General features: G+C 40.5%; 1 protein-coding gene across 1 annotated transcript; it reads left to right on the top strand.

Annotated features, from left to right (window-relative positions):
• Positions 1 to 14,104: 14,104 nt before the first annotated feature.
• Positions 14,105 to 27,461, top strand: TMCO5A (transmembrane and coiled-coil domains 5A; the record flags this gene model as incomplete). Its single annotated transcript, XM_079125969.1, has 12 exons — positions 14,105 to 14,211; positions 14,746 to 14,786; positions 15,777 to 15,926; positions 16,342 to 16,465; positions 16,849 to 16,899; positions 17,601 to 17,672; positions 20,914 to 20,970; positions 21,396 to 21,455; positions 21,901 to 21,965; positions 22,965 to 23,022; positions 24,676 to 24,716; positions 27,263 to 27,461. The coding sequence occupies exons 2-12, from the start codon at positions 14,752 to 14,754 to the stop codon at positions 27,459 to 27,461; spliced, it is 912 nt and encodes a 303-aa protein (XP_078982095.1). The 5' UTR covers positions 14,105 to 14,211; positions 14,746 to 14,751.
• Between the last annotated feature and the right edge of the window lie 44,628 nt (positions 27,462 to 72,089).

Below are 72,089 nucleotides of genomic sequence, written 5' to 3' on the forward strand. Positions count from 1 at the left end.
TAGACATGTACAGTTTCTGTGCAATTAAAGGCAAATTATCATTAGTTTAAATTAGCCTGTTTTTAAAATAAGATATTTTATGAAAACCTGATGGTAATCACAAAGCTAAAGTCTACAATAGTTGTACAAAATATAAAAAAGGATTGAAACTAACCTCAGAAAGTCAGCAATGAAGGAAGACAGTAAGACAAAAAGAAACTAAGGACCTATAAAAAAGTCAAAAATAAATTTTAAAATGTCTATAGGGAGCTCTTAACCATCAATAATTTTCTTGAATGTAAATGGACTGATTTATTCAACTAAAAAAACATTATCTGAATGGATTAAAAAAATCCAACCATATGCTACCTACAAGAGACTCGTTTCACCAATAAGGGCTTGCACAAAATCAAAGAACGGAAAAAGATATTCCACACAAATGCAAGCACAAAGAGCATAGGTAGCTAGAATTATAAAATATGTCTTAAAAACATTTTAAGATGAAAACTATAAAAAGAGACAAAAAACGTATTACATAGTGATAAAGGGGTTATTTCACCAAGAACACATAACAATTATTAAAAATACACACTGTTATGGTTTTGATATGAGGTGTCCCCCAAAAGCTCGTGTGTGAGACAACATGAAAAGGTTAGAGATGAAACGATTGGGTTATGATAGCTTTAACCCAATCAGTGCATTAATCCCCTGATGGGATTAACTGAGTGGTAACTGTAGGCTTGTAGGTGTGGCTGGAAGAGGTGGGTCCGTGAGGGCGTGCCTTTGAGGCATATATTTTGTCCCTGAAGGGAGCACACTCTCTTTCTGCTGGCATATTCCCAGCTGTTTTCCTCCTCCACACTCTTCTGCCATAATGTTCTACCTTACCTCAGGCCCCAAAGAATGGAGCTGGCTGTCTATGGACTGAGACCTCTGAAACTGAGAGCCCCCAAATTAAACTTTTCCTCCTTAAAATTTTCTTATCATGTCTTTGGATCACAATGACAAAAAAACTGACTAAAATACACATGCACATGACCAAAATACATTAAAAAAAATCATTAAATGAAAGATAGACCACAATGCTATAATAGTAGGGGAACTCAATACCCACTTTCAACAATATACAGATCATTTATAAGAAACTTTGGCTTGAATCACATTTGAAACCAAATTGACCTAACAGACACATACAGAATGTTCCATTCAAGCAACAGAATACACATTTTTCTTAGTCCACTGGAACATTCTCTAAGATAGGTTCCAAAACAAATCTTAACAAATTTAAGGGGATTGAATCATATCATGTTATCTCATTTCAAATCATAATGACATGAAACTAGAAATCAATTAATAGGAGAAATCTTGGAAAATAATCAAATATGTGGAAATTATACCTCATGGTCCTAAACAATAAATGAGTTATGAAAGAAATTAAAAGGGAAATTTAAAAAAATTCCTTGAGACAAACAAAAATGGAAATGCAACATACCAATACTTATGGGGTGCAATAAAATCAGGGAAATGTATTGTGGTAAACAACATCAAAACAGGGGAATAATTACAAATAAGTAGTCTAGCATTACACTTCAAGGAACTAGAAAAAGAAGAACAAACTAAGCCATAGTTAGCAAAAGAAGGAAAAATCAAAGTGGATAAAAACTAGAAGCTTAGAAAAACAATAGAAAAAAAATTAAGCAGGGTGTGGTGGCATCCCAGGAGGTTGAGGCAGGAAAATCACAAGTTCAAAGCCAGCCTCAGTAACTTAGCGAGGCACTAAGCAACTTGTGAGACCCTGACTCAAAATTAAAAACTTCAAAAAAAAGGGCTGGGAACATTCACTAGAAAAAAGATAGCCTATTCAACAAATGATGGGTAAATTGGAAATCCACATGTATCAAAATGAAATTAAATCCCTATCTCTCACCCTGCACAAAACTCAACTCAAAGCGGATCAAAGACTTAGGCGCTAGACCAGAGACTCTGTGCCTAATGGGAAAAAAAGTAGACCCAAATCTTCAACAAGTCAGTTTAGGATCTGACTTCTTTAACAAGATTCCTAAAGCACAAGAAGTAAAGTCAAGAATCAATAATTTGGGCAGATTCAAACTAAAAAGTTTCTTCTCAGCAAAGGAAACAACCAATAATGTGAAGAGAGAGCCTATAAATTGGGAGAAAATCTTTACCACATGCACCTCAGACAGAGCACTAATCTCAAGGATATACATAAAGAAGTCAAAAAACTTGACAGCAAAAAAAAAACAAAAAACAAAAAAATAAATAGCCCAATCAATAAATGGACTAAGGAACTGCACAGACACTTCACAGAAGAAGAAATACAGTCAACATATATATGAAAAAATGCTCAACCTCTTTATCGACTAGAGAAATGCAAATCAAAACTACTCTAAAAGATTTCATCTCATCCCAGTCAGAAGGGCAATTATCAAGAATACAAACAACTACAAATGTTGGAGGGAATGTGAGGAAAAAGATACACTCATATATTGCTGGTAGGGCTGAAAATTGGTGCAACCACTGTGAAACGCAGTGTGGAGATTCCTCAGAATACTTGGAATGGAACCACCATTTGACCCAGTTATCCCACTCCTCGGTTTATATCCAAAGGAGTTAAAATCAGCCTATTATAGTGATGCAGCTACATCAATATTTATAGCAGCTCAATTCACAATAGCTAAACTATGGAACCAACCTCAATGCCCTTCAACAGATGAATGGATAAAAAAGATGTGAGATATATATATACACACACATACATACACATATATATGATGAAATATTACTCAGCCGTGAAGAAGAATAAAATGATGGCATTTGCCAATAAATGGATGGAGCTGGAGAATATCATGCTAAGTGAAATAAGCCAATCCCAAAAAATCAAAAGCCAAATGTTTTCTCTGATAGGCAGACACTAATTTGCAATGCAGGGGAGGGGGTCCTAGGGAAGAATACAGTTACTTTAGGTAGAGGTGAGTGAAGGGAGGGGAGGGGTGTGGATATGGGAAGGATAGTAGAATGAATCAGACATTATTACCCTATGTATATATATAACTATATAACTGGTGGAATTCTACATCTTTTATAGCCAGAAAAATGAGAAATTATACTCCATTATATATGATATATCAGAGTGCATTCTACTGTCATGTATAACTAATTAAAACAAATTTTTAAAAATTTTAGAAAATTCTGGAGATGTGACTCAGTGTTTAAGTGCCCCTGAATTCAATCCCTGGTACCCAAAAATAAATATGTATATATCAACAACACTAAAAGTTGGTTTTTTGAAAAGATAGCAAAATTGACAAACCCTTAGCTAGACTAGAAAAAAAAGACAGACTATTCAAATAAATAAGATCAGAAATGCAAAAGGAAACATTACAACTGGTACAACCCAGTAGTAAGAAACTTCCGTGAACGATTATATGCCAATGAATTGGATAACCTAGAAGAAATGGATAAATTTCTATACATGTACAGTCTACTAAAACTAAGTTATGAAGAAATAGAAAATCTGATCATACCAGTAACAAGCAAGGAGACTGAATCAGTATTACAAAATCTCCCATAAACAAAAAGCCCAGGATCACAAGGTTTTGCTACTGAATTTTACCAAATTAAAGAAACAGCCACAGCTAAAAGAAAATAAAGACAATCCATGCATCTGACAAGAAGTTAATATCAAAAATATGTAAGGAACTCAAACAACTCAATTGCAAGAAAAAGATAATGCAATTTAAAATGGATGAAATACCTGAACAGACATTTTTCAAAAGAAGAAATACCAACGGCTGATAGGTACATGAAAAAATACTTGGTGTCATTAATCATCAGGGTAACCAAACTAAATGATATCTACATTAAAATAATGATATCTACATTAAAATGATATATACAATGAGATGTTATCTCAACCTGTTAGAATGACTTTTATCAAAAAAATGAAAGATAACAAGCGTTAGGACAAAGATAAAAGTGAACTCTTACACATTATTGGCAGGGATATAAATTAACACAGGTATTTTGGGAAATGGTAAGAAAGTTCCTCAAAAAAACCCAAAAAACATAAAACTAACATATGATCCAGTAATCCCATGGATGTGTATCCAAAGGAACTTAAATCAACCTATCTAAACAATATCTTCAGGTTCATATGCATTGTTGTATTATTCACAATAGTCAAGATAGAGAAACAACCTAGATGTTTATCAATGGATGAATGAATAAGAAAAATGCATATATACAAAAATAGGATGCTATTCAGACTTAAAAGGGGGGGAATCCTGTCATTCATGACAACATGGGTGAACTTGGAAGACATTATGCTAAGTTAAACAAGCCAGATAGAGAAAGATAGATACTGCATGATTTCCTGAGGAATATAATGAAGTTAAGCCAATGGAAGTAGAAAGCTGAACAATACTGAAGTGATAGGGTTGGGAGGGTGGGAAGCTGTGGATCCAAGACAGCAAAGTTTCAGAAAGACAGGGAACTTCAACATCCATTGCACAGCACTGTGACTATAATCAGTAACCATGTATTCTATTTTTCAAAATAAGTAAAAGAGTAAATGTCAAATTTCCCACCATAAAAAAAATGATAGGGGCTGGGGCTGCAGCTCAATGGTACAGCACTTACTTCTCATGTGTGAGACACTGGGTTCAATCCTCAGCACCACATAAAAAATAAAGATACCATGTCCATCTACAACTAAAAACACATTAAAAAAAAAAATAAACAAGGTGTGTGTGTGTGAGTGAGAGAGAGACAGAGAGAGAGAGGGATACAGTGTTTCCCATAAATGTATACAATCATAATTTTTCAATCAAAAAATAATGTTTTAACAATAAAATAAGTAAATAAATTTGAACCAAAATTGGATGGGCAATTTCTTTAGAGGGTTGTGCTTGAGTCTACATTCCCAGAGGGGAAAGGTAAGAGGACTGCCCCACCCAGGTAAGCCCCCCCAAACAGAAGTGCCAAAGGAAAGGCAGAATCCCAGAGAGCTGTGCAGACTCTGTGCTCTTGGCTTTGAAGGTGAAGGAAGGGGCCATGAGCCAGGAACACAGAGGCCTTTAGAAGCTGGAAAAGGCAAGGAAACAGTCTTTACTACAGCCTCCAGAGGACTGCAGCTCTACCAACATCTTGATTTTGCCCCGTTGAGAACCATGTCAGGTTCCTGATTTCCAGAACTGTAATAATAATAAATTTGTGTTGTGTTTCCATGTTGGTGGTAATTTGTCATAGCAGCAAATGGAAAATAAAACACAAGAAAAAGGTTTCAGGGAGCCTAGTATGTGTCCTCAAAAACTTAGAGATGACTGGGGACTGCTGTCTTAACTCTCATCTAGAAAATCTGAGGGCATGACACAGTTAGCTAACTGATCTGACAGCAGAGTAGAAGCATGGGTTGGTCTGCATTCCAAAGCCTGTTCAGACAAAGCATAGGTCAATGTGTGCTGACCACATAGGACTGACTCAGGTGTAAAGCCACCTGCAAGGACAGCTTCATGGACATGGGACTTGTGAAGTCACAGAGAAAAGAGCATTCAGAAGAAATCTGTGTTTGCTTTAATGTTCTGTGTCTCTGGCTTGAATTCCTCTTTTCTTTTGCAGGGCTAGGGAATAAACCTGGGGCTTTGCATAACCCTAACATTCTCCTGCCTAGTAGGCATATGAAATCATAGCCAACTAGGCAAGTGTCCCGCCACTTAGCTACACCCTCAACTCTGAAATTCCTAATTGTTTTTTTAACAAGGTGCTCTGTATTTCCATTTTGCACTGGGTCCTGCTAATTATGTATCCTGTCCCGATTGCCAAGAAAAACAAAAGATGAGCAAAGAGAAGCTACCAGAATGGCAAAGTCTTAGTGGCTGAGGAAGAAGCAAGTGAAGAGCTTAGATTAGACACATAATTGTCCAGGTCAGAGCAAGAGGACCCAGTACATCATGACAGTGGTTGGGAAAACTCTAAAACATTCATAAGAGCATCCACAGACACAGAATCAAGTTCAAGCACTAAGCAGGCTCTGAGGAACAGGGTGGCAGTACTCAATATTAGATAGGCAAGAGTTTAGAGTTCCCCTTTCCTCTCTGTTTTAATCAGCTTTTTCATTGTTGTGACCAAAAGACCTGAGAAGAACAATTTTAGAGGAAAATAAATCTTATTTGGCACTCACAGTTTCAGAGATCTCATTCCACAGACAGTCAACTCCATCCTTCTAGGTGGAAGGCGGAAGGGCGTGACAGAGGTAAGCAGTCAGGACTGGGCAATCAGTAAGCACTTACAGGGACAAAATAAAATATAAACCCTCAAAGGCATGCCTTCAGTGACCCACCCCTTCCAGCCACACCCTACCTGCGTATGGTTACCACCCAGTTAATCCCCCTCAGAGGATTAATTCGCTGATTGGGTTAAAACTCTTGCAACCCAATCATTTCATCTCTAAACCTTCTCACATTATCCCATATAGTTTCTCTTGTGCCGGCTAGCTCATATGTGGGGTAAGAGCACAGTCAAGACCCAGACTCCAGGAGATGGGTGGAAGCAGGCTTGTGGTGAGCAGCCAGCAAACTCGTTTATTGCAGGAACAGCTATACATTTTATAGGTTTCTTGCCCAATCACAATGTGCCACAGGGGATCAGACCACCAGGTTCCTACACGGGTTCCCTTGGTAACATTGAGTCAACTTGGGGCAGTTTACTTTCCTAGGTAGCCGAAGCAGAACGCTCCTCCCTGCAAGTTTTCCTTATACACTTGAGACGTTCACTGCTGCCAGCCAAGAACTAGGATTTCTCCCAACATTCCCACACTTGAGCTTTTTGGGGGCACCTCATCTCTAAATCATAACATTCTCCAACCTGGTAGGCATATGAAATCATAACCAGCTTGCTGGAGAGGAGTCCATGTACTTCACATGGAAAGAGATGTCAATAAAGTCTCCTTCCCCAGTTGCAGCCTTTCCATCTGTAATGGGCTTCAGCAGCCAGAGGACAGAAGCCTCAACCTTAACCCATGTTCAGACTTTTGATTAGTGCATGGTACTGCACTCTCTGATTGCTGAATGGTAACATAATTTTGTAATTGGAAGTATCCAGAGAAAGGTCATGGGATTGCCAATTTCCATTTGGAGAAAGAATCAGCACCAACTAATTCTTAAAGAACAAAAGGAGACCAAACAACCTATGGTTAATATTTGTTCCAGGCAATGATTATATAACCAGGTCAAAGTGGAAAAGCCAAGAATAAAAATTCTCATCTTAAGTGTGAAAGACAGCATGAATATAAAACATTCAGAAGTGTCTTTACAAACCAGACAGAATAAACAAATAAAAAGGAATGGAAAAACACTCCACTATGCAATATTCAGTGGGAAAAATGCATAATAAAAGCTTGAGTTTTTATTCCAAATAAAATCATAAAATAGTATTATCTCCCCTTTGATGTCTGATCTTAATGCACAGTATAGACAAGTGCTGGGGACTTCTTCATTCCATCCACCCTTCACTTCCCCAGAATTATATTTCTTAGATATAGTGCTCCTCGCCAGGCAGAGCTGGCCCCTCTCTATCTTGCCATGCCATATATGCTCTAGGGCACCAATTCCCATACTTCAGTCATTCACAAGTATTTGCTGCATTCATGTTCACCAGGAATAAGTAGCAATTTAAGATTTTTCTACAAAACAAGTATTGTTTTTGCTTAAATGAAAGTTATTCTTGAATCTGACCTAACCTTCCTATGTACATATATGAATATACCACAGTGAATCTCACAATTATATTTATCCATAAGACATTAATTTTAAAAAACATAAATAAACAGTAGAAAGATCTGTAGAGTAGAGGGAATGGAACACAGGGAGGGAGGAGGGGAGGAATAGGGTAAGTACTGGGGACTGAATTATAGCAAATTATATTCCATTCTTTTATAATGACCTCAAAATAAATCTCTGTGATATATATAACTAAAAAGAACCAATAAAAATTAATTAATTAAAAGTTATTCTAAACAATATCTTTAAATTTTAAAGCACTACCTGTAGTTTTACTAAATATATAACTCTTACTATTAAAATTCATTTTAAAATTAAAAGTCTTACATCTGGGTCCCACATAAAACCATCTGTTTTAGTCAGCTTTTTCACTGCTGCAACTAAAGGACCTGACCAGCACAATTGTAGAGGAGGAAAAGTTTATTTGGGGGCTCCCAGTTTTAGACGTCTCAATCCATAGACAGCAGGTTCTATTCCTCAGGGCTCCAGGTGAGGCTAAACATCATGGCGGAAGAGTATAACAGAGGGAAGTGGCTCACATGATGATCAGAAAGCAGAGAAAGAGAGAGACTCCATATGGAGAGTGGTGACAGAGAATTGGGAGAGAAGTGACTGAGATTGGGGGTCTCTGATAACCTGGTGCTACCTGCAAAATTTTCTTTGCAAGGGCACAGGATACCTAACTGCCATGGTAACGCCCTGCCTGAGGAGGCTCTATGCAAGAGTCTTATCAACTTGGACCTGGATCTCAGGCACATAGTTCCCAGGGATAGAGGAATTCTCATGTCAGACAACCACAATGTTTCACCGGCTCTGCTACTCCTGGGCCTGCCCACTTAACAGTAACTTTAAACAATGGACCTCCTTGAGCCCTACACAAAGTTCCTAACATCCATATTGCAACTGTGGAAAAGCTGTATAGCTGTTTCTAGTTCCGTAACTTTCCAGAGTACAAAGAATAATGCTTGCATAGTCTTTAACCTGATAATGAGACATATATTAAGATTGCTGCCATGACCTTTTAGATATGCTTCTCCGTCAGAGAGCAACACTCCACCTCATCCTAGCTTTATCTTCATATCTGTGTGTGAGTTTATTTTCTAATCCCCCATTGTCCCTCACCTGTACGGTGAGTTTGGCTGTGCTGGATGCGGCAACTCCACTCTCTGGATACAAAATATATACCCCATAGCCATGCCCCCAATGAACTACACCCTCCAGCCACACTCCACCTGCCTCTAGTTACCACTCAGTTAATCCCATCAGTGATAAGTTCACTGATTAGGTTAATGTTACAACCCAATCATTTCTCCTCCAAACCTTCTTGCCTTGTCTCACATGTGAGCTTTTGGGGGACACCTCATAACCAAACCATAATACCATCTGTTATTACACCTCAGTTGTCCACGTAACACAGCTGTGGGTGTACTTTTCTACACATTAGTGAATTTTTTACTCTTCACTGAGCACACTGTACTTTGAACCTGCCATTTCCCTGCACTTAGAATGTCTGTCCCATTAGCTGGTAGTTATTTCCTCCCTTCAGAATTCAACTCAACCCAAAGTCACCACCCTCTGAAGTTCCCCAAAGTCACTAAAGCTAGAGACTCCTCTGCATCCTGAGCACTCTCTACCTTCCTCCACCATGACCTTTAACCCTCTGTAGGGTGATGATTTTGGGGTGCTCAAAAAAATGTCAAATGAAGATAATGGAATACATAGCTAAGCTAATGAGTGACCACTTATAAATATCCAAGCTTAATTTTACTTCAGTTAAATAAGACATTTCAAACTCTGAGTATAATTATCTAATGGGATTGTTAAGTAAATCTAAATGACAGTGGTTTCCATATATGATAGAGGGGACAGAGAGAAGACTTAAGAGTATAGTTGTATGAAATATCAGTGTGATTTTTTTTTTCAAGTGCTGGGGTCAAATGCAGGGCCTAGGGCTAAGTACATGCTCTCACACTGAACTATACTCCCAGCCCCCAGTAAGAATATTTTACGAGTTTGCACACAGAGGCTCTAATCATCTTTTTGAGGAACGTTTTGTTTAATGATCTCTTTCTAATTGCAAATGTAAAAAATAAAAGCTAGGCAAGAATTTAAAATAAAGCAAAGATCAATTAAAGTAGCTACCAAGCATTGGTTGCCTCAGAAAAAATGATCCTATTGAAAACAAAAAAAAATAGGTCGCTAATATAAAGGGTACACTGAATAACTGCTCCATGATACAATAATAACAACTCCATGCTACAGTTGAGGAAACACCCTTTTTCTATTTCACTTTTTCAGACTCACAGAAGAACGAACCAGAAAATGCTGAGAAGTGCCATCATATATATAGAAGATTTTTGATCTTTACTTTGAATCCCCACCAAACATTGTCTTCCTCTTGTCCTCATTTTTCTCATCTTTTTTATTTTGATACATATTCAAAGATGGTAAATATCTTTTAACATTTTGCCTATGCTGAAAAATGCAATGACTATGCAAACATCCTTTTTGAGATGAAGGGTAGGGATTGAATCCAGGGCCTCATGTTTGCTAAGCACATGCTCGACCACTGAGCAAAACCCCTAGTTCCCCACGAACATATTCTTTGAAGTACTTTTATCAGAGATGAAGGGAACAAACTGAATGTTCATAAATTCAACCATGGTTAAATATTCATTGAGTATTTAATGTGATCCAAGCGCTGGGGTAAAAAGAAAATTCAGGCACTGGTAAGAAATGAGGTTTATTCCCCCACCAAAAGTCCTAACCCCAGTAATTCAGAATGTGACCATTCCTGGAGGCAAGGCCTTTAAAGAGGCAATTAAGTAAAAATGAGTTCTTCCAGATGGGTTATCCAACATGACTGGTGTTCTTATAAGAGAAGAAAATGAGGATATAGACACATCCCACGATCATGTGAGGAGACAGGAAAAAAGTTGTACAAATAACAGAAAGACCTCAGAAGAAACAACCCTATGGATGCTGAGCTCTTGGACCTACTACTTCCAGAACTGTGAGGAAAGAAATTTCTGTTTAAGCCTATGGTACACAAAGTACTGTGGTACTTTGTCATGGTAGTCCTAGCAAACTCAAGCAGGCAACTCCAGGCCCTCAAAGCTTAAGTCTAATTGAGGAGACACATATGTAACAGATAAGTGCTATAGTTAAAAAAAAAAAAAAGGTTAAGTAAATAACAAATATTAGTAACAACAGAATTTTGTGCAGTCATTGAAATAATTCTAGAGTGTTTTTAGCAACCTGGGAAATGTTTATAAAAATGTTAAATGAAAAGGAAAACCCAGTTATTCTGTGATAACTTTAAGAAATTAGTTAATAGACAAAGAATAAAAGAAAACACAAAAAAATAATTTTTTGCTATGAGTAAGATCCTTGATGAATTTTCATCTTTTAGTTCTTTATTGCTTCAATGAGAGCAATGATTCAACAGATTTTAAAACATCTAATTTTAAAAGAAAACATGTATAATTTTGCCAAACTACCATCATTTATTGGATATCAAATTTTATTAAATCTTAATTTTGACTTGTAATTAAAGAAAAAAAAACCTGGGTCAAGTGAGAATATTAGCTAGTGGGTACATATTCTCTCTGTGTCTCTGTATTTTACTTCCCAGTGTAGTTCAAGTTTCTGTTTTTGAAAATGCTAAGGGAGTTGTATTCTGAAAGGAATTTCAAAGAAATTTTTGGGACCTAAAGTTTGTTCAAAAATAATCACTAAGAATAAGGCAAGAAATAGAGAAAATAGCATATTTGAATGTGGATTTGAGGAACTATAATCTAAAATGAGGTTCTAGAGCCTCACCTGGCAGTGCATCTAAAACCAGGCTCACTTATAAATATATATATATACTTGTTTATAATATTTATATTTATATACACACACACACACATATACATATCCAAATCAAATTTGCATTCAAAATAAGATCAGGCGAAGTAAGCAGAGGAAATAGCTCTTCATTCCCTCACACAGCGGGAGGGACCCAAGCCTGGGCAATTTCTACAAAGGGCTCAGATGGAACTGACCAGCAAAAATGCAAAGGCCCAGCAGAGCTAGAGGGTCCAACCTGGAACAGAGCAGGTGTTTCCCAGAAAGTTCTACACAACTACAGCTTTCCCAGGCAGCAGTGAAACGGACAGTGATTCTCAGCCACACTTCCACACAAGGCAGAGCCTGGCATAGAAAAGTTAACAAGGGAAACAGCTGCTCCAAAGCTGCCCTAGGTGTTAATCAAGCCATCTCCCAAACTGCAGGAAGGCTTATATCAAAGACCTTAATTTGCCCCAAAGGTCCTGTTTTTACCTTGATTTAACAATTCTCACTGGTAGCAATCTGTTGCCCTCAGCCATGCGAGGCCCCAGGCCTCAGGTTCTGCTGCTCCTGCCAGCTTGCCTTTGGTAGCCCCTCAAGGAGAAAAGCTCCCCAGGAAGGAAATGGAGCTTTATTTTTATCCCAGTTAAAGTCCCTATCCAATCCATTAACAGCTAGATAACCTTGGTCCAGGGCATTTCCTGGAGAAGCTATAACCAGCTGGGGTTAATGAACTCTCCCTACCATTAATTCCTAGGAGAGGCCATTGGCCTGAATTGTTACTTAATTACTCTTCTGTGTACAGCTTCATAAAGCAATGAAATGCCTTCTTTCAGGAAGAAGGGAGATGGTAATGGGGGTCATCAGAGGCCATTAATTTTACAAATAGTTTGTTAGAAACTACAGTATGTTAAGAAGTCACTCTGGCTCACAAATCAACTCAATGTGCTCCTCATTAAGTGAAGAACTGAAACTTCACAGTTTTCTGTGACTTGGACTCACAAAAAGTTTCAAATTGTACAGAATCTGGCCAAAAGGTATATCCGTTCAGGTTATAGATATATATTCTTTATATTCTATAACTGATCTCCTAAAGTTGGCAAGAAAAAACCCCATTGAGCGAATCCAAGATAACACAGATGTTTGTAATAAAAATCTCTTTCAGGTAATTTTTCCAAGTTGTAGAACAATTCTCCCTCTGCAGAACTCTCCTCTTTCCAGACTGGTGGCAGGTGCAGGGAAAAGCTCCACACCTGTCAGTCCTTGCAGTGAAAGCTTCCATCCTCACGTCTCCTCCTGGAGCTCCTGCATCTGCTGGACTCTGTCCACGCTGGCATGCCCCAAAGTCTTTTCTTGTCCACCAAGCCTTGTCACACATCTATAGTGCACTTTCAGGTTTGGGAATGTCACAGGAGAAGAGATGTCTCTAGAAAATGGTCCAAGAAGTTCCCAGAAGGGAGGGGGAACTCAACTCAGGAGCAGTGGGTTTCTTGACATACATGATGGAAAAGAATTTTCGCACATGCCAGTCAAAGGCACAGACAGAGGTTTATTTAGGAAAGTAGATACACATTCAAGAGAGAATGGGAGCCATCTGGAGAATGAGAAGCCCCTTCTTGGGCCAAGGGTCCAATATTTAGAGAACGGCTGTAGTTAGGGGCCAGACTGGAGGTGAAGCCAGAATGGAGCCACTCAATTTCATGCATTTTCCCTAGGCTTGCACATTTCCCTCACTTTACAAGGGCGTGGGCCAAGGACAAGTCACTCAAAATTTACAACTGTTTTCTGCATCTCCATGTCTCTTGGACATTTCCTTAAGACTCAGTATATCTCTCTCCTTATCCTGAATCCCTATCTCAGGAATGTTCAGCCACCTTCTCTATATAATCCAATTTAAAATTGCAAAATACACACACACACACACACACACACACACACACACACACCACCTTTCCTTTCACTCTCTTCACTTGTTTCTTCACAGCATTCTCCTTCTAATATGAAATAAAATTAATTCACTTGCTTATTCTGTGAATGTCACCCTTGCATCCCTTCACAACCACTACCATCACTACCACCGCACACACATACGCCTTGGAGTATAAACTCCACAAGGGCAGGTGTTCTGTTCACTCTTTCTCCCTACTGTTTATAATAGTGCCTGGCAGACAGGTGATCTTTCAGTGTTTTGATGTTTGCTGAATGAATGAGTAGTTAGACTCATTCTGCTAGCCACAACACCCAGAATTCTCATTTTAGTCACAGTTGAAAAGAATAAAGCCAGAGAAATAAAAGATGGGCTTCCCCTTTGTATGACCTAGAAGTTAGATCCACTGAACCTACAGCTGCTTAGGGTGAACTTGACCATGAAAGTCAGGCACTCATGGAAGAAGCACTGACTCTGCACAAATGGTGAGAATCTGATGCCACATTCCATTGTGACATGCTGCCCCACCCATCCAATGGCAATGGCAGAATCATGGCATCCTCAGAAGGTTCTGAGATTCTATTGGATGATTCCAGTGGGAAAAGATTAGACTCTTCAGAAGCTAATTGACTAGGGCAGGATCAGGAAGACAATATACACCAGAAGGAAGGTAGAGTTGTAGAAGAAATAGAGAAAAAGAGAAAACCAAGGGACTGAGAGAGACAAATAATTTACTTCAACTTGCTTTTCCAAGCCCTCTTTAATAATCTCTTTAAAAATTTTAATATCTGGAAACTCTTGTGAGGCCAGGTAAGAGAGCAGAGATGACTATTCAGGGCAGTGATGCACATACATCCATGCCCTTGGGGCCTTAAGGAAAGCAACTGCATTTAGAGAAAAAGGGACTTAAGAACAATTGATAACCTCTATTTCTTCCTAGATCTTGTATAAGTTTCAAAATGGATCTGTATGCTAAGCCATCGTGAACGTATCTGCTGGCAGGATGTATGTTGGATTTTCCAGCATTGTCCCCGCATCCACACGGTTTCCTTACTCAGGCAGAAGAAACAGGGCTTTGTTGTGGCCAAATTAGGGGTATTGGAGGGAGAAAACCAGTTAGTTCCTATTTGGGGGAACCCCATCTCACTGTGCTCCATGAATGGATCTGTTTCCAAAATTCATTAGAAATATCTCTACTGGAATTTTAGGTAATCTACAATGGAAGAATGCAAGGAAGATCAGCTAGATTATGAGTAAGTAATTGTGATTATGAAGGCTCCATCCAGGCATCAAGATGTGAAGCAGTTTTGCTAGTGAAACCTTCATTTGTCTTCTACACTCCCTTTCCCTTCTGCTTCCCTCCATCCATTTACACTACACCCTTCCCAAGTACTTCATTCCTTCATTTAGCAGTAACTATTGTAACTTCCCCATCCAAGTCAGTTCTCCCAAGATAGGACTTTATTTTCCAATATCATACTTCATTCCTACTCAAAACAAAAGTCCCGGATGGCCTTCATACCCTATTTCTGGTTAAATACTTCAGAGACAGATGATGAATCAATTTACATAAAAGAAAAGTTTATTGGAAGACTCCCATGGGCCAGGTACCCTTTCTAGACAATTCCAAAGTTACCATCATCTCATTCAAATGTATTTCAAAACAAGATATTTATATTCTGTACCAGGAGCAAATCTGTATGTGGTCAATGGAATGGCTCTCATGGTAGAGTCTCACACATTCTGGTAGGCAAGTGGAAAAGAAGTGGAGGTAGGAGGAAGGGGAAAGACAAGCCCTACCATGCTGTTGGAGATCTCATTTGTCTCTGTGTAAATCCAGTCCAGCCAGATCTGATAAACCAGGTGCCTAGATAAAAATACTTAATAAAAGTGTATTGCATGAGCAGGCTTTGTGAACAATTTAAGAAAAGGTTGCCAAGGGAAACAATTCTCTCCAATATAAGAGCCTATTTAAGGAAGTAAAGCTTCTCATTAAACCAGAGTGGAGGTGCATTATTATCTTGAGCATTTAGGAGTAGAAAGCCTAGGAAAGCTGTCCCTTGAGAATTATTGAAACAAATTGTGAAGCATGATTTGAGAAATATAATTTCTCAAGAATGAAAAATATGCTCCCAGAAAAAGCAAGATTGATGAACTACTTATCTTCTAGATATTCCCTTTGGTTCAATGACTATTGATCTTAAAATAACTGGCCCTTGTTCATTTTGGGGCTGAGTCTATAGGTCAGAGAAAATGGAAATCTTAAGATTGGCCCAGTCAAAGAGGAATATTATCAGTTTGAACATGGACCTTGAAAAGGATATGCAGAGAATAGATGAAGCAAATCAGGAACTTCTTCTCAAAATCCAAGAGAAAGAAACTGAGATTCAGAGGTGAGTATTAGAGTTTCAGGAGGAAAGTCTTCACTCCAAAGAGAGGGGTGGAGAAGAAGAAACAAAACTGAACTTTCCTACTTGCTCTGGGGACATGTAGCTTGTGAAACAAAAAATTTCTTCTCTTTTTGGTATGTCTGAGGCTGGAACACAGAAATGTAGCAAGCTTCAAATAGATTACTTAAGAACTGGATAATATTTACCAAAGTTGGGAGGACATTAGGGTGTTGGGCCTGGGAATCAGTCAGATCTTACTCTTCAGTCTTTGGAATTCAATCTAATTCTATGGATCCAGTAAAGAAGGATTTCCAACTTGTATATCATCACTGAAGTTCCCTTCTAACTGGTGTCTGTGTTTTATCAGTTCTGAAACTGCCAATCATGGGTCCTTACAGAGCGTGCTTGTGTCATCCAGGCTGGAAAATGAGGTCACCCAGACCAGAGATGCTGCAGAAGATGAGGAGTGGGAGAAGGAAAACTGTGCCACCATAGAAAGGGAAAAAGCCTTGCAGGAGGTGGAGGAAGAAACAGCCAGACTTGTAAGTGGGAAACGAGGAAACACCATTCAATAGGTCTCATTCCCAAGCCTATCCTTCATCGACTGTCAGCTGAGCTGGTCTCCCCTTTTCACACATGATGAATTGTTAACTCAAAAATTCACGTCCATGCTTGCAAGGGAACGTGTGGAAGGCAGGGTTTCTCTGATGATGGTGAATATTGGGAAGCCCCACAGGTTGGCATCTATATCCCTGGTGAGCTGGTGTATACTTCACCTTCGTTTGATCTCAAGATCTACTTACGTTATGCAAGTAAGATTGGGTTACTGCAGGAAAACATTACTGGGGCGAAATGAACAGTCAGCTGAATAAGAACAAATGGTGGTGTACACCTACAGACTTACATCTCTGCTTTCTCCCCCTAGGAAAGGAAGAATGAGACTCTGGTCCACAGTATAACAGAACTTCAAAGAAAGGTGGGGTGGGGCTCCATGTTCCCAGTACCCTCAAGCATCCCCTTTCAGCAAGGAGGCAAGGGAGGGAAAATGATCGTGAAGGAACCCATGTGTCAAAGAGGCCTAAGCTTGGAGTAGGTACCACCTCTGACCCACTGTCCAAAGGCCAAGGCTCATGACCTAAATGCCATGGATTTTCTCTGCAAGCATGAGGTGAAAAGAGTGAATGAGGTATTTAGAGATCCCATGAATTCTTCATTCTATCCCAAGAAAATGGATTCCAGCTGACATGTCGTGACTGGGATCTTTATGATGAGAGGTTATTTTTACTTCCAATGGAGAGTTTAAAACACACAACTAACTTAAGCCCCAAAGATGTCCTCTTATTTCTCCAACGATTTCCTCCATCTCAACCCCTCTTCAGATTGCACAGGGCTTTCTAGGATTACCCTGCTCTCTGACTCAGGCCTGCAACCCTGAGTAGCCCAGCAAGTCCTCTTGCCTTGAGTGGACACTAGCTCTGCTGAACAACACAAAGTGGGAAGGAGATAGAGGTAGAGCAGAGGTATGTCCGTGGGACACTAGGTATTTCCCAAGGGACCATCTCCCGGCAGCTTTCATCAAACCAAAGTGACTGATTCACACCCACTAGAGGGTGCCTTTGTTTTCATTAATCAAACGCATGCTTTTATTTGAGATGTATTTCTTATTCAAAACTACAGCTTACCAGGAAATCCCGAAAGAAAAACAGGCAAGAAGAAGGCGACCAGGATGGAACCCCAGAAGAGTCAAAGGTAAATGAAAAAGAAATCCTGAATGGGTTTGGACCACAAAATAAGCTACCAAGTTGGAAACAGTTGTCAAAATCTTGATAAATTATTTGTATTTTTTTGTTCATATACAGCTTAAGCCTGAGCCACTGAGTGCCAATCTTTCCTCCTTTGCCCCTAGTAAAGAATTTTTGATGCCTGAATTTTTTGTTCTCTCTTCTATTAGAAAGAACATGGCAGTCCCCCATTCTCCACACACACACACACACACACACAAAAAAAAAAAAAAAATATATATATATATATATATATATATTGCACTTGAGGCAACCGGAGTCCCTCATTTAAATCCTAGCTCCAGCATTTAATTTGGTGTGTGAATTTGGGCAATTTAATCGCTTCCTCCCAATCTCAATTTGAGAATTAAATGAGACTGTGGTGTATGTAATATACTCTTTCCTTCTTTGGATGACTGAACCCTCATAAGTCACACAATTTTAAAGTAGTTGTTTTAAAAATCTGGCTGAGGTATGTGTATGAATTCATAAAGGAAAAACTAGGATTTGTAAGTCTACTGAGTGTTGTTAGTGTTTCCAATCCAAAAGAGGAGTTATTCAATTAGTCACTCAAATATTTAATGATTCTACTTCCTAATCATACAACATACAATGCTTAGTATTTCTCTAATTGTGTTCCAGAGCTCAGAGCCTGGAGCCAACCACAACCCATCTGATCAAAAGACCAGAATTAGAGACTGTTTTTAATTCAGAAAGCAGATAAAATTAAGCAAGCAGATAAAATTCTTTCTTGACCCTTTCTCCAGAATTACATGTCTGTCCTTATCTAATTTCTCTTTACCTTCTAAAGCCCACAATTCAGAGTGTGTATGAAGCCTCTGAAGAAATGTATACACTGAAAATAGAAGCAGAAAATGCAAGTATATAGTATTATTCCCCTACCTCCTCCTGGCCAATTTAGTATTGGTGATCACAAAAGCAAAAAGTCTGAAGTCACAAAGTAGGTTTGCTGGGCTGTGTTCATCCAGGAAACATATCTGGGAAGAAAGAAATCAGAGTCTGAGGATGCATCAGGAAGAAATTGGTGTTTGGACTAGAAAGGGTTGGGAACACTTTCAGGGCTTAAGGGCTAAGGTTCACTGGGAAGGGGCTAGAAGGCAGGTGGGAAGGACAGCCCCACCAAGAGCACTCCAGCTATCCTGGAATCATCTGGATCTCACAAACAGCCCCTCCACACAAACCCTCAGGCTCCCCAACACCCTCAGGATGGCGCCTCTCTCAGTCCCTTGACCTCTCTCTGACCTCTCTCAATCTCTCTAAGGCTTGGACAGCTCCTCTTTTCAGGACCCAGCTCTTTCCCACCTCAGGACCTTTGCACGAAGCTGTGCCCTCTCCCTGATTACACCCTTGCCACCCGTCTGCAAAGGTGTGTCCTCAGGGAGTTCCTCACCTCCAGGCTTTATTCTTACTATAGCCTCAGAATTATCGAGAATGATGGGATGGATTGTATGTCCCTGGAGGGGACCTCAGATAGGATGGCGGGCTTTCCAGGACCTCCTCCAAAGGCTGGGATTTCTGGTGAAAGGAAATCCAGCCCCTGCCCCTGGCTGTGTTTGCTGTATATCTGCAGCTGTCAGAAGACAAATTTTCTTCCAAGGTCACTGATTTTGCCCAGAACAGGTTTTTCTGAAGGTAATCCCCAGCCGGAACCCAGTGGTATCACATTAGGTCTTAGTGTGCTGGTTATGTCAGCCAAGCTGAGTTGACAGATGATAAAGTCCCAGACGTTGTCACAGCCACCACCACTATTTTTGCTGGCAGCAAGTCAGCCCAGGTCTAAGGAGTTTTAGGATATTATTAACCCTTTGAAACACCTGTTCTGTAAATTCCCAGGTGGTATCTCTAATTACATGAAATGTATAGCATCTCTTTTGCTTCTGTTCCTCTGCTGGCGATCGGTTCGCCAGCCTACTGGGGTCCTAGTTCAACCTCTATGACTCACACCACTGACTTGAAACTATAGCCCCAGAACATCTGGCTGATGGACCCCAGATGTAATTGTTGGGACGGAGGGTGCGGGGGTGGATATCTGTTCAAAGAGTCCAGATGTCAAACAATGGTACCTAGATGAAAGCAGAGCTGAGAAGAGGAAGGATGGTATATCTGCTCTACCTTCAAGACACATAATCACTGCACACACCCTCCCAGTTAATGTTACTACTACCCTTCTGCAAGCCACCATAACCTGGATGACAGAGGTCACCTCATAACTCATCCTCCAGCTTCTACACTTACCCCTACAAAATCCATTTTTCAAGCACAGAAAAAAAAAATTTTTTTAAATCACAAATCAGTTTTTATCTTTACATTGCAAGCCCTCTCCTGGCTTCTCATTGTAATTGGAAGAACCAAACCCTTTCTAGAAATTACATGGTTCTATACAACTTAATGTCCCATCTCTTTGCCTACAAACCAGACCCCTCTGCTTCATACACACCAAATTTATGTTACTTCCTGCTCTTGGCTTTTACAAAAACCTCCCCATGCAACACATTTCTTCCAAATCTCCATTTGGCTGATATTTACTATTTAGATTTCAACTCAAGAGAAGCTTTCTCCAAGACCCTTTCACATCATCCTCTCACCACCATCATTACCTCTTGTCACATTGTTCTGATTTTAACTCCTTCATAGCACATGCCATTATCTTGTTAACTTATCTGTTATGTCTCCCAACAAGAATGTCAGTTGTCAGGGAGGAGGGCCATCTGCCCTGTTCTCCACTAGAGCCTCAGCACTACCGGTCCCCTGCCCACTTCACATTAGCATAGTGGTGGATACAAAATAGTCTTTAACTGAATATGTAAGGAAATAAGAGAGGAAGAAGGAAGATAGAGATGGATAAAGAAGTAAGCAAAAGCCTTGGATTCTGACTAGCTATTAAAGGTGAAAGAAAGAGCAAAATTTTCAAGACTGACATTATTTCCAAGAGAAATAGCTAAGTAAGAGAAAGAAGTTAAGAATATAAGTTCAGGAATGAAGTTTGCACCAGATAAACACTAGGTGTGGAAGGGCATGTTCACCAAGCAGTCACAAAGAGCACTGGATGTTTAACTCCTCCATCAGACAGACATCTGAAATTATGGCCTGATGCTCTTCAGCAGCCTGGGAGTGCAGCTATAAGATAACATGCCATTCCTGAACAGTTTTCTCCTTGCTAAGTTACCCATCTCCTTTCTGTTCTATAGGTTAAGTTACAACAGCTGGAAGCTTCCTGTGCAGACCAAGAAAAGGAGCTGGTCAAGGTAACCACAGGGACTTCAGTGTTCCTTCTCCTCAAGAAAGGAAGTTTGATCCTGTCAGATAATCTAATGTATTCCTCAAGTGATTGACAAATAATCAGGTTCCATACTCAGGACTAGAAGGTAGTAAGAAAAGGAAGCTGACTGCAACCCCCTAGGTTACCTTCACTTAAACACGTTTTGCAAGACACACTCTCATCATCTGCATCTTCTGCATATGTAGCATCCCTCTCCAACTACTCCCAGATAATTCCTATTTGAAGTGTAAGCTATGGTGTGTTTATCCTCAAAAAGGTGAAATGAATGCATGTGTACAGAAAGAAAAAAGATATCTAGAATATTTTGGTCCAGTGACATAGGAAGAAACATGCACAGTCTTGTTCTTATAGAAAAACATTGAAATTTCAGATCCAATTTTGGTTTCCCAGGTAATGGAAGATTATGCATTTGTGGCCCGGCTCTGTGAAGATCAAGCCCTCTGCATAAAGGTACAGCTTCTTGAGAAAGGGAAACAAAAGGGTTTAAGGTACAGAATGAAATGGAACCAGGCTGTTGTAAGAATGCTATCTAGAAGAATTTTAGCTCTTCAAGACAGTACTGAAAGGGCCTTTGAGGTCTTCAACACCCTACTACCAATGTCACACTATTGTCCCCTGACTCCTGGCAATTGCCATCCTGCTTTCCCCGTCTCTGTGTTGTTAGATTAATAAGGAGCACTTCTGCTGTTTCTGATGCCATTCACCACAAGAACCTTCCCAGTGGAGAGACTAGCGAGGGAGCTGGAGGAGAGGTGGGTGGGGCCTATGAAAGCAGAGCAAGTGGCGCAGGAATACCTACCATCCATGTGACCACTGTAAAACTAAGTGCTGTGTGCTTGGAAAAATCATAAAGCATCTAAGTAGTAACTGTGACTTCTTTGATTTCTCTTTGAAGAAGTACCAAGAAACTTTGAGGAAAATAGAAGAAGAACTAGAGACTCGATTCCTTGAGAGAGAAGTGTGAGCGTTGGCAAACAAAGGAACATCCTGGTTTAGTGGTAACTCCATCTCTGCCTGAGTCAGAGCAAACATCCTCAGCCCAGTTCCCATCTGGCATTGAAAGAGCCCAATGCCACATGCTTCCCCTCTGTTAGTGATCGGTCGAGCTCCGCTAGACCACAGCGACTTTAAAATTCCTGTCTTAAAAGACTGCAGAAACACATCTCCCTTCATGCTTTTATCACATTATCACATTATTATTTGGGCTTATATTATGAGCAGAAACGTGTATTTTAAAAGGTGTCAGTGGCCTAGAACCTTGACAAGTAGGATATTCCTTATATTTTTCATAGGAATGCTTGAAAACTAATATCGTCCTCACTTTCCCCAAACATACCAAACCCAACCACATGAGATAGATGTGAAACTCATCTCTGGACAGACTACAGTTACCAAATCATGAAACTCAGAAATGAACACTGTATTGATCATTAGAAGTCAGAAATGACAAGGAAAGTCTCCCAAAAAAAATATTTCCTGAGTTTTTCAAGAGTAATAAATGGTATGAAACCAAAACCAAAAATCTTACCTCTGTTTCTTGAACCTCTTTGGAAGTTAAATCTTAACTCAGTCATAAAGTATTTCTATTTATTAAATATTCTTGGATCGTTGAATCAAGAGCAAGAAACCAAAACTGCATACAGCCTCTAAATAGGCCAAGTAAAAACTGGGGCCTAGAAGTCAGGGTCCTAGGACTTGGAGGTCCTCGCCACTAAAGGACACCAATAGAACTCTCTGTGCTATCCAATAAGTGGCCACTAACATGTGACTGCTGAGCACCTGAGAGATGGCTAGTGTGACTGAGTCTGAATTTTTCTTTAATTAAGTTACATAGCCACAGGTAGCCACAGGCTACAACACTGGGCAGAGCAGCTTTGGAGGCTGTTTTTAAATACCCACTCAATAGTATGAATATTTGAATACTTCCTTCAATCCCTTTCTTGGCTCTTTTCCCTCTAGATCAAAAGTCTTAAGCATGGACTCTGTGAGAAAAGAATATAACAGTAAAAATATTGAGGTAAGCACCCATTTCTTTTTCAGCTCCTCTCAGTGTCATTGCCTTTTAAAGGGGTTTTCAAAAGTTATAAGCCACCAAACACATGCATTTTCCAAGAATTACCAACCATAATTCTAAAGCATCCCACTGCTAAATAAATGAACAAGATGCTAAAAAAACAATATGCTTTCCTCTCTTACAGTCATGCAAACGACACGTTCTCAAAAAAATAGACTAAGACATAAGAGTATTCAGAATGGGAGCAAGAAGGAACATTAATAGAAAGGAGGCCAATAAATGCCACACACAATGATAGAGCTCTTTCCCGCGGACCCTCACATTGTCTGAAGTCTTTTACAGCACAAGCATCCATCATCATCTAACCAGGATCAACCTGTCGGTTAAAACACATAAGACCATTGCTTCTTTATGGTACAACTTCATTGTGCCATGTTTAACATCATGAAGTCACCAGCTCACGAGCAAAGGCCTGAAAGAGGCATTGTTCCCAATGTAGAGCAATAGCCCTTATGGCCTGCTTGATGTCTTATAGCAGCAAGCACACAGGGTTAAATGATAAACTTTCATTGGACTTTTATTTTGTAGTTTATTGACTTCAAAGTCAAAGTTGACTATTACCAAAAACTTTATGCAGTCAAGTTAAATGGTAATTTCAGAAAAAAAAAACTCATCTCTTTCTTAAAAGAAAATATCAACCATTGGCCATTGTTCTGAGATCCTCCAGATGCTCAGAAAATGATAGACCATCTCCATGATGATCATGGTCCCCATTGTTCTCGTCCCCAAGCTTGCACATTCCACTCAGCAAATGAGACTCTTGAAATTAACTGAACCAGCCTTCTAGAACCAAGCTTAGCATGCTGCACCACCTACACTCATGGCTCATCAAAGTATTTCTTCTAACTAGCGATCAGAGAAAAGTAGAGCTATCTTCAGCAAGCTTATCAAAGTCACATGGTGGCTCAGTGACTAAAGACATTAGAGCAATGTGATAGAGGGGCTGGCTGCCTGAGCAACTGCCTGACACACCTCATAGTCTAATAGAGCGAGCTCTAGGACTCAATTTGTAATCCAGAAAGATTATTTCTAATTCTAATTCTGTGAGCTTCATTTCCCCAACCTTAAAATGTTATCATAATTTCACAAGTAAATTAAAAAGACAATGAAATAACTGAGAAAACATCTTGGAAGGCAGATGCCACAGATATCCAGAATATATCCTCATTTTTAGATGTTTATAGTTTTTAAAACTTATATCTTAGTATGTTTGTGTGGTTTTCATGGCCTGTAAGCCTTTCTAAGATCACAGGCTAAGCTGAAGGTAGACTTGTACAGTTTTGAGGACCAAGAATGTGGAGTCAGAGGACCCAGTTTTCAGACCTGGCCCAGTCATTTGATAACTATATGATCTTATACAACATACTTTACCTTTGTGTTCCTCCATTTATTTATAGCAGTATGTAAAATGATAATAAAAATAATAATATATAAGAAATTCATCTTTGAAAATTACATGTGCTTATATATATGACAAAATTTTGTAAAATGTTTTCTAAAATTAATTTTTAACTAATGACTCACTGAATTTTATTTGGCAGTGATAACTTCCAAATTTTGCTTAGTTATCAGTATCCTTTCTTCTTGTTTTCCCAGTATAATTCTATCCAAAAAAGAGCAGCTTTGTTCAGTAAAAGGTAAGCAAAATATCTTCAAGTAAGATATTTTCCTGGAAAACTAGGGGCTCCAGTAACCATCCTGGCAGAGAGCAAAGCCTAGACAAGGAGACATTTGTACACAGAGAGAGTCAAGTTAGCACACCAGAATCATTGACTACATTCCTCAGTTCTAATGTTGAGTTCTTTGTCCCAAAGCAACAAACAAGCTCAACTTCCCAGTATTAGAAACCAACAGCCTAGTAATAATGAGGAACAAGAATCACCTGGAAGAGATATGACAAATCTCAGATTTCCTCTCTCTGACAATTTGAGTTAGCTTGAGGCAAGTGGTTTCCCAGTGGCATCATCCCAGTTTGGAAATGGGGAGAGAAAACCCAGAGAAAATAACTGTGAAAAGAGCACCAAATAGTATCCAGCACATAATCATTGCTCAAAAATGCTTGTTAAACTGAATAAGAATTCAAGATTCAAACACCTGAGTGGATATTGGTCCTGAGGGAATCACTATGCTCGCAAAGTAAAATTGGCATTCAAGAAACCCCTATGTTTTTAAGAAAAGGTTAAATTATGTTCAATATTAGCTGTTAAGAAGACATACAGAAACATATTCAAAGAGGTATGAAATATGATTTAGAGTTCCTTCAAAATGGTTAACATAAAATTACTGGTGCTTAAAGGTCAGCTCCAATTGTCTGGAAGTTTGCTTAAGGCAGATACCCCTTCTTACCAGATAAGTAAAGTACTATATATTCCAATATGCCTACATACGACATCTCTGAAATAGCCAGCAGGATTCCACACATTCCCTCCAGAACTCCTAGGCTCTCCTCATATGCTGTAACACCAGAGCCCAGCATAGAATCTCCTAGGATAAGGCCCGTGTGCCTTAAAGAGAATTCAATTCAATTCCAAACTCCCCAAAGGGTTTTTCATATAATTGAATAAAATGATCCCCAAATGTACTATATTTGGAAGAGTAAAGGATCAAGAATAACCTGGATAATTTTAAGGATCATGGATTGGGGAACATTCATTTCTTCTAGATATCAGGACTTACTGTGAAGCTGTAGTAATGACAAGAGTGTGATGTTGGCACAGGAATTGGAAAATTGACCAGTGGAACAGAGTAAGGGCTCAGAAACAGTGCACACAGAGCACTTTGGCATGTGACCATGATCATGTCAGTAGGAATAGCAGGGAGGAGGAAGAGTTATCCATGTGAAGAAAAATCTAGATGGATCACTATATACAATATATATAAAAAGCAAGTCCAGATGTGTTAAAGACTTAAATGTCAAAACAAACAAAAATCTTTAAAACTCTATTACTTATCTCTTGCTGCACAATGAATTATCCCTAAAACTTAAAATAACGACTTCAAATAACAAACATTTATGATCTCATGGTTTCTGTGGGCTGGAGATCCGTGATCTGCTTGGTTAAGTGGGCCTAGCTCAGGGTCTTCCATGAGGTTAGATTTAAGATGTTGATCAAAGTTGCAGTCATTTGAAGGCTTGGCTGGGGTTGGAGGTTCTAACTCCAAAGTAATTTACTCACACATCTGGTAAGTTTTTCAAGTAGTTGGCAAGAGGCCTCTGTTCCTCCCCATATGGACCTCTCCAGGGGGCTGCTTAAGGGTCCTCACAGCTGGCTTCCTCTGTTAGTAAGGAAGAAGCTGTTGTGTAGGCAAGGAAGCCACACACTCATTTCCTCAGTATTCTATGTTTTAGAAGTCAGTCATTAAATCCCATCCACACTCCAGTGGAGAGGTATCTCTTGAAGGGAAGGGCAATAAAGAATTTGTAGACATATTTTTTAAATTACCAAGACTTTTAATAGAAAATATAAGTATCTTTCCAGCCTTGGGGTACAAAATTATTTTTTAAACAAGACAGAGAAAGCATTGATTCTAGTTAAAGAGAAGGCTGGCAAACTATATTAAATTGAGAACTTTTTTTCCTTTAATACCTTGGAGCAAGTTATAAAGTTGGGGGGACATAAAGCATTACATAAATGAAAATGGATTGATGAAGATCATATAAAGAACTCCTATAAATCAATAAGAAAAGCTCAAACTACCTAGTAGATAAATGGGCAGAGGAAACACATAAGATCTATAAACCTATGAAGAGATGTCCAGCATCATTGCAGATCAGGGAAATGCAAATTAAGACCAAATAAGGTATTACTTTACACCCATTTGTTTGGCAAAATGTTAAAAATCTGATAACAGTAAGTGTTGAAGAGCAGGTGGCTCCCAGAAACGCATACCTTGCTGATGGCATAATTTCGATGCGACTGCTTTGGAAAACAATTTGCCAAAACAAGCAAAATAATAATAATAATAAAATGAGATTATTTTAGATAGTGATAAATGCTACCAAGAAAATAAAACACAGAGATTCACAAGGCTGGTGTGCAGGTAGGGTTGTCAGGAAAGAAGCCGACAATTGATGGGGAGACACTGGGATTTCGAGGAGCCAGACGAGTGCTCCGGTTTGGCTTCTTGTCTGTTCCAAGTCTTCTGGCCGCTGGTTAACAGCTGCTTGGCTTTCTCCTTTCAGGGTCTTTCGCTATCTCCTTTTCACCACGCTGTTTTTCATCAGACTGCTGGGATACATGTTCTTCCACTTGAGTTTCATAAATCCAGATCTCCTTGTCAACCTACTGCCCAAACTCCTGAACAGGGGCATCTTGTGGAAGCTGAGATGCTTCCTCTTTCCATCTCTCACACTGGAGACAGAGGACATGTTACCTCACTGATCCCAAGAGGCATCCTTGGACAACGGAGGGCAAGTGGGACGTGCCCACAGAAGGGAGATGGCGGAACATGTGCAGGGAAGTCTTCCTCAGGTTTTCCCTCGAGGTGTGCCTACATGACTACCTTCTCTCTCCATATCATTTTTCTAAGATTAACCTTGCCCAGTAAAGCGCTCTCTCAACAGGTTTCTGTGGCTATATGGATGAGCTAAATAGTTCCTGATAGTAAACAAACCTGGCCATCTTTTGGAATTCTATAGAAGCTAAGCAAAGTTAGAGTTGGTCGTGAATCTCTAAAATCTGGAGATTGAGTCCCTGAAGCACAGAAGTTTGCTCACTGCTTATACTGGAACGCTCAGGTTATAAGGAACTGCAGCTTAAGCCAGTTTCTTTATATATATGTGTGTGTATGTATGTATATATATATATATATATATATATATATATAACAAAATTTATATATATATAACAAAAAATTATGAATAGAATCCAGCCAGCTTCAGTCAAGGCTAGATAACAGAAGCCTCAAAACAATGTCATCAGGGCTTCTTATTTTTTTCTCTTTGGCTGAGCAGCCTCCTTTTAGTGCCAATAGCCTAGATTGTATCCTACTTGATTAGCAACCTTAGCAGAATAACAGTAGCTCCAGCATGAAGTCCAAAAAGAACACACACTAGCCTATCTGGGGTCAGTTGCCTATCCTTGTTCCACAATAAATGTGGCCAAAAGGATGGGAGTTCTGATTGGTTAAGCAGGAGTTGGTATCCAACTCTTTATTAAGGGACAGGAGAGGAAAAGGGAGAGGAAAGAGATAGGATTTTCCCCACCTGAATTATATGAAATGTGTTTTCCACAGCAAAAGAGGCTCTGTTCCCAGAGAAAAGGAAAGGAATGCTGAAGTCATTAAAGTCTAGTGATTAAATGAACTCTTAAAGCTGTAGCTCACTTTATGTCTTTCTACCAGCAAAAGTTACAATTTCTCAAGGTCATAGATTGAGATACTGAAAAATTACTTCAAAGAGCTCAGTCTAAGGATGATGTAATTAATCAGGTCTCTAGAACTATAGTAAACAAGGATTCTAAATCATGACCACATAAACTGCCTCACAAACTCAGGGTAACATATTTGTCCACACCTTTTATTTTTATAATTAAAATCATTGGAACACCCACATGTCTTATTAAAAGGATGTATTCAAACTCCCTCCAGAAGTTCTCCCTCCCCTGTAAATTGTCAGGAGCCTTGACAGCTCTGAGGTCCATAGGCAGGAAGGGTTCATCCTGGCTTCCACACAGGCCCTGAATGAACTGGAGATGCCTCAGTGCATTGCTATTGCTTGTTGAAGCCACACGGTGTCACTGTTGAAAAGTGATTCTCTACCAGGCGATCAGGTACTTTATCATACAAATTGAGACACACACTTGATAAGAGAAAGACAATATCAATAATTACACCAGGACAAGAGAAATCAGGACTCTTGCATAAAAACTCACACGCATATCAAAATTCTGCTTACCCTGCGTGTCTTGTGGACTTTGGTGGGCAGGTGTGCGGCACCCTGTGGTGATAAGTACAGCCAAAAGTGCACCATGCTCAGGAGCCACTGCCGGCTTCCAGGTGCATCTCCCCTTCCATGCAAACAATCAGCCCTTAGCTCCAGGGACAAGTTTCTGGAATCAAGATTGATTCCAGTTTCTGCTTCCCTCTCCCTAGGAAGCCTTTCAGTGTGGGAGTCAGGCTGCCCTCTGGAGATCACCTGAAGGTCCAGAGTCTTTCCTCCTAAAGCAACCTTCAGAAAACAAAGGGTCAATGAGCCCTCCATGGAAAGCTCCAGGGCGCACAAATGTCCTTCCAGGCGCTTCCCGTGCTCTTCTAAAATTTATTGTAGTAAAAGACAGCTTTAGAGCTGCCATTTATTTCTATGGTCAAACCTAGGTTTCCTCAGCTGTTATCAATTGGCCTACATAGACAACATCTCTACATTTAAATTTCACAATAATTATTACTCAGAATGATGAGTTGATGTTGCTTATGACTGGAGGAGAGAAGGATAAGAGGGAGAAAGAACCCTTGTTAAATCCTTACTTCTCTGTAATGTTGGAGAAATAAGACAGGAAGACCTATTATCTGTCCCTGAGAAGGTAAGAGGGAGACATAGGTGTATCAAATGCATTCATGATGAGTTCCATGACAGGAAAATAGAGAAGGGAGTAATTCCCCGTGATAATGTCCAAACTGAGAGGGGAAATGACAGGTCATGTGCTCAATAAGCTGGCCAAGTGTCAGCAAAGTCATTCTTTACTAAAGGACAAAAACGTCTTCTCTATGTTTACAATGGAAGCAACAAGCTAGAAATTATCAAAAAAATTGAGCAACTTGATCTGTTATATTGAGTGGAACTGTCAAATTCTTTAGAACTCCAGGTTCAGAGAAAACCAAATGCTCTCGTCCTGGAAATAATTACAGTAATACACAAACTCTCCTATGCTGATAATACTAATAACTGAGTTACTTGCTCATCCCCTCAGTGGGAATACCCAACTCCATGTCAAGGCCTCAAGGGTGTCTAAGGTTTGCATTTTTACACCATTTGTCTTTCTGCACTGAGTGGCAGCTAAATTCCAGGACTCCATGGAATCTGGTACCTTCTCCCCACTGAGTGGCCAAAGCTGCATTAATGTGAACTTCACTCTTGGCAGAAGGGAAAGAAAGTCGTGGTAGACTCCCACTTCCCAGCATCCTGCTACGTGATAGAGCCAGAAAACAACACCCTGTAAACTTATAGATTTGAAACTTGGAACCATAAAAGAAAAAGTGCTTTCACACATTGTAGTTTTAGAATCGTTTATTTTAAGAAAACTTCTTAAAAATTTTTTCCTTTCATGAATATTTCATCATCACTATATTTTCTCTGCTGTATCTAAGAAGAATGATGCTGAAAAAACAGTTCAGAAGTTGTAGAGGACTCAATTACCTAACTTGAATCAAAGAATTGTCCCTTTTGTGGGCTGGGGTTATAGCTCTGTGGTACAGCACTTGCTTAACATATGTGAGGCACTGGGTTCAATTCTCAGCACCACATATTTACAAATAAAGTAAAGGTCCATCGACAATTAAAATATATATTTTTAAAAATTGCCCCTTTTTGATTTACAGTAAGGGTAAGTGCTGACTGCATTCTGAGGTCAGATCCAGAATACGGTATCTGAGAGTGAGAATAAGAAGCACAGACTAGAAGAAGCTAGAAGAGAATACACAGAATAAGAAGCCCAGAAGGCAGAAAACCAACAAATCATTTTCACCGTATTGTTTCTGTAGAAATAGATTCTGTGGTGTTTTCGATGGTTTTTAAAAAAGAAAAAGAGAAATAATGGTAGGTTGATTCCTTGCCAGTGTAAACTTTTGACAATGAACTACTAATATTTTGTGTGCCTTTCTTTCATCATAGCTAATAATGGGACTTCCTTAAAGTGGCTTGGAATTTTTAATTAGAAATACTCAGAAACATTTTTTTTTAAAGGCATTGTTTTAAAGGTAAGGTTATGGTTAAAATCACTGTTTCAAAAATTCTTTCTGGCGTTAGTTAAACTAATACCAGCTCTACCTTGTTTTTTTTTTTTTTTTTTTTTTTTTTTTTTTGCAGTGCTGGGGATTGAACCCAGGACCTTGTGCTTGTGAAGCAAGCACTCTACCAACTGAGCTATATCCCCAACCCTAGCCCTACCATTTTTGCAGTGGAAACTGGGAAGGGAAACTCAGAGGTAGCATGGAGTAAGAGTCTGCCTAAAAAACAGCATAGGGGAGTTAAGATGCTGTTGAATGGATGGATGGATAGGTGCTTCTGCAGAATTGCTACAGGTGAGAGTTGCTATGGTGCCCGCAGCTGGTCTTCCAAATAGTGTCTCCAACAATAAAAGGAAACACCTGGCTTTGGCCCCTGGAGTTGTGCACACTGTTGATTTGACCTCAGCTGCATGTTTCCCTGGTGAGCAGTAGAGGGCACTGTTCCATGACGCACGGGGATCTCAGAAGCCTTCACATTCAGGAATTACATCACTGTGAAGACCAGGTGGATCATGGTCCAGGATAACAGCAAACGGGTCCCATTTTTCCAGTTTGTAGGCTACAGTCAGACTTGAAAAGAGTATAAACAATAGAGTGTCCAAGATTTGCCACTACCTACAATTATAATCTGCCTAAAATCATCAGAATGTGTGCTCTGAGTAGGATTTCTTTCTACCGTCTGTGTTCTTCAACTTGTGCCCACCTTGCAGTAGGACTCCACCCTTCAATAAATACCAAAAACAGATCTCACTCCAACAATGCTACATGTATTATGGCAGATAAACGGTAAAATTAATGCAAAGAAAAAGATGCAGATTGCTCATTACATGGCTGCAACTGCTTCAACATTCACCTCAGTCCTGCTTGCTTTCCAAATTCCTTTCTCCTCTTCCATACAACCTAAAAAATTAATAATAAATTTCTGCCAAAACCACTCACCTCTCCCTACCAGATTATATTTCTCAGTAAAACCAGTTTGGGGCTTAATTGTAAGTTCATTCTACCACATACTAAAAGGTGTTTCAATGGACCCAGAATGCATGACATGAGTTTGCCTAGACACCAAAGCCCTTAACAGACATAATGTAAATTGATCGTAACTTCTACTTGTGGAGCACTTAGGTGCCATGCACTTTTTTAAGTGTGTCGTGTGCATTGTTGTATCCAACACGATCTTCTGAGGTAGATGTCATTATACCCAGTTTACAAATAGGAAGCCAGTTTCTGAGAGTCAATAACATAACCAAGGCTCTGAGCTGAAAGAATCAGGGTCCATGCCTGTCTCTGACTGTATGGCTTCTGTTGCTTCTGACTGCAAGTGTTGAGCAGATGACAGGCCACGGAAAAAGTGGGGCATCACCCAGGGGGCATCACCTAGGGTAGGGAAATATCCATCTGCCTGCAAACAGGAGAATCCCAGCCTTGGCTGCATGTACAGACGAATTGAGGACCAGGGATACACTGAGACAAATGGACTTGTAGAATTGGCAGGGAATTTAGATTCCTTGTTCAATCCCAGGGTGGTACTTTCTCAAGAACACAATAAGGAGCTTGTGGCAGAACCAGGGTGAGATCAGGCCTCCTGAGTCCTTGTTCAGTGCCCTGCCTATTAAACCAGAATTTCCCAATGCTATACAGTGGGGCACTGAGATGAGTACATGGAGATTTTGTTGCAATTGTCGTTTAAAACCCAAATCGACTTGCACTCTCCTATGAATACTGAGGTAGAAGGCATAAGCTTTACCTCTGGGGATAGAAACCTCCATATTTCTCTCCTTGCTTCTGGAGGAGTGAGTTGGGACAGGGAAGAAAAGACACTTGGAATACATGAAGCTTTTTCTAGCAGAGCATATTAATAAATCTTGAGTTGTACACAATGTGAATGGGGCTGGTGGCAAGTGCCCGAACTGAAATGGTCTTCATAATAATAAAACAGGAAAAAAAAATGTTGCCACATCTGGGAGACAGAGAAGCAGCGGGAGTGAAGGCTGAGGGGAAGGGCAAAACACTGAAACCCAGGTCAGTGGAAACAAAGGACTGCAGAGGACCAAAAAAGCTAATATTCAATTTTAGAATGTTTTCTAAATGGCACTGCAATGTGCACTCCTATCCAGTTGCTTCAGTAAAATCTATCACACTATTTGCCTCTACAAGTTGCTCTTTTGCTATGGTTTGAATATGTTTCCCTCTAAAACCCATAAGTTGAAGTCTTGCCACTAAGGAGTTAGTGCCCTTCTAAAGAGGCTTCAGAGGGTTCATCCTTTTTAGCACCTCTGCTCTTGTGTGTCCTTCACGTAAGGGCACAGCCAACGCGCCATCTTGAAAACAGGTGCCCTAACCAGACACTGAATCTGCAGGTGGCTTGATAGTGAACTTTCCAATCTCCAGGATTATAATTCTGCTGTTCATGAATTATCCAGTCTAAGGTGTTATAACAGCAGGAACAGACTGAGACACTCTTACAAGTGAATTTTGGGGGGAAGAAAGAGGTTATATTTCAAATTGAAGTCAATGCTGGATCATAGATATAGAGACAGGCACAAGTTATAGAATGAAGTTAACTAGGAAACAAAGTTTGCAGAAACACTCAGGAAAAGAACAAAACAGTATGTGGGATGGGGGAGCGAGACAAGGCAATCTTAGCTAGTGTCAAATAGTGCAGTAGCTCCTGCTAACACCTAAACGATAGAAGAATCTTCTCTATCATTCTCTTTCCTCTTCATTCTCTCAAAACAGAAAAGGCTCCCTCTCAATTTCCAACTACACAGGAGGCAAACCACATGGAAGGTTATGGAGTAATTCCACCAAGTTTGAACTGTCAGGTTGTAGGAGAAGGTAGTATTAATTTTTCTCTTTCTAAAGTCACAATTATTTTTCCTAGGTTATATTATCAGACTCCATGCTCCGTCAAAAAAATATTTTAATGCAAATGAACCAAAATTGTATAATTCGTAGGTGTCTTCTTTCAACCAAATTGATAAGTTTCTATTGGACTTCTATTTGGTTTGATTCAGCCTCTCATTCCAGCTCCTTAAGAATCTCTGGAGTTTTAATCTGCACATACCATATCAACTGGCCTACCCAGCTTCCTGTCACACTGAAGTTCAATAAATAGCCTTCTACAGAGGAGAGTTCCACAAAGTGTCCCTAAAACTCTCTCCAGATTATCATCAGCCCATTCTTAGTCCCCAAAAGAAATTTCAATATGAAACTTTAGATATATTAATGCCTATAGGTAGGCAAGCCAATCTTGGGAAGGAGTAAAGGGGTGGACCATAAGGATCATTTACACATTCTCCTCTCTTCATAGCTATCCCCTTCAAAGAGAGGAAGCATTACCATCTTGTATTGTTTTTGACTCCCCTAGATTTCTTCAGTCAGAATCCCAAGCGCTAGTAAGATATTTTCTCTTTAGGGTTAGGGAACTATGCAAGGGAAACATTAAGACAGGAAGCATAGTATCTTAGATGCTGAATGGCACTAGATTTTCATAAGTCACAGCTTTCTGTACCTCTGCCTATTAGAGCCCACTCCCAATACCCACATACCCATCAATTTACGAATGAACAAGTCCTGCAAGAGGGGAGCAGGAGGCTTAACCCCGCTCCAGGGATTTTGGTGCCAGCTATACGGTGAGGCCTCTACCTTCTTCCCTTTGCTAACCACTCCCCACCAGCTAAGCCACAGCCAATAAAACATCTCTATATTGTTCTCCTCTTTCCGACTTTAAAAGAGGGAAAAAAAAAAACCATTCCTCCTCACTTTCCCACTCCACAGGAGATGAACTATGTGGTTTAGTAAAATTATTTTGCACTCTGCAACCTGATTTTCTCTTCCTTTCCTCTGATTCAGTCCATATCCCTTGGGTGACAAAGGTCAGAAATGTGCTTCAGGAACAGGCCCTGGCATTTCTCACAGTGTCTAAATTGGTTAACCTCCACTTCAGAGCCCAGAGACTAATCCCAAATGATCCCTCTTAATTTACAGCATGTCTGATATAAAGCTGTCCGTTAGCATCTTCCTGCAGTTCAGGCAGTCATTTCGTGGAAGCACAAGATCATTGGGAGCACAGAAGTATAGGACACTGCTAAAAAAAATTATTTTTATCACTAGGCTGTTTTGCAGTGATTCACAAAAGATAGAAGAAATAGATGAGAAGATACCCAAATCAGGTTTGCAGAGGCAGATAACAACAGGCCTGTTATGCAATCTGTAGAAGAGTCATACCCACTTCATCCACACGGTGGTGCTAGCCTCCCATAAATGCCCTTCTCAGACTCCCAAGGAAAAGCAATCCACTTTAATGGCAAAGCTGGGCACTGCGGCCAAGACATCATTCTCTAGAGGGACATTCATGCTGCAAATGAGTACCCAAATAGATGGGTTTGTCCCCATTCTTACCCCACTCCCTGGGGGAAATAAAAAGAACCAAATTACTGTTCTTTTGAATTCACCCAGGGAGGAGGGTGACTCAGGCCTGGTGGTTGGATGTGTGCAGTCCTGGCTACAAACATTATGCCTGAGAGGGAGCTGTGTGGCTGGGAGGCAGGCCATCCAAAGTCATTCTACAACTCTTCATCAAGTTATAATAAGCACTGATGGGCAGCAAAAGATGGGCATGCAGGCATTTCCCTGGCACAACTGAGTGAAGAATCAGATTCAACACAAATACTTTTCAAAGGGCAGAGAAGAAGTCTGTTTAGGGCTTCTAAACCCCCAAAATAGGCTCTCAACTTGTCATGTGACCAAGATTCACCCACTGCCTCTTGTTTTGTGTGAACTCTAAATCTTCCATTTAAGTGTTTTTAAAGCTCAGAGCAACTAAGAATGCTAAGCAGTGCTTAGGCAACAGAGAAGAGGCCAAAGGGAACCAACTACCACATGTATTAAAAATGACATTTTAAAAAACATGGTACCTGTCAACATCAAAAAAAAGCACTCTCAACTTCAGAAAAGGAAAACCAACTAAAGTTCTCCAGTGGTTCTCTGTGGGTTGGCCCTCACCTGATGGTGGTAAGAGCCATAGCCATGACTGAGATTAAAAAAAAAAAAAACCACCAGGCCTGGCAGCTTGGTGATAATTGTGACCCACAGATAGCTCAAGGCAGCTCTCACCACAACACCCCAAAACACCCCTCTGGCCTGCCAGAGAATCTTAACCCTTTTACATGTTTAAAACCCCCAACTTTAGAATATTGCTAATATTCCTAATACTCAACAACCTCAATCTAAAAATACATAACAGAGAAGGTGAGATCCAAGCACAAGTTCCCATTCAGGTGAGTGGGCAAAGGTCCAATAGCTTGACAGTCATAAATTCTAGGACCAAGCAATGACTTGAGGCATAATAAGCAAGAATGAGCCTGGAAGGGTTTTTTCTGTTTGCTGCAGATCAGACAGCAGAGTGATGGCTCACAGGCCCAATGAGACTTGCAGATGCATTGGATTTGGCTCACACAGTGGATTTTTGTTTTGTTTTGTTTTTAATTTTGAATTTGTTACAAATGCTTACAATTCTGGAGATGTCATCTAAAAGTCTAAGTCTGAACCTGCTCTTTAAAGAATGAAAAATTTTGTTACCACTGGACAGAATCCTCATGTGACAATAATTGCCCCAAACAGAGAAATAACAACCTGCAGTAGAGCACAAGGCCATTTGCTCACAATAGTTGCTGTCGCTCCTACTCCATCTTACTGGGTCTACTTTACTCCTGTGTGCCGCCAGCATGCTCCTGTAGGTGCTAACTGACCTTGATTTCTGAGGCCCACCTAGAGAAAGAATCCACAAAAGGAAGACAGCATTGCCACCAGTGTGGGGAGGTACCAGAAAACTGATATCCTCCAGAGAAAAGCAAGGCCACACCTGACAGAACTCAAGGAAATGCCTCGAGAAAAGTTAGCACAGTTCATCTTGTGCTAAGTAGAAAGCACAGGGCCTCCAGGGTGGCTGATCAGTGAGGCAAGGAAAGAAAATTGAAAAACTGTCAGAAGAGAATCTCAGCTTGTGATTCTGAGGAGGTAAAAATCGCAGGATTCACTAGCAAGTCACAGGAGCATCAGAAACAGTCCAGGGCTGCCAAGGCTACAGGACGCAGCCTCTCAGCCTCGGTGCGCTCAGTTCTCACAGAGCCTGCGTGAGGACCAGAGGCACTGAGCTGCAGGAAAGAGGCTCCACTTAGGCTGAGCATAGGAACAAATCGTCTTCTAGAATGATACATGTTCCATCTGGTGGTGATTACACAGAATGATACCTTATTTGCATTTAAGTGATCTGTGGCTGGGTCTTAATTTATAGAGATGAGTGAGTGGTGATGTGAAGGGGTCAATGCCGTGAAAGGACAGTTTGTTGTTACTCACTGTTCCCCTAGAAACGAGAGGCAGGAAGCTACCGAGGGCCACATTGGGACACCATCTATGCTCCTTGCAAGGCAGGGAGGAGGAACAGCTTAAGACTGGTGAGTTTGAATGTCAGCAGACCCGGCTATTGGCTGGTCTCTAGTTGCCTGGTCCTAGTTGCCTAGCTGGTTCAGGGCAAAGGAAATAATGGTTTGGTGAGAAAGAAGGAAATGATTGGGGGTGTAGACTCAGAAACAGTTAAGAGTTTGTAATATGATTTCATTCACCTGCAAAAGTTAAGTCATGGGAGAAATATAAATCACTTTACCTAGTAACTAGTCCCTGTGATTAATGGATACCAAATAGACAAAGAATCTAAGGAAACACAGAACATTAAGGAACTTTAAGAAGGCTTCATGCCAGATATGGTGGCTCATATCTATAAATCCCAGCAACTTGGGAGACTGAGGCAGAAGGATTATAAGCTTAAGGGCAGCCTCAGCAACTTAGCAAGACCCTATCTCAAAATAAAAAATAAAAAGGGTTGGAAATACAGCTCAATGATAGAGCACACCTGGTTCAATCCCCAGTACCATCAAAAAAAAAAAAAAAAAAGAAAGAAAGAAAAGGCTTCTATTGTCCCTCCATTTTATAAATGAGGAAGTTAATATTTAAAGATGTGGTATCTTTGTCCGAATCTAATGCTGCTTGCTGACAGCAGAGCAAGTAGCAGAACTCCGGTGGCCTCCCCCCAGCTCTGTGGTCTCCACCATGCTCCAGTGACTACTATGATGTCGAAACTCCCTTCATCATGTCTTGGGAATCCAAGGCAGGGACTAGCAAATCTTTTTTGTAAATCAGATAGTAAATGGTTTAGGTCTCTGTCACAATTTCTCAACTCAACTGCTGAAGCACTAAACAGCTGTGGACAATACAAAAACAGGGATGGCCACATTCCAATAAAACTTTATTTATGAACACTAAAATTGGTGTTTCAGATTAATTTTCATGTGTCATGAAATAGTCTGTTTTTTAAATGTTTTTTTCAACCATTCGAAAGTGTAATAACTATTCTCAGCTGTGGGCTATACAAACACAGGCAGCAGCTGAGTTTTGCCTGAGCCATAGTTTACTGATCCTTGAACTAAAGAATCTGTCTTCACACTTTCTCTGTGATCGTAGGTGACTGAACCAGATGACAGCTCACCACTCTAAGTCTCCATTTCTTTAGTCATAAAATAAGAAAACTAGACTGTAAGATTCCTTGTAGACCTGCAGCCTTGAGGTTTCTGCCAAGGATACTCAAGCACAAAAACAGGCTGTAAAGGGAAGCTACAGACTCCCTTTCATGGAACACCCTTAAGAAATACCTCTACTTCTCATATCTCCAGGAACCAATGGAATTCAGGAACTACATTGTAAAGAACGTTAGATACACAGAATGTTAAAAAAAAAATCATGGAGTGATAAGTTTAGGAAACAGGATTAGGTAGGCTTCTCTGTTTCTCAAATCTAACGTGAATAAAGATTATACAAAGAGTAGGTCCCTAAAACCAAACTAGTAGACAGATCTGGGTGGAGATAGTAGTTAATGTCAGAGATGAGAAGAGCAAACTCGAATGAGACAAGGAAACTGAGACTGTGAAAAGAGGAAAACCAAAAGCTGTGTTCAGGAATAAGTTCCTGCTGAGAGCAAATAGGTGTGCTGGCACCCCTCCGAGAACCTATGATGTGGCTCCAGAATGGCTGCACAGAGGGGGTCCAGGCTTAAGTATTTATCTAGTCCAGTCTCCCAGTGGTTAAGGGCTGTCCTGAGGGTGTGAACTCTCCAATCTTCCAGTGAGAGCTTTCAGGGAGCCCAGAACTCTCAGAGCATTAAAGAAACCCCCCCACCCCACCCCCACCCCCGGCAAAGAGGAGGGCTGGTTTAAGATGGAAAACTAAACATGCCAGAAACAGTTACTAGAGCTGCATTCAGAGTGGGGCTCAAGAGAAAGTTCTCATGAACCTATTAGCTACAAGGGTGATGGGGCCTAAATCAACACTTTCTAAACTCATTTGGCCACTGAGCACTTTCTTCCATGAAACATCTAGAACTTCCTTATCATGACACATCTGTCCTTGGGGAAGTGCTGCTGTAAGGTAAACATGATCAGGCTGGCAACTGGGTAATTTTGGTAAAATTAGAACTCTTCAGTCCTTATTTCCTAAAATCAATATGACAAAGCATTCACTAGATACCAATATGACTTGGAATCTCTGGGGGCAGAAACTAGGCCAATACCTCTCACACAGTGCCAGGCATGAGGTCAACTCCAACAAGAAAAGTACAGCTAAGAACAATTCACCTCCAAATGAGGTTGCCTTCTGAGGCAATGCGTGTCGGGATAGGCACAGAATGTTCAGATTGTACTTGGATCCAAGACAATGCATCACCATCTGCCATCCAAGTCTCATCTCCTGGGCCCTCTGACCATCTGCACACCTGCTCAGGCATGTCACATTGGGGAAGGGATAGCCATGTCATCATTTACGCTGTGGCAATAAAAACAAAGGCTCAGGAAATAGCTCTTAGCCCTCTGACACCAATCCTTCCTTAAATCTGGAATTTGTCTTCATGAAAAAAACCATATGGAAAAGAGATTCATAAGCTGAAAGCCTAAATCTACACAGGACAAAAGTTTCTGTGTGATCTGAATTTTTAGACTACCAGATCACATATAGAAAATCAGCAAATCATTAAAGGACTGACATAGCAAATGTTAAGCAGAACCTAACCTGGAATTCATTACATATATTCTCATTTTGAACTTTGAGCATCATCTCTTTTCTGTCATTCACATTTCATCTCAGGATCAATATTTCCCAGGGAAGCTAAACTAAATCCATCTAAAACCAATTATAGGAAGTACCTCAAAGTATTGAAAGCAATCACTGTGTCCTAGAGAGCCATGCTCAAAAGAGTACAGCTTGGCTATTCCAGTTCTTCAGACCCTCAAAACCAGAGAAGGGGTTTATGTAACCAGGGCACACTCCGAAAGGAATAGGCCTTGTCCAAGATCCATTTGGTAAGAAAAGTTCTTTTCTTGGTCTGTCCACTTTAGGCAACAGGATTTTTCATCATAAATGTTAGATAGGATCCTCCCAGTTCAAAGTGCCTCTCCTTAAAAATAACCAGAAGCATGCTTTAAACTTGGGAATTATAAAGATGCCAAAAGATACCACCGGTAAGAATTCATTATACACATGGGGTAGATACATAATTTTCTAATTAGTTTAAGCATGTGCTGTGGAGGCAAAAATGAATAGCTGTCTGATGCACGAGTCTGAGGTCAGATTGCCAGGTACACCCTGACTTCATCACTTACTACCTGCATGACTGAGTCAAGTCACTCAAGCTCTCTGAAACTCAGTTTCTTCATATAAATGAGAAATGATAATGTATGTAAATGAAATGCATTTAAAGTATTTACCATCTTTACCATTTAAAGTATCTGGAGCACAAAAAGAAATTTTAAATGGCAGTTATTTGTAGTAAGTCAAAAAGTAGTCCCTCAAAAAGAAATTCTCCTTCTAGCCCCTAGAACCTATAAATGTTACATTATGTGAGATAAGCATTTTTGAGGATGTTATAAAGGTAAGGATCTTGAGATGGGGAGACTATCTGAATTATCAGAGTGGGCCCAAAATGCAATTGCAGGTATCCTTATAAGAAGGAGGCAGAAGAAGAATCAACACACACACACACACACACACACCCCACAGGTCTTAGGAAGACAGAAGTTGGACAGTGCTCTTTGAAGAGAATGGAATGATGTCAGTACAGCCAAGGAGCATCTGCAGCCACCAGAAACTGGGAGAAGCAAGGAAAGGATTCACCTCTAGAACATCTGGAGGGAATGTGTCCTGCCAATGCTATGATTTCAGCCTGATAATACTAAATTTGGTTCATTCCTCCAGAATTGTGAGACAATACATTTCTTTTGTTTTAAGCCACCAACTTTGAGGTACAGCAGCCTCAGGAAACCAATGTGACAATATGATACTCTACTATACTTGCCTGGATTGTCAGTTCTGTGTAACACAACTTCTTATATAACTTAGCTTGGAGTCTGTGCCTCACAGGGTCTTGAGGTGTGGCTGGGGCTGTGGTCTCATCCTATAGCTTGAATGAGAACACATCTAATGGGATTCTATTCTCCACAGGCTACAACACTGAGGTATGACTTTCACTGAATGTTGGCAGAGATTGTCCTCAGCTTCTTGTCACGTGTGCCTCCTCACAGGACAGCTTTCAACAGAGCAGCCGACTTCCTCAGAGCAAGAGCGAAGGCACACACAAATGGCAATTGACTTCTTTTTTAACCTAATCTCAGAAGTGATCTCCCACACCACTTTTGCTGCATTGTCTTTGTCAGAGGTAAGTCACTAGGCCTAAGACCATCTACACTCCACAATAATTATCTGCACAGAATCCTTTTATTTGATAGCTATTTTGAATCTTCATCATCCACTGATTTTTTTTTTTTTTAATACTAATCTACTCTAATCCACATTGGTCTGGTCCATTGCTAGTCAAAGTTGCAATTAGAACCCATTGTCTCTACTCATGATGAGAATGCTTAGGTGCATGTACACACATGTGTGTATCTTTCTTATTATGAAATGATTATAGATTTCCTAGTTAGTTCTCACATACAAAATACGTACTCAGGAAATTCTTATAAGCAATATCATAATTCATGTTAGAACAAAACTAATATGCAAAGGAAACATAAAATTGTGACAAAGATTCTGATGAGAAGTGATATGAATGTGTGAACTTAGCCTCAGTTGGAACTTCCTTTGGTTTCATGTCCTGGTTATCAGTCAAAGACCAATCAGAAGACAGAGATCACACAATAATTTGAGAAGGAAAGGATTAATACGAAGAGTAAATATTTGCAGATTAACTATCAAGAGGGAATAAAAGAGAACTCTAAAGATTTATACTAGGGGAAACTGACAGAACCACATAGAATTCACCAGGAAGCCACCCACAGGGATGCCGCCCTGCTCATTGCCCAGGACACTGCCCACAGCTGGGATCACTGAAACCTGGTAGGGTTCACCTTCACTGAGAGAACCTACCAGGCATCACAGGCAGCAAGGGAACATCTGAGCCAAAAAGAGAAAGAAGTCTGAACCAGGAAGAGAAATCCTTCCCCTCTGCTGTGTTCCTCTATTGCCTTCTATTGACAAAACAACATGGAGCCAAGAGGTAAAGAAGTTTGAATTTAGAAAAAAATGGGCCATTTAATTTCTGAAAAATTGGCATACTCTTTCCACAGGAGTCCCCATCTACTATTGTCTGAAATGACTGGAAAAGCTCTAACATCTTCCAATAGAACACAGAATTGGGAAGGGCAATCTGACAAGACCATCTGGAAGGGCTGTGGTCTGAGGGGAAAGAGCTGTTTCACTGTTTTACATTCCTAGCCCTTTAACATACCTTCCTGTTTTCCATTAGATGTTGTATTGGTTTGATTTTACTTTAAGAATTGTTAACCCATGCAATAGTTCTGTTTGTATATGATATGAGTTTGAGCTCAACACTCTTTCCCTCCATCTCCCAGATGCCCATCCAGCTGTCAGATTGCATTCTCACATGCAGTTAATACAAATTCTTTGCTATTCTTCTCATTGAGAAGTAGGACCTAATTCCTCCCCACCTGAATCTGATTGGATTGAGTGTTCTGCTTGAGTAATGAAAAATGACAGAAGTGACTGAGGCTAGGTCATTAAAAAGTCTTCGACATGGCCTGACCTGGCCAAACTCAGGAAGTCAAGCCTTCTCTTTTTCTCTCACCACTACAAATGAACAGTAGTTAAAAACAAGCAATTAACAAGTTAAGAAATGCTATGATCCAATAAACATACAAAAAACTTCAAAACTCACTAATCAGATTTAACTGTGAGATTGTCGAATTTTAAAATGTCATTAGTGTCAATTGTAAGTCCTATATGACTGAAATCCCCACTGGAGAATTTCAGTTCTCACCTGAGTTCTTGTAAGCAATATCATAATTCATGCTAGAATAAAAATAATATGCAAAGGAAACATAAAATTATGACAGTTTACACATTCCTATCACTCATATCACTTTCAGTCACCCTGAAATAGCAAGCTAAGCTGATCACATTAGCAGAAAGATGAAGCTCCATAGTATATTAGAATAACAGATTTGTAAAATCTATTTAACACCAACGTGGGAAAGAGGATATGTTTTGTAAACCACCCGATGAATATATTTAAATCTCCAACAGACATCATTTATAGTTTCCTCACATACCTTTCTCAACAGCCAACCTCCTCATCTCTCCCATTTTCTTTTCTCTTTCCTTTTCTCCGATGTTTCCAGACTCTTCAAATCCATTCTGTCATCCCCAGAAATTCTGTTCTGATGCTGTTGTTATTCTGCTTTGATTAAACAAATAAACAAACAAAAAAGCATTTTAGTTAGCTAAATAGAGGCAAGCAGATTGCAAATTTGAGGCCAGCCTCAAGAACTTAGAAAGACCCTGTCTCAAAATAAAACAAAATAAATGTCTAGGAATGTAATTCTGTAGTAGAGTGACCTGGATTCAATCCCTAGTATAGGAAGGAAAGAAGAAAGGAAGGTCAATACTGAACTAAATAAACAATGGTAAATTTCATTACCAAAAAAAAAAATGCCAGCATTTAAAATGCGTTGTATAAATGGCCAAAAAGTACATGAAAAAAACTTTCAACATCTTTAGCAATTAGGAAAATGTAAATTAAAGCTACAATGAGATTTTATCTCACTTCAGTCAGAATGGCAGTCATGAAAAAATACAAATAATAATAAATGACTGAGAAGATTCAAGGGGGAAAATGAACACTTTTTCAATGTTTGGTGAGATTGTAAATTAGCACTTCTGCCATGGACATTAGTAAGGAGGTTCCTCAAAAGACTAGGTACGGAACCACCAGATCACTCAGCTACACCACTCCTCAGTCTTTACCCTTAAGAATTAAAGTCAGAATACTATAGTGATACATGCATACCCATGTTTATAGGAGCATAATTCATAATAGCCAAACTACTATGGAACCAGCCGAGGTGTCCATCAATCATGAATAGATGAATAGATGAATGGATAAAGAAAATGTGGTGTATATACACATTGGAGTTTTATTCATCCATAAAGAGAAATGAAATTATGTAATTTGTAGGAAAATGGAGGGAACTCAGGAGGATTATGTTAAGTGAAATGAGCAAAATTCAGAAGGTCAAGGGTTGTACGTTTTCTTTCATATGTGGCAGCTAAAAAGAAAAAAGGAGAAACAAAGGTGTTGGGGGATTTAATAAAATAGAAGGGAGATAATAGAGTAGGAGATAGTGGATTATGTGCATGTATGAAAACGTAACAACAAATATCACTATTATGTATAATTATAATGCACCAATAAAAATAAAATGCATTGTATGTTTATGTGTACCAATTAATAAACATAGCCATTATACACAGTTAGGCAAAAAAAAAGCAGTTACTGAACAGTATATGCCAATGTATGGGAGAACGCACCAGCTATTAACTGTAGAGAGTGTAATGAAAAAAGAAAAAAGTAGTAGAAAGGTGCAGGAATGGCCCTAATTGTGCCACTGTCTTCTACTAGATGCTGAGTTTCACTCAGGCTAAAATAGATTCCAAGAGCATCATTCAGTCTTGACCTGATCCTATTAGAACTCTGGCAAATGGATCCCCACCCCTGGATCCCTAAAGTGCCTTTCATTCAGATGGCCCCGTCCAACTCTTGCTGGGCTGTGCTCCTTCCATGGGACAAGGAATTCATGAGAACAAGCCAATCTGGTGCTCATATCCCCCATCTAGATATCCATCTGGGCATCAGAACCTCAAAATTCTCTGCTCTGTATCCTTGATTTAATTTCTAGGCCCACCTGAACTTTTCTCTAGGAAATTTCTGAGCTAGGCCTGAGCCAAGTGTCTTCTGCCCTAGGCCTGCGTGCAGCCAGGGGCAGCTGTCAGGATTAGTGGACAAAGCTTAGATGTGGGGTTAGGATTCCATGAGATTCCTCATGGTGCTAAGGGAAGCCAAAGCTGGGACGTCAAGGGAAGGGGTGGTCTCCCATTTGTCCATTTGTCCTCTGTTCTAGGTCTCACAAATGTGAGATAGGCCTGCCTGAACCTAACCAGGTCGGCCCAGTGCTGCAGGGCCGGAACTTTTTCCCTGTCAAGCTGGTCCAACTACACTTCCCTTCCTTCTGGACTGGGCTTCACTGAAACAGAAAGCAACTGCTTTGTGAAAGCTACAGACCGCTGATCAGGACACAAACAGCAATGTCATCCTGCTCAGACACCACCAGGGCCAAATGCCTCTGTCAGTCTGAAAATCATGGATGGCAGGATTCCAGGCAGCACCTCGAGGCCAGCTCACTGAACCGTGCCTGACTCTCACTGACTGTCATCCTTCACCACTCTGGGAAGCACAAGCAGGCCCCTCTGGTCATTTACCTTCTCTTCTTTTCTCATTCTAGTTTGGTTCTGTGTCTCTGTCCCTAAAATCCACCCATCATCCTAGTTTTATTGACTGATCCATCAGCTTCCTTGTGTGACCCTCTGAGATCCGCGTTCCTTGTGAACTGGTTCTGGTTTTCCACCCCTCCCCACACATCCTCTCTCTCTGCGTGACTCGTCTCCCAGTTGGAGGTTGCCCACTGTCTCGCAGCCCGTGTAATGTTGCCGCCTTTGGATCGATATCCTTCCATTTTTGAATCAACCCTGCTGCCGAGGGCTGTGCCGTCTGTCTGCAGCTCCCACTCTTTCCCATGCCACGGTACATTGGCTTTGCTGGTTACTCCTGGTACGTCACAGATTTGGGCTTTGGGCTCATGCTGATTATTTTTCTTTCTTCTCTAGCTCTGTCATCATTCTAGGTTCTACGTGATTCTGATGGCCACATGGACATCCTACCTGACATCACAGTTCCTTAGCTCCCTATTTCTGCAATTCTTACTCCAAACCTAGTTCTTGGAAATTTTCTGGAACTACTCTACCACTTAAATCTAAAATTGTAACAGCCATTCCAAATTTGCATCTCCCTACCACTTCTTCCTCTTCCTTCTTTTTCCCTATTCTTATATCTCTTGAATAGCACCAAACTTTTAACTTTTAATCCCACATTTCCTCCTTGTCTTCCCCTGTCTACTGCTTGGATGTCCATTCATCTCCCCCTCTGCACACATACACACACACACACACACACACACACACTTAGCATTGTAAACAAAAACCTGATTGTGTCACTCTCCTACTTAAAATTCTTCAAGGCTCTTAATTTTTAAAAATTTCAAATTCCTGAAGCAATATCTTCTATAATGTGACCTTGGCCGACCACTCATTCCTCAGACCAGCACATAGCCTGCACTAAAGCTTTGCTGACCTAGTTTCAGCTCCATTCGTTCATCCACCAAGAATGCCCTTCTCTCCTTTCTCCTCTGGGCTAACCCAAGGTTGAGAACAATATAATTTTTTAAATTAAACATTTTATTTTGACTGGGCCTGGTGGCACACACCTGTAATCCCAGAGATTCAGGAGATTGAAGCAGAAGGATCTCAAGTTCAAGCCAGCCAGGGCAACTTGGTGAGACCCTGTCTTGAAATAAAAAACAAGAAGTGTTGGGAATGTGACTCAGTTGTTAACCACCCCTGGGTTCAGTCCCCAGTACCAAAACAATAATTGATTAAACTTTTTGTTTTAAGATAATTGTAGATGCACATAAAATTATCAGAAATAATACAGAAATTCCCACATATCCTTTACGCAGTTCTCGCCAGTGGCAACATCTTAAAAACCATTATGCACCATCAGAGCCAAGACGCTTACATTGATGCGGTAGAGACAGGAGTTCCATCCCCACAGGGTCCTTTGTGTCTCCGTGTCAGTCACACTCACCTCCCTCCCACCCCATGAGCTTCTTAGTCCTGGAAAACCAATAAACTGGTCTCCTTCTCCATCAATTTGCCATTTAAAGAATGTCATCTAAATTATAGTGTATACTTTGTAAACTTTTGAGATTTTTTTCCTAGTGTGATCTTTTTTAGAATCACTCAGGTTGTCGTATTGTATCAATACTTCATTCTTTCATTGCTAAGTAGTATTCCATGGAATAAGTGGACCATGGAATAAGAGAACCATTAATGCACTAAAATTATCTAAATTGTTGAAAGCTCTGGGGTTTTTCTATTGTGAAAAAAGTTGCTATAAACATTATGTAAAAATTTTGTGTAGGTATAAACTCACATTTCCTGGGGATTAATGTCCAAGAGCACACTTGTTGAATCATATGACGGTTACATGGTTGGCTTTTTGAGAAACAGCCAAATTGTCTCCCAGTGTGGCTGTGCCATTTCACGTTCCCACCAGCCTTCCAGGTGAGGACGCAGGGAGGAGGTGACACCTGTGAGGAAGCCTTCACCAGATATCCAATCTACGGACACCCTCATCTTAGACTTCCCAGACCATGAGAGGTAGATGCCTATTGTTTATAAGTCAGGTTATAATTATTTTGACATCAGAGCCTCAACAGATCAAAACAGGGTGTTTCCTTACAGCCTGGTTAAGGTGGAGTCTAGGTTTCCCTCTTGACTTTTCCCAGTGGAGGCAAAGGTAGAGTTCAACAGCGTTTTTCCCTCCTTCTGTTTGGCTAAAGTAGAATAACTATTGTCTAAATACTTGTGTCCTTGTTGGACCATCCCTTTCCTGCTCTTGTGGCTAGAGAAAGTAGGTTCTTGTTCAGTTATCATCATCATCATCATTTGGTGCACATTGGAGTCTCCATGTTTTTAATTGTACTTAGTAGGAGAAACAGAGAAAAGTACACCATTCCATTGTCCTAGCAACTGATTAATGCTTAAAATACACAAATATTGTTTTTACAGACATAGAAAATAAAATATTTTTCAAAAGATAAAATTCAGTCATGATTGCTTTAGCTATTCTGGGTCTCTTATTCTTCCAGATTAATTTCATGATTGCTTGCTCTATTTCTATAAGGTACGTCATTAGGATATTAATTGGAATTGCATTGAATCTGTATAGCACTTTTGGTAGTATGGCCATTTTGACAATATTAATTCTGCCTATCCAAAAACATGGGAGATCTTTCCATCTTCTAAGGTCTTCTTCAATTTCTTTCTTCAATGTTTTGTAGTTTTCATTGTAGAGATCTTTTACCTCTTTGGTTAGATTGATTCCCAAGTATTTTTTTTTTTTTTTTTTTGAGGCTATTGCAAATGGAGTTGTTTTCCTCATTTCCCTTTCAACTGTTTCGTCACTTGCATATAAAAATGCTTTAGATTTATGCATGTTGATTTTATAGCCTGCTATTTTGATGAATTCATTGATGAGGTCTAGAAGTTTTCTGGAGGAGGTTTTTGGATCCTCTAAATATAGAATCATGTCATCAGCAAATAGTGACAGCTTAAGTTCCTCTTTTCCTATTCGTATCCCTTTAATTTCTTTGGTTTGCCTAATTGCTCTGGCTAGAGTTTTGAGGACAATGTTGAATAGAAGTGGTGAAAAAGGACATCCCTGTCTTATTCCCATTTTTAAAGGGAATGCTTTCACTTTTTCTCCATTAAGAATGATGTTGGCCATGGGCAACCTTAGCAGGAAGAATGAAACAGAGTATCACAATACCAGAACTTCAACTATACTACAAAGTAATAGTAACAAAAACGGCATGGTATTGGCACCAAAATAGACAGGTAGATCAATGGTACAGAATAGAGGACATGGACACAAACCAAAATAAATACAATTTTCTCATACTAGACAAAGGGGCCAAAAATATGCAATGGAGAAAAGACAGCCTGTTCAACAAATGGTGCTGGGGAAAACTGAAAATCCATATGCAACAGAATGAATCTAAACCCCTATCTCTCACCCTGCACAAAAATCAACTCACAATGGATCAAGGACCTTGAAATCAGACCAGAGACCCTACATCTTATAGAAGAAAAAGTAGGTCCAAATCTTCAACTTGTTGGCTTAGGATCAGACTTCCTTAACAGGACTCCCATAGCACAAGAAATAAAAGCAAGAATCAATAATTGGGATAGATTCAAACTAAATAGCTTTCTCTCAGCAAAGGAAACTATCAGCAATGCGAAGAGAGAGCCTACAGAGTGGGAGAATATCTTTGCCACTCATACTTCTGATAGAGCGCTAATTTCCAGAATATATAAAGAACTCAAAAAACTCTACACCAAGAATACAAATAACCCAATCAACAAATGGGCTAAGGATATGAACAGACGCTTCACAGAAGAAGATCTACAAGCAATCAACAGATATATGAAAAAATGTTCAACATCTCTAGTAATAAGAGAAATGCAAATCAAAATTATACTAAGATTCCATCTCACCCCAATTAGAATGGCGATTATCAAGAATAAAAGCAACAATAGGTGTTGGAGAGGATGTGGGGAAAAAGGTACACTCATACATTGCTGGTGGGGCTGCAGATTAGTGCAGCTACTCTGGAAAGCAGTGTGGAGATTCCTTAGAGAACTTGGAATGGACCCACCATTTGACCCAGCTATCCCACTCCTCGGCCTATACCCAAAGGACTTAAAATCAGCATACTACAGAGATACAGCCACATCAATGTTCATAGCTGCTCAATTCACAATAGCCAGATTGTGGAACCAACCTAGATGTCCTTCAATCGATGAATGGATAAAGAAACTGTAATATATATATATATATATGAATATTACTCAGCTATAAAGAATAATAAAATTATGGCATTTGCAAGCAAATGGATGAAATTGGAGAATATCATGCTAAGTGAGATAAGCCAATCTCAAAAATCCAAAGGGCAAATGATCTCACTGATAAGCGGATGATGACACATAATGGGGGGTGGAAGGGGTGCAAGAATGGAGGAAGGAGGGACTATATAGAGGGAAAAGAGGAGTGGGAGGGGTGGGGGGGAAGGGGAAAAAATTCAGTCATGAGTTTTTCCATGAAACCTTGTTTAATCCCTCGTGGTTAGGGTCCCTTCCTCAGTATGTTCGCAGATCCATCAATATTCATCTCATCTATAGAGTGATTGTACTGTTTTGAAAGTCGGTCTGCACTAGACAGGTTGCCAGGTTGGTGATAGTGTGGACAGTGTCTCATTTGACACTGAATCACCAGAAGCTAGAATAGTGTCCAGCATACCACTGGCATTCAGTAAATATGCATTTGATACTCTTTGGAAAGCTACTGCTTTCCTAATTAACATCTTCAGGAGCAGCCTATTAACTTACACAGCACAGCCCACCCTGGGTTTGTTATTTGGATGTTATTGCAGACTGTGCAGCCATACCTGTTTACCTCTAGAAAGGAAGCCCTCACAACTACCAGACTGGAAGATGATATGAGTAGAAGGATCTTGTCTCATGTTTTTTCTCCAGTTTAGAATCCTTTCTCCAACACCATGAAATATCTTCCATAGTATTTGTGCATTGAAACCACCTTTGATATAGACTGTTCTGTTTTCTTTCTTTCTACACATATTATTAACCACAGGATTTCCACACTCTATGAGTTTAGTGTAAGTAGGATATGTGTCTTTTGTTCTTAACACATGACATAGTGTCTTTCATTTACTAGGCACTCAACAAACGTGTTGAAGAACAAGAAAATTTAAATTTGGAGCATTTTAAGAAGATATAATATTAAACTACAAGTTAAGAAAGCTGTTTTCTCCTTTCAGCTTAGGTCCCTAGTACATAGTACTAACTAGATGAAGTCACTTACTCCCTGGTTCTTCACTTTCTTCATTAATAAGTTGAGAATAAAACCTGAACATAAATTTACAACTGAAAATATATTTGAGATTAATGGTGATTATGAACAAATGGTGTTTAATAGAATTACTTTGTCTATGCATTTGTTAAAGACAGCTCAAATGACCAGTTTCTTAGGTAGCAGACTGAGAAAGTGACTTCAAGAGCTTAGAATTCTCTAGCTCCACACTAATTCAGCCTCTTTCAAGGTTCATTACTTGGTGGCTGCCCCCTGAGATAAGCCTCTGTCTTGGGTAACTGTCTCAGCTGGCATTAATGTTCCATTCAGTAATCTTAGCACATTATTCTACCTGTGCAAACTCACTTTTACTCACAGATTAATTTTTCTATGAAATGCCTTAAATATAAACATTTTGACTAGAATATAACACAGGGTCTGTTTGCAGTGTCATTTTTTGAAGAACAAATAAACATCATCAAGATAATTATAGTTTTATGAAGTTTCCTCCAAAAGAACAGAGAACTGAGCATTAATGATCAAGGGGACAAAGAGCCTACAAGGCAGTTATGCAGGAAGGTGAGGGGCCAGAGGTATAGCAGCAAATGGGCCAAGGAGGTGCTTGTGCTGCCCAGAAAGGATCTCCAGACCACTCAATACAAAATCATGAGTCCTACTGGACTCTAGAACCTTCTTCCATAAGATTATAGAATGGGCCACAAAGGACTTCCTTGCCACAAACAAGAAAGTCAGTCAGTAAAACCATCTAAAATGAAGCTTAAATTTGAGCCTATACTCAATGGAACCAAAAGGTGGAGCTTGAGATTCTAGAGAAATACCGGTAAAACTCACTAGAAAATAATTTTAGCAGTTTCTGTAGGAGGCAAGGAGGAAAGAGAAGCAGATGAGTCAGACTAGTTTGGGTATATAAAAGGACCAGTGGGAGTGGAGATGAGCTGGGCTGAGGCGAGAGGCTGGGGGAGAAGGAGAGAGCTACCTGGCTCCCTGAGTTTGAGGCCACATTAACTCTTGACCTTCAGGGCCAAGTAGGTGCCAGGCAGGCCGCGGTTACCTACACAGTACCTGCACACGCACATACACACATGCACACGCATATGCACACGTGGAGGTTGCCTGCCCGTAGTTCACTGTTTACAGGTGTAATCCAGGAAACCAGCCTTTTAAAGCAGACTCCATTACTAATTAAATTCTCTCAGAACTGAGAAGCTTGAGGAGAAAAGTATAAGACAACTGAAATACATTCGCAAACAGGAGGTCTTTATACAGTAAAGAGGATGTAGGGGGTTTGGGGTTTGTTTGGCTGGGCGAATTTGCTATTGTAGAACGTTTTTGATAAAGTACCTCAAATAATGATTAGCTTTTTTCTTCACCACCATATAAAACCTCACAGGGTTTTCTCGATTGCCTTCTGGGTGTGTAAAATTTCGTTACTGGTTTGCCCCTGGAAGGGAGGAAACGTGGTAACTTCTAGGCAGTTTCAGTGCTTGTGCTTCAACCTGTGGCAAGAGGAGCCGCTTTCCATTTGTAGGCTTCCCTCTTCCCAGGGTCTGTGACATAATTTTCAGAGGACTTAAAGCAAAATCAAACTTAATGCTGATCTCCTTCTATGGTGGTTATTGAATTTTAGCAAATGGATCAGGGACTCCCCAGCCCAGGCCTGTAGAGCTTAGTTCGGACCGTCCTACCCTCCCAGACCTCTTTCATGTCAGTCCTGTTCATGTCCAGAACTCAGAAGATGAAGCCGTGATCCTGGCCTGTGCCCTAGACTTCCTCTTCCTCCACTCCTAAAGAATAAGCATCATAGTCTCTCCACCTTTCCTCCTAAATATCTCTTGAATTCAATTCCTATTAACCCCAGTTTGAATCACCACCAATTCACACCTGCATATCACAGCCTCCAGCTTTGCAACTTTGAAACCGTTCTCCATGTTGCAGCCACAGGAATCATCCTAGAGCGTCCCTGCTCTCCCCAAAGCCCTTTAGTAACTTCCTCTTACTGCCCCCAATGAAATGCAAACACTGTAACAAGAAAAAAGGATTTGTCCTGATGTGACCCCAATTCCCACTCTGACTTTGCATGGTTCACCACTCCACCTGCCCTTTCCTCCAAACTAGAATCTACACACATGGAACTTCTTTCCTCCACCCAGTACTGAGACAACCACATCGACCTCCTTGCAGTCTCCCAGTCAACCATTCTCTTTCTATGGGCATGCCTGAACAGTCCCTGTTGCCCACTCATCCTCTGGCCCCCTGTTTAGATGGCACCTCCTTTAGGAATCTTCCCTGACGCCCCAAGATGAGTCATGTGGCTAAGTGCTCTCATACCAACTATACATTGCCCTATGGCAGAAGTTGCTGTGCTGGAGTCTAATTCCCATTTATTCATCTCCATTTGGCCTGAAGGAGGGCAAAGTATAAGTAGGTCTGGTTGCCTCTGCATTCCCACACCTGGTCCATACTCCAGCATCAGTTTCTACAATAAATACTGGCTTAAGGACCAATGAATACCCAAACCCTAGAAATGAGGCCATGCCTTCAACTTCATACTTTCTCTTCACACTTCAGGGATAATAGTCTTGCCCCTAATCTCCAGAACTGTGGCTGATCCATGCTTAAAATCCTTCTATGTCTTCTTACTATCTTTAGAATAAAGGTGGAAACCATTAATGGGATCTAACTACTTTATTTCCCTTGACTCCTATTTGGTTACCACCTGTGTAGCCAGCCTCCAAGATGGCCCCTGATGACCCCAGACCCCTGGTATTCATATCCTTATGTAGCCCCCCACCCCACATTACATCAGTATCAGACTGTGTGACCAACAGCATGCAGTGAAGTGGCTAGGTCATGAGGTCATCTGTCTTCTGACTCTCCCTTCCTCTCCTGAGGGTTGCTTACTCTGGAGGTAGTCACTAGCCATGCCATGATTAGTTCTGTGGACAGACCCAGGTAATGAGAAAACAGGTCTCTACAGCCAGCAAAGAATGGAAGCCTGCATCCCACAGTCATTCCTAAAAGCTTCTTGGAAGCAGATAATCCAACCCCAGTCAATCCCTCAATATTTTCATTAAAATGCCATAAGAAACCCTGAGTCAAAATCACAGCTTAACCCACAAAAACAATAAGAAGTTTTGTTGTTTTAAATCAGAGGCTACAGAGGCATTTGTTACACAGCAATAGATAACTAATATAGCACCTTGGACCCATGCAACTCACTGAACCTTGCTAGACTTCTCTCAATTCCAGAACATGCCAGTAGCCCTCTTTACACATGTCAGAGTTCGTTTTTGTCATTTTTTTCTTTTTTGTTTTTTTTTTTGTTTTTTTGCCCTTTTTCACCATGACAATTACTTTACATTATCAAGCTAAATAGCATTTCCTCCAGATCTTTCCCTGCCCCACCTTCAATCAGATTATATCTTCTCTCTTATGATTTAAGAACAGCAGGCATTTTTCCTTCCTAACCCTTTTCACATCCTTTAGATCATTCAGTAGCTAGTTGTGGACTGTCAACTCTGTGCCAAATAATTGTACTGTAAGGGGCAAAACAGTCATTATCTTGCCTTCATAAAGATCATAATCTGGAGTAATTTTCACTTATTCCTATTTAATAATTTATTTAATTATATGCATTTGATAATTTATAATTATTCTTTAATTTGTTTTTTCCACAGGCATAAAATCCCATGAGAACTATAACTCTGTTTTCCAATGATTATCCCAGTATCTAACCAAGTATCATTCATTCAGAGCATAAGATAGAAATCTAAACAGTAATAATCAGAGGATTGCTCAGCAAATTGAGTAGAATTGTTAGTAAACCACAATATTGCAAAACTCTTCAACTTTCTAACAGATTTTTTTGTCACACTTTTCATGTGCTCATCTTCCTTTTCCTTATCTCTTATCCTGCTAAGGAAAATGTATTAGTCAGCTTTCTCACTTCAACAAATGCCTGAGATAAATCAACTTAAAAAGAAGAAAGGCTTTTTTTGACTCAAGTTATAGAGGTTTCAATTCATAACCAATTGGCCCCATTCTTGTCATTGGTCCCATTGGCCTGCCATGGTGGGAGCATGTGCAGGACCAAACTGTTCAATACATGGCCAGAAATAAAGAGAGACAGTAAGAGACCAGAGTCCTACAGTCACCTTCAAGGGCACACCCCCAACCCCTGAAACATCCCACTAGTCCCCATCTCCTAAAGGCTATACCACTTCCCAATAGCACCAAGGTTCAACACTCAGGGTCTGGGCAGCAGAGGACTAGTAATCATCCTCTAGCCCTTTTATGAGGTTGCTAATCCCACCTATGAGGGTCCTGTCCTCATGGCCTTATCACCCTCTAAAGTCCCCACTTCTTAAACTATCATTTTGGCAATTAAGCTTCAAACATGAATTTGCAGGGACACATTCAGATCACAGCACAAAGTAAGACTGACTTATGTGCACACCTCGCACCAGAATCCTAAAATAAAATCCCTGCCCTCAAAGTCTCAGCTTGGTGAGCATAATGTAACCAGTGATCTAATAAGACTCTGCATGCTTAGGCTATTGAGTGAGCACAGAGGGAGAACACATTAACTCTACCAGGCTGCTTCAGGGATTAATTTATGTTTGCCTTTTTAACTTAGAAGAATAAAATTCCTTTAAAATGTCAAGGTGAAACACTGAGTCACCCCCTGAGGTTGTCGCTCCTTAGTCTCCTTCCTGGGCTTCGCCTCTCCACCTGCCCCAGCGTTCTATGCCAAGATCTTCTCCATGCCCTCCGCCCCCATCTTCCTAGAAAAATCCCTCTACTCACACCATTCAGTGACAATCCCCATGCTGCCAAATTCCAAATATTTCTATCGAGTTCCAAGATATCCAAGCCCCAGATCTGTTATTAGTTAACTACCAGAAAGTTCTGCCGAGGACACCGCATGAATGCACCATGTCTAAAAGTCATCAAAGGGGGCCCCTAGGGTCCCATGCTTTAAAGAGTCCCTATAAGACTCTTCTCTAGTTCTGAACCTCCCCAGAGGATGATGATTCTGAGAGCCAAAGTGGCCTACCAACCAGAGCTCATGCCCCTACTTCTAAACCAAGTTGTATGTACCCAGAACCCATTTCCAGAGTCTACAGTTTTCCTACCTACACTGATTCTCCAGAGGGCAAGCTGTACCACTTTGTACAGGGGCCGAAGACAGACTGGAGTGAGTACACAGGTTTATGATGGGAATAGAGGTTGTTTTAGTCTGTTTTTTTGCTGCTGTGACTAAAGGACCTGACCCGAACAATTGTAAAGGAGGAAAGGTTTATTTGAGGGCTCACAGTTTCAGGGTCTTAGTCCATAAAAGGCTGGCTCTATTCCTCAGGACTCAAGGTGAGGCTGAACATCATGGTGGAAGAGTGTGGCAGAGGGAAGCAGCTCACATAGTGATCAGAAAGCAGAGAGAGAGACTCCACTCTCCAGATACAAAATATATACATCACAGTCATACTTTCAATGAACCACTTCCTCTAACTACACCCCACCTGCCTCCAGTTAATCCCATCAGGGACTAATTCACTGATTAGGTTAAGGCTTTAACCCAATCATTTCTCCTCCAAACCTTCTTACATTATCTCATAGGTGAGCTTTTGGAGGACACCTCACATCCAAACCATAACATTCTGCCCCTGGTCCCCAAAAGCTCACATGTGGGACAATGTGAGAAGGTTTGGAAGAGAAGTGATTGGGTTATAGCCTTAACATAATCAGTGAATTAATCCTCTGATAGGGATTAAATGAGTGGTAACTGAAGTGGTAGGGTATGGCTGGAGAGGTAGAAATTGGGGTGTGGCTTTAGGGTATATATTTGTATTTGGCACGTGGAGTCTCTCTCTGCTTCCTGATCAACAGGTGAGCTGCTTTCCTCCACCACACTCTTCCACAATGATGTTCTGCCTCACCTAGAGACCTGAGGAATGGAGTTGGCCTTCTGTGGGTTAAAACCTCTGAAATCTTGATCCCCTAAATAAACCTTTCCACCTTTACAGTTGTTCTGGTTGGGTCATTTAGTCACAGCAGCAAAAAAAGCTGAAACAGACATGGAAATGGAAGGACTGGCAAGGGCCTGGGTATTTTCAGTCAGATTCTGGCATGAAACTCAAAGGAGTCAGAATTGTACATTAAAACAAATGTAGGTACATGAGAGAAGATACTCCTTCATTTAACTGGGTTAGTTATGAATTTTCCATTTTTAGACATATGAAATGTGGACCTTCATTGGTACCCCTTTAACCAAGCCCCAAAAGCTTAGGCATCACAGACTTAACCTATCCAAAACCAAACCGAACTTTGCCTTTCCCCATCTGTCTTAGCTTTGGAGGGCTTGGAAAGTAGAACCTGAAATATGAACTGTCATGTTAGTCTTTCAGGTGAGACATGATTCTAGAGAGCAGGGGTACATGAATGGAGAGGGCAAGACAGAAGAGAAGAAAAGCCAACATAAAAGTATGTTATGAAGGTTCCATTGGTTCTGCAAGAGCTCCTGAGAAGGCACAGAATGCCTTGAGATTGGCCACTCAGCATTTATCCTTCAGCTCCTTCTCCCAATGACTGACAGGCTGGGGTGTTGACTTCTCAAACTTTATGTGATTGGACCCTTGCAGCCCCGGGGCAGAAAGTGAAGATGGGGCACTCTCTACGTGAATCCAAGCTGCCCTATAATGGTCTACTCCTCCAGCTGTGGTCAAAAACAAAGCAGATGCCAAGGTGATATGAACAAGGCTACTCTACCTCCCTAACTTCCCCATCCCTCCCAGCAAAGCTTTTATACTTCTGTTTCATTTTCATGGATAATGCCACTCATCAGTGAATCTCCCAAGGAAAGAATGCTGGAGTCACTCTCATTTCCCTTCCCTCATCCTTCTCACCCCATCAGTCACAAAATCTTGACAATTTTACCTCTAAAATGTTTCTCAGCTGGAGCCCTTCCTCCGCATTTCCCTTCCTGTTGCTTAGTTTAAATCCCAGCCCAACTGCAAGAACTTCATATCCAGGTCTGCAAGTGGAAGATTCCATGGAACTGTCTCCAGCAGACAGCATGTACTGACTTATGGAACCTCCCTCAGAGTTATCTTTTCCAACTCTCATCTGTGGACTGCTACCTGTCCTGGCTTCATCGAGTGACTGTTCTGGTTTAGGACTTTCTCTGGCCCTCTTCACTACAGAATCAAATCAGAATTCCACAAGCAGTTTATGATATCCTTCTGTCTTTCCAAATTTCTCTCACTTAAGTTCATTTCCCAGAACACCCTCCCTCCCCCGCGTGCGCGCACGCGCACGCACACACACACGCTTTGCTCCAACACCATCCAACTTCTCACTCTCCTCCTAACCAGTCACATCCTTTCATGCCTCCATACTGTTGTTCATGCTGTATTTCAGTCTGGACATCATTTCTGCAGTCATCACCCCCTCATACCCACACATCTGACAACTCCTGACCCAACTGAGATGCCACCTTCTCTGACTCCCCCGGGATGATTCAGTGCTCCTATTCCCACTAGAGCACTTATATCATGTTGTAATTATGTTTCTTGCATGACACGCTCCAGCTCTGGAAGTTCTTCCAGGTCAGGACTAATGTCTTATTCATCCCTGTATTCTGAGTACCCGGCACAGTGGTTAAGACATAACAAAGTGACAAGATTGCTGGGTGAGTGCAAGAATGAGAAACGCCGAGTAACATTTGGGGCGTGCACTTCCTCACATCCCTCTCACTGAAGAGGCACTTCAACAGAGACACTTCAATGGAGAATTCAAAAGGTCAGTGGTGCTGAACAGAGCCCAGTGCCCATACAGGCTCTAGAGATGAATAAGGTTGAAAAACAGCTAAGTCACTAGTGTCTCTTGTGGAAATACCGAAGAGGTGTTAATGTGGCATTTAACACATAAACAACAAGTAACAGCACAGAATGAACTGGAATAGGCAGGGCTAATGCTACGAAAATTACCTTGTGCAGGCTATATTTAGAAGGAAGGAAAAAAACAGCAGAATGCTCAGAATCAGCTCTATCTCAGTCTCATGCTCATGATAATATATGCATTTTACACTTATTTATTTAAAACCTGGCTCAACAGAACATTTGACAATTTATAACAGCAATGCAAATCTGGCTAATTTCTGTTTGGGTCCAAATAAACAAGAATACATCTCTTTGGAAAGGCTCTGTGAAGTATTTGAAATTACAATGCCAGAACCAAGGACTGGCAGAGTGATGTTCCCAACTCAAAAGGACCAAGGACCAGACACCAAGAAGAGCAGGTGCCACGGTACTTGCCATTAGAAAATTCCCACCAGTGGCCAAGACGCATAAGGACAGACCAGCAAGCAGGGGGTTTTACTGTGGAAGAAAAGGTAAGGAAATGGAACAGGGAAGCAGGACAACTTCACAACACAAGGCTCCAGCTTCACAGAGAGCGAAATATACTGCACCAACTATCCTAAACAGAAATAATTATCAAAAGCAAATAAAATCGTCTATGCACATGTAAACATCCCTCACAGTTCTACTTGTTCTGGAAGAGTGTAATCACACTTTTCCTTTATCAATATAGAAAATAAGAACGAAGAGAAGTGAAGAAACCCCATTCATGGAAAGAGGAGCCCCGGACTGTGTCCAAGTAATCATTGCTTGTTTCTCGGTAAAACTGTTCTGTGATGTCCATAATCTAAAAATTTACTTCATTTTAACTCTGTTCCTTATGACTAGAATACCGCACTGTTGTGAATATGAGGAAAAACATGGTTGATTCCATCCTCAGCAAAAAAAGCATTTTTCTTTTTGATGAAACTACTGGTATGAGATATGGAAGATGGAAATATCAGTAATACTGGGCTCTTTCAGTCTCTTGGATATCAGATATTCATTTCCCATCAGTTTCAAGTGGTTTCAGTCCCCTAAATAGGAAATTTCCAAGTCATCTGAGGTGAATCTTGTTGGTTATTTGGCTGTGTATTGTAAGCAGCCCGACTTTTCATATCACTTACTGCAGATTGAGTCATCTTTAACAGCATTTGAAATTAAAGTCAGATCACAGAGGAAGTAAAGAAGCATTCCACATGTGCGTCTGTGTTACAGGATAAGATCCAGCTCACTCTCCTCACGTAAGTCAGTCAAGAATTAAATGCAATGAAACAGAATGGTATGACAAAGACAGTCAAGAGATTCGCATCATCAGTTGTCCCCATCTGTTTGGGGATAGGTAAGAAAACACACACACACATGCACACACACACACACACACAGAAAACTGAAGAATGAGGGATTTAAGCAAGTTATAAGTCAAAAATCCTGAGTGTAAGGATTGTTAAATATAGAAATGGATGACTAAGAAAGATGGAATCATCCTAGGTGAGTTCCAAAAATAGAAATGGTGCATGTGGGGCTGAGATTGTTCAGTTATTTTCTTGATTAAGAAAAGGAAGGGGAAGCTAGTATCCTGTGTGAGTTTATGTCTTCTGTGGGCCAGGCAAACTGCAAATGTTCCACAAGCTCTGTGAGGGCCCCACCTCACCCTCCTTCATAGGGTCTCGCTCCCATGGTCCTTAATAAATAGAAGCACTCGTTGTACAAGTTATCATTCCTCTTTCATTCTGATTCCATTGGGGACTCTTTTTGAGATGGGGTTTATAGAGATGCATGAATTCCATGAGAGTAAACTTCTTACTTCAACCTCTTACTTCTTTCCCCATTATAAAAATTATACCCCAGACTTTTTGATCACTCTACAGCTACCAAGTACATACCTAAAATTCTATAACATTTTATCCTATTCTGGCATTCATATTGATAAATAAACAGGTATTTGCCTGTACAAGTAAATTCAGTGGCCCAGACCAGATTATAAAATGGAACCACTAGACTTTTAGATTAGTGTCTTAATGCTACATAACCAATTGAGAAAATTCAGCCACATAAAACACCACATATTCATCCTCTCAGTTTCCACGGGTCGGGAGCCTGTGCCTGAGTACCCCCTTCAAGGTCTCAGTGCTGTAGTCAAGGTATTAGCTGAACTGCATTTGCATCACAGGCTCAACTGAGGAAGAGTCCATTCCCAAGTTCATCTCAATTGTTGACAGAATTCATCTCCTTGCATTTGTATGACAGGGGCTGTCCTTAGGTCCTGAAGGCCGCCTGAAGTTCCGTGCCATGTGGGGTTGCTCCATTGTAGCTCCCTAAGTTGTCAAATCAACAAGAAGCATCTCTAGTCTGCTAAAATGGAGTCTTCAGAAATGTGCCATAATCGTTCAAATGATTCCCCATCTCCATGCCAGAGTCTATGGGTTAGAAACAAGTCACAGTTCTTGTCAAGTTCAAAGGAAAGAGATCACAGGAAGTTTAACACCAGGAGACAGAAAACAAAGGCCCCTTTAGGGTCTGAGTGCCACACTTCTGTAGTGCCTTGACCAGGACGGTTTTTAACCACTGGGGAGCTCACCCAGACCGCAGGTCCCCAAATCCTCCAAGGATCAAAATCCTGTACTTGTGAAAGCAAATGAAGTTACTATGTGACCCTGCAAGTCTGCTTTTAGGAACATTTCCAAGAGAAATATAAGCATGTCTACACAAAAATGTGTCCATATTCATAGCAATCTTATTATTCAAAGTGGCCCCAAAGTGGAAACGACCCAAATGTCCATCACCTGACAAATAAATGTGTATAGTCATACAACAAAGTATTCAGAAATAAAAAGAAATGAGATATTGAGACATGTTACAATGTGGCTGAACTTCAGAACAGTAGGTAAGAGAAAAAGTCAGTCACAAAGGGACACTTATAGTGTATGATTCTATTTATATGAAATGCCCACAATAGCCAAATCCATAGAAACTGAAAGGAGGACAGCAGTTGCCAGGGGCTGTGGAGGGGAGAATGGGCAATGATTGCTAATGATTAAGGGGAATAACAAAATGTAAATTTAGATTGATGGTTGCATAATTCTGTAAAAATACTCAACATTTTAATTTGATGACTATTATGTTATCTGAATTATATCCTAAAACTTTTAAAAAACAAGGCTTACGATTTGTGTTATTTGAAAAGGCAATTTAAAACATATTGTTTAAGATATTAAAATATCGAAATATTGTTATTTCTCTGACACTTAAATGATTTATCAAGATCATAAACTTTCAAAATTGAGACCATCTCAGAAACCCTGTGCTGCCTAAGATCATTCCAGAACACACACGGAAAGGTAAAAATAAGATACATAAATATTCGTAAGTGGTTTTCCCATCAGCCCAGCAAAAATAATGCTTCTCTTAATGCTTTTTCCAGAGTCCATATCCACATTATTTGGTGAAAGACTTATGAGGGTTATGCCCTCATAACCTCAAACAATAGGTACAGGTATAGTTTAAGGATAAGAGTAATTTCCCCAAAGATAATTCTCTTAGTTTTAGAATATGAAACCATAAGATGATACTATGGCAATGCTCTTCTCATGTGAAGCAAAAGGTACCAGCTCCAGGTACCCTTCAGTGACAGCATACCTGTTTCTCAAGGTGACAGTTTCAGCAGGGATCCAGGGAACTAAGGAGCTGGGCAAGTATCCCTGTTGATGCCAGTTTACAATTTAGTTTAAACAGACACAAGTTTGGAGACACACATTTATTGACTTTCCACAAGCTCCCAGTCTGTCCAAACTATCTAGCACTTTCAGTCGACAGATTATTCAAACCCACATGGGAAGAAGCCCTTATCCTGAGAAGCACCAGAGGCTCACATTTCCCAGTCACCTAGCCACTGCAGATGAGCTCCAGTCTTACAAAGCAATGATTTTGGTGTTGCTTTTGGGTACTGGGGATTGAATCCAGGGATGCTATATCACCTATCCTATTTATTTATTTATTATAACATTAAGGCGGGGTCTCACTAAATTGCCGAGGATCTTGCTAAGTTGCCCAAGCTGATCTCAAACGTGGGATCCTCCTGCCTCAGCTTCCCAAGTCACTGGGATTACAGGAATGCACCATCACACCCAGCTCAAAGCAGTTGCTTTTCCTGTAACTCCCTTGGTGCTTTGTTGATGCCTTACTCCCACCCTTTCTCCCTTATTGCCTTCAAGAAGCAGGGGAGAAGAAAGAAGTATGTTACAGCTCTTGTAGCAATCTGGGATTTCAAAAGTAACAATACAGCTTTTCATTCAGAGCTGTTTCTAATATCTAGGTGACTTTTTCAGGTTTCTCCAGAGAAAAAGATGTCTTTTTGTTAGCTGCAAAAACTCCTTCAGAAAACATCACCCATAAGGAACACTCATCCCCCAAGGTCCAGGAAGCATGTTCAGCCCAAGTTAAGACCCCAGTGCCTAAGGACTCCCAGTTGTCATCTACCAGGCACTTCATTCACCTTTTTAACCCTTCAGAGAAAAACAAAAAAGGATATTATCCTGTCCCACCTCTAGCAAGGACTGCTCCTCAGCCACCTTTGACTCGTTCTGATCCAGCTTCTAAGAAATTGTCAGCCAAGGGGCCTTCTCCGAACACAACCCCCAGAATACTATCAGTACATCCACTCTTCAGAGTTGAGCCCTGTGGGCTTGGCTTCCAAACCCAAGCTCCTTTGGGGCCATCCTTTGAACAGGCAGAAAGTCTCCTCCTACTCTTACCTAGTCTAGAGACAGGTGGAGCAAGAAAATATTGTGTTTCAGATCCCACTGAATAATCACTTGGAATTTTAACGTTGTTCAGGTGCTGTTTTTAAAATTCCTAAAGCTATAACCAAAGATAAAGATCAATTTTTCTGATACATTCAAAGTATGAGATCCTCTTCAGAGTCATGTACTATAATTTCATTTCATCTAAAAAATTTCCTGGCGTGAACTATCTCATTAGAAAATGCTTCTTGCCCTAGTATTTGGAGCAGTGAGAGGAAAAACAGTGGAGGAGCAGGGCCAGCTGCAGCCCAGGGGATGAGCTACCAAAGTGCAGCCCCAGGGCTCCCCACGCCTTCACTGTGGCCCCACTGGCTCCCCGCGCCTTCACCCACCCACATCTTGGCCATCAGCTCTGGTAGTGCGGATGGGGAACAGTCTCAGAATCTCAAGCCTGTAGCGCTCTCAGAGTTCCGCTTTATTGTTCCCCTAAGGTCTGCTGCTTCAAAAATTATGTTTGTTCTCCCACTTCCTTTGTCAATACTTCCTCGGCAGCCAAAACAAACACTCCAGTGATAGGGCAACTCACCAATTCTAAAACTGGAAGAAAAGGAAGAAAATGAACTCTCACTGCACATGTGTGGCACAGGAACACAAGCACCCAGTTTCAGGAAGAAAAGTAAGCAGCTATCCTCTCCATCCCTATTTTCCTCCTCTCCCTTCCCAGTCTCAACTGCCTTCCTTATCCCAGGACAAAAAAGAATCTCTCCAGGGTTTCTTCTAGGTAGGATTCCTGCTGGGGGTTCAAGGAGGCTAGGGCTTCTCCAAACTTCCCAGACCTTCCTTCCTGGTTCCCATGCTCAAAATCAGATCCAGGGCTGGGCCTGGGCTCAAGGTCAGACATGGTTTTTTCCTGTGTTAGATTCTAAGTGATGTTTGAGAGTCAATGTCCTGTGTCAGGAAAAAGCCCTTTGCTGGGAGCGAGATGACCTCTTTTTGGGGTCAGAGTCCTCCACCACCAGATACCTCTTCACCAGCTCTAGGGTGGGTTGGGCAGGTCATTTAAACCAGAAGGCTTTTGCAATTAAATGAGGAAGCCCAATACCCATTGACTAAAAGCAAAGCCAAGGTTCTACAACATCCTGAGGTCCCTTTTAGCTCCAGTATCAAAGATTCATATGATCGTCTAGACGAGAAATGGCAAACTCAATTGCCAACGGAGCAGGTGACACCAACTGGAGAGTGCTTTGTTGATGTTGTTGTTGTTGTATCAAGGAGTACTTTGCAGAGAGAGAAAAGAACATATGTGAAGGGTCCACTTCAGCAAGTACTGATGACACCCATACCCACATAACCAAGGTCTCCATGGAGATAAAACTACCATCACCCCCAAATTTGTCTTATGTTCCTTTCAGGGCCAGCTCTCCCAGCCCCTAAGCAACAACCATGGATACAATCACTTCACATGAACGACAACTAGGGAAGCCAAGAACAAATTTTGCAAAAGTTGATATTTAACAAGCAGAAAAGTTTCATAAAATTAATAGATATTCTTCAGATCAGACCAGAAGACTGAAAAGGGGATGAGTGGACTTTATAAAATCATCTGGAATAGAAGGCTCAGACTTCTTTTTAGTTGGAAATAATAGATTAGGGTATACCAGAGGGCTAGAGAACACAAAGATGCTTGGGTAACACACAAATCACTATATTGTTTGGTACAGGACTCCGTCATCCTGAGGACAGTTGGCTGAACTAGAGAAAGATTCCTGACACAGGCATGCAGCAATGATGAACAGAGTCAGTCGCCTGACCTGGCATGAGACCTCTCACCAAGGAAGACCCTGATCCCAGAAGGATCCTGGAAAGGTAACTCAAAGATAAGTTTCTTTCCTGGGGGAGAGTTCAGAGAAATTTGGTAGCTGACAGATGGCACTGAGAACTTGAGGCAGTAGAAGTCATGATGACTAAACAAAAACCCTGGGACAGGCAGTAGAGAAAGCAATGATGTGGTTAAGGAACAGAACAGAAAATGGTTGAGTCAGAACAGTCGTCAACACTAAGAGTTAAGTGTGTTGGACACCCGTGTCTAAGGGATGAAATACAGAAATTGCTGTACTCACCCCCACTAGTGCTGGGTTGTTCCGGCTACTGTTTCTGTTTGATCCTGAACAACATTCTCATTCCCTGGAGGAGTATGGATGGGCAGGGCTAAGATTTGGTTTTTTTCTATAAAATAAACTCTTGATAATTTAGAGAACTTGAGTGTATTCTTTACCAACTGAAAGGGCCTTTAAACTGCAAGGAAGGTTTGTAAGACTCAAAGTGATCATAAGACATAGGCCCAGGAGTCATCAAATATGCGTGGGAGGAACTAGTGTGTGTGTAGTTTTTTTTGTTGTTTTCTTTTTTTTTTTTTTTTTTTTTTTCCCCTAATGTCTTTGAACAAGTCTGGGTAGGAAGGAAATTCTAAGGAAGAGGTTGCTGAGTCATTGGTTGGTTGTAGTTTCTGGCCGTGACCCCCTCCCAGGCAGGAACCCTTGGCAGCCTATGGAGGGAGCTGAGGGTGGTTCTCAGTGAGGACCAGGCACAGAGTGTGGGCAGTGGTACCAAGGATTTTTAAAGAGAGCAGCACAGACTTTGAAGAGAAGCGGCACAGCCTAGAAACAAGGTTTGAGAAAGGGCAACATAAAATGTCTCAAATGAATAAAACATTAATAAACTCTGAGCTATGGGATACAAACCACCCCCTTCCCCAAGAAAAGACAGACTTCCCACTCTTGGGGAACTCGGGGTATAAACTGGCAGTCCTACACTGATTTACCGTCAGTAACCACTGTAGCAATAGCTAACCCACTTGTGTCAGTGAATTAGATACTACATTGCACCTTTACATGCGGTGCACAAGAGTGTAGTGCATGGATGCAATTATTAATGTAACTATTATTTCATTTAGAAGACCATTTGGATTTTTTCTGTTCCTCTGTCTTCCTCAACTCGAGAAAATGCCCCTGAAGCTAATCTCTGTTCAGTAGCCAGCTCCTGGTCCCTTCTAGGCTAACAGAAGCTTGGCTTTGTCTTAGACAGCAATACCTCAGGATAGATGTTTTAAAGCAAAGCCCATTCTCTTCTCCTTTGTTACTTTTCGATCTCCCAAGATTCCTTTCAGATAGGAGTTACCATGTGATTCAAATCTGACCAATGGGCTACCAGGGCATGTCTGCTGGGAGGAATCCTTTTCTTCACAAATAAAAGGAAACTTAAGAAGAAAAGGTTTTTGTCCTTTCTCCTGAATTTTAAGGACTGATTATCAGGAGCTATGATAGATGTTTGTTGTGAGATAACAAGCATAAAGCCAGTATGTTGAGGAAGACCCATGATGTAAAAGGCCAGAATGAACCTGGATCCTCAGTGTCACCTGTAATCCTCTGAACAAACACAGCAAAGCACCTGCCTCCAACACCCATATTAAGTAAGCAATAAATGATCTTAGAGTCCAAGACTTATTTAATAGGTAATAGTGCTACCTACAGCTAATAAAAAATTGTCATGTGGACTGGGTAGAGAGCTTACTTAGCATCCACAAAGCCATGAGTTCAATCCCCAATAGAGGGGGAAAAAAAAAAAAAAAGTCATGATTTTTAAAAGAATCTCCTTACTTCCTTATTTTCCATCTATAACTTTGCCATCCATACCTTCAGTCACTATACCACTGTGGCTATTTAGGCAACTTAAATGTGTTTAGTTCAAACTGAGTTGTTTTGTAGATATAAAACATAATAAACCTGGGTTCAAAAGCTTAGTGTGAAAAAGAAATGTAAAATATTTCTTTTATCATTTGTTACTCATGAAATAATATTAAAATAATATTTTGGAAGTATTACGTTAATAATATATTTTTAAAGTTTCTTTTTACTTTTGTATATGGCTCACATAATATTTTTGTTGAACAATGCCAGCCAGAACTCAAAGCCAGAGAGCCTCAAAAGTGTTGAGACATTTGGGTAAAGCAGAGACAAGGAAGAAATCTATTGTTACGGTGGCAGTGGTGGTAGATTGCTTGGTGAGATGGCACCATTGATGTTTCTCTGTATTTCCCATATCTCTACAATAACTTTCATTTCTATGCATTTGGAGAGCAGATAAAATCAGAACTTGTACTTCATAACAGGCATAGCTGATTTGTCTCACTTTGGTCCTTTCTGTCACTTACCGACATTTGCAATATTTTTCTCCGCAGCAGTTGAAAGGAAATATGTGTCAATCCCTTTGTAAATGAACCTCCTTGATGCTCCAGTAAGCTCACAGTTCAGAACTACACCAAAAGAAAAAGTGGAGGGTCTGCCCATCTCCATGTCCCCAACCCTCCTCCTTGGTCTGCCGTTTCTTCCCTATTGTCCTACTTGAGGCTTCACTCCACATCAAGTTCCAAGTTTATTTCATCAGAACTTTATCTCTGTTAAGTATACAAAAGGGACAACTCAACTGAAGATTCTCTAAAGTACTAAAATTCCCAAAGGGAGGTTTGCCTTTTGCATCTTAACACCAGACCTCTGATAACCCAAATTTGAAAGCAGATTTGCCCACTGTTTGGGTCATAGCTAAAGCAAATCTAGGGTAGAACGGAAATGATTAGAGCAGCAGGTCATTTCCATCAACTGAAGGAAGACCAAGTAAGCTTTTGCCTTCTGTGCCTGCACTCAGTGCTGTCCCTAAAAGAGTACAGATTATTTCTCTCTCCTCCCAATGAGCAGGCTTGTGTGACAGAAGAATGAGTGCTGCCCGCTTTTATGCCATTTTGCATCAGTTGATAATCTCTAAACTTGACCAACATGGAGATTTTTAAAAGTCGGCAAAAAGTTCATAAAATTGGGGGGTGGGCAGGTGGGGAAGGAAAGCTGCTGAAAACTAGACTCCAGGTTTGAATCTGAAAACACATATTTTATAGCTTTCTAAGGACAAAGAGGCAGCAAATGGAAGGAGAAATTTCCCAAAGGACTGGAGGGGTACAGATAGTGTTCAATTTTAGATGACAAGCAGCTTCTATCAACAACGTGAAAGCCAGTTGAACATTTCAGCAGAATATGTAACTCAACTAAATCAGAAAAATATGCAAGCAGTGGAGAGCTGTCTTCTAGACAAATTTTAACAGATGGGTCTGGAAAACATCCCAAATTCTGGAGCAAAGTCCAATCAGTCAAAAGGGACTAGGGTTTTCATACAAAGCAGTTCTATTTTCAAAAGGTTCAGTAACATCTTTTGGTTCCGAAAGAATCTCTTGAGTGTGTACTGTAAGGAAAAGGGCACTGGGCCTGTAGTTTTGATTTAGGCTCACTGACTCCATCAGTCTTGAGTAAACCACTTTATCTCTGCAAAAGATCAGGTGAAGTAGAAGGTCTCATCTAACCCTACCATTGGATAATTTTATCTTCCTGATTAGTTTTCTTACATGATCTAATAGCACTTCATTCTAATTTGGGGAGGAATAAGAAAAGATGAATTAACATTTTTATGCCTAACCTATATAAGATCTACCTGGAGAGATATATATACAAGAACATTTAAAGCATCTCAGTCAAGTTGGTTGGATCATAGTGTTTTATATATATGTGTGTGTGTGTGTGTGTGTGTGTGTGTGTGTGTGTGTGTGTGTGTGTGAAGTCTTCACTGAAGAATGGAGTGATGAAAGTACTTGTACTTACATAGTAAATAATTTGACCTTGCCCAACGAAAAGATCTGGCCTATGCCCTAGGCCCCTGGGAGCTAACACATGGTCTTTCCTGACAGGAATACTTTCATCTGCTTAGAGTCATACTGCTTAACAAACAGTGTGACTTAGGGCAGAAGATGGCCACACTCTTAGAAATTTCAGGAACACTGGAAAAACAGCCGTTGTGACTTAGGGCAGGGACTTTGTGTCCACATCAGTTGACCTAGAGACTGACTTCAACTATGTGGGCAATCTGTCAGTCAACTCTATGGGACAGAACCCCAAGAAAAACTCTCAACATGGAGGCTCCAGTGAGTTTCTCTGGCTGGCAATTCTTCACGCATGTTCTCACACATGGGTGTCAGCAGAACCATGTCCCACCTTCAGAGGAAGAGGACCACGGAAGTGCTGGGTTCCACATGGCCTGCAGCTCCTGGATTCTGCCATTTTTGCTTCTCTCTGTTGATTTTAATCTGTCTCCATCCCCTGTAATCAACCACACCGAGGGTGGAATCACTTTCCAGAAGTTTCTGGGAGTCCTTCTAGCCAGTTATTGGAACTAAGGACATTTTAGGGAACCCCCTAAACTTGCAGTTGATATCAGAAGTGAGGACAGTCCCAAGGTCTGTGCCCTCTCCAGTGCAGTGGGCCTACGCTCTGCACTAACACAGCGATAAAAAAAAAGTTAGAATTTAAGATAGACATTCTTCTTCCCCAAAATTCAATGACCTTTGACCATTTCCCACAAATGAGCCAACAGCCTCCTGAGGTGCTCTTTGTTTTTCTTTCTGCCTTCTCTCTGTCACTCTCCTATGTCTTTACTGCACTTTTCCCTCACCAAGAAATTCTTGTTTATTTTTAATAAAGCTCAGTTTCCCTATTTCTCTCGATTTTTGACTTCCACATATCCATTTCATTGGAGTTTCACTTTTTTGCAGCTATCTTTATTTATTTTACTTGTTTAATGGATCCAATAATTTTTATTCTATGAGTATGTGTTTTTTTAAATAAAAAAGTAACCTCCCCAAAAGTAGGTCCGCATATTTTCCAATCTTGACACAGATTTACATACAACAGTGTAACTTTCCAGTCCAAAAAGAAATATAAATTAATTGAGAACCATTTCTATTTGGCAGTTTTTGAAATTCTCATTCCTGACTTTTGATCTTGTTGAGGTAGTTTGCATTCCAGTTTCTAATCCCCAAAACTTTCTCCTCTTTCAAACTTTTCTCTAAACATTGCCTGAGAAGCTGTACATTGTCTTTTTTTCTACTAGCTATTCTCTGCCCTTTCCTATGTAAGTCCTGAAATCCTTTCTACCTTTATTCTTCTGCCTCTTACAAAATACCTCCAATACACCTTATACATGAAAACAAAATCATCACATCTGCACCATGACTATGTTAACAAGACTTTAGTATCCCAATGTGTTCATCAACATAACTTCACTATTCCAGGAGACTTGTCCATAAAACAAAAGTTTATAAATAACTACTTATTCCAGTAACTTTCTGAAATACCAATCAATTTTTCAATATAAACCACTAAATAGATAGCATATACCCCAAGACTCTTTGAATCCTCTGTCTCACAGTGCTGTGTCCATCAATCCTAAACTGTTACATCAGGTACTTACTCAATTCCAACTAGGCCCCTGCATTGAAAGATCTTCCTTCGTAAAGAAAATGAAGTACATATAAGCAATGGAATATTACCCAGCCATAAAGAAGAATGAAATTATGGTATTTGCTAGTAAATGGATGGAACTGGAGACTGTGGTGTTCAGTAAAATAAGCCAATCCCAAAAAAACCAAAGGTTGAATGTTATCTCTGATATATGATGCTGACTCACAATAGGCAGGGGCAGTGGGCAGGGTATAAAGTGGAAGTTCACCAATTAGATAGGGGACAATGGGGTGGAGGGAGGGAGAATTGGAAAGACAGTAGAATGAGCTAGACATAACTTTCCTATGTTTGTATATGAATACACAACCTATGTAACTTCTCATCGTGTACAACCACAGAAACAGGAAGTTATATATGATATGTCAAAATAAGACCTGCCTTCATCTAAGTTGAAATCTCAACAAACACCCGACTTTCCCCTCTCTTTTCTAAGGCTCCTTTAACACTGTATCAAGGTTGTGTTCTTCTTAACATGGTAAGAACAAGCTCAGCTTTGTGGTAACACAGCTGCTTTTGTGATGTGGGGCAGCTAGCATTCTACACAAGGCCCTGGAGTAAGGATAAGACAGCAAGCCATCATTTCTCTCTGTGACCAAGGTGTTTGCTTACACATGAGTGTTTGGTAGAGGGTGAGGCAGGGAAATGTGTTGTAAGGTAGAAGGAAAACAAAAGAAAGACACAGATTTGTGCTTCTTAAACTTTCACGACATGTTTCGACGACCAATAACCTAACAACAAAGACTGTATGGCAAAGAGGGTCCTTATTATAAAGACGGAGACACTGGACTCAGGTTGAGATTGAGATGTGAGGCATAAAACATGTGATAACAAGAGGAAAATTGGAAAGCAGGGG

This window comes from Sciurus vulgaris (genome assembly GCF_902686455.1).
Source record: "Sciurus vulgaris genome assembly, chromosome: 2".
Lineage (NCBI taxonomy): Eukaryota > Metazoa > Chordata > Mammalia > Rodentia > Sciuridae > Sciurus > Sciurus vulgaris.